The 65620-nt window shown below is 37.2% G+C and overlaps 1 protein-coding gene and 1 pseudogene across 2 annotated transcripts; one reads left to right on the top strand and one right to left on the bottom strand.

The window, feature by feature from the left end:
* WBP1LP4 (WBP1L pseudogene 4) lies at positions 26642-27148 on the top strand (annotated as a pseudogene).
* OR4F3 (olfactory receptor family 4 subfamily F member 3) lies at positions 35813-63701 on the bottom strand. Of its 2 annotated transcripts, NM_001005224.2 has the most exons (2): positions 63626-63701; positions 35813-42697 (listed from the first exon to the last, which is right to left on the bottom strand). In NM_001005224.2, exon 2 carries the CDS (start codon positions 38554-38556, stop codon positions 37618-37620), a length of 939 nt encoding a protein of 312 aa, NP_001005224.1. In that variant the 5' UTR covers positions 38557-42697; positions 63626-63701; the 3' UTR covers positions 35813-37617. The 2 variants fall into 2 exon arrangements, with proteins under 2 accessions (NP_001005224.1, NP_001395315.1); NM_001408386.1 differs by lacking the exon at positions 63626-63701 and having other exon boundaries at positions 37581-38575.
* Positions 63702-65620: the final 1919 nt, after the last annotated feature.

Below are 65620 nucleotides of genomic sequence, written 5' to 3'. Positions count from 1 at the left end.
TCAGGTTTTATAGATAAAGATCTATACCTTATAGATAAAGGTATCTATAAGGTATAGATAAAGGTAAGGTATCTATACCTTATAGATAAAGAAATTGAAGCTTATAGAGTTTAAGTAATGTTCCCAAAGCCTCGTGGCTAGTAATTCAAACCTAATTTCTGCCTACTCCAAAGTCTATTTTTCCTCATGATACTATACTGCCTCTCCATGGATAAAGACAGAGATCACATATTAATAAAATTTGCACAAAGTCGGCAAATTGTTGAAAGGGAAGGCTAAGATGATTAATAAAATCAAGAGCCAGATGATCTCAACAACCTGAAATAACTGGCTGACAACCAATTTGAATAACTCCCTGCGGGTGAAGTTCAAAGTACTATTTGGGTTTTTTTTTTTAAGTTTGGCTGGGTGCAGCGGCTCACGCCTGTAATCCAAGCACTTAGGGAAGCCAAGGTGGGTGGATCATGAAGTCAGGAGTTGAAGACCAGCCCGGTCAACATGGTGAAACCCCATCTCTACTAAAAATAAAAAATTAGCCGGGCCTGCTGGTGGATGCCTGTAGTCCCAGCTACTCGGGAGGCTAAGGCAGGAGAATCGCTTGAACCCAGGAGGTGGAGGTTGCAGGGAGCCGAGATCGCACCACTGCACTCCAGCCTGGGTGACAGGGCGAGATTCCGTCTCAAAAAATAAAATAAAATAAAATAAAAAATAAAAGTTTGATATATTCAGAATCAGGGAGGTCTGTTGGGTGCAGTTCATTTGAAAAATTCCTCAGCATTTTAGTGATCTGTATGGTCCCTCTATCCGTCAGGGTCCTAGCAGGAAATTGTTGCACTCTCAAAGGATTAAGCAGAAAGAGTTTAATGAAGGGTCTCTTTCCAGGGTTAAGGGAACTGCTAGGGTTTGGATATTTGACCACTCCAAACTCATGTTGAAATGTGATCCCCATTGTTGGAGGTGGGGCCTAATGGGAGGTGTTTTGGTCCTGAGTGTGGACCTCTCACGAATGTCTTGGTGCCATCCAAGTGAGTTCTTGCTCGCTCTTTTTTTCTTTTTGAGATGTAGTTTCACTCTTGCTGCCCAGGTTGGAATGTAGTGGTGCGATCTTGGCTCACTGCAACATCCACCTCACGGGTTCAACCCATTCTCCTGTGTCAGCCTCCAGAGTAGCTAGGATTACAGGTACCCACCACTATGCCCAGCTAATTTTTGGTATTTTTAGTAGAGACGGGGTTTCACCATGTTGGCCAGGCTGGTCTCAAACTCCTGACCTCAGGTGATCCACCTGCCTCGGCCTCCCAAAGTGCTGGGATTACAGGTGTAAGCCACCGTGCCTACCTAGTTCTAGCTCTCTTAATTCCCACAAGAGCTGGTTGTTAACAAGAGCCTGGTACAAACCCCTCTCTCTTGCCACGTGATCTCTGCACATGCCAGCTTCCCTTCCCCTTCTGCCATGAGTGGAAACAGACTAAAGCCCTCACCAGAAGCAAATGGTGGCACCATGCTTCTTGCACACCTTCAGAACTGTGAACCAAATAAACCTCTCTTCTTTAAAATTATTCAGCCTCTGGTATTCCTTTATAACAACACACACACACACACACACACACACACACACACACACACACACACACGCAAAAGCAGACTAAAACAGGAACTAATTAGAAATGGTGATGCACCGAGGGATTGGCACCGAGGCTCCCCAACAGGAACTGAGGCCATGGATAGAAGGACACATTCATGTTATTTTTTTCTAATGGTTAAGTAATTATTTGCTCTTACTCTCAAAATTTCTGCCAAGGCCTCCCATGGACCAAACTCAACTAGAATCTAGGAAGCAGAGAACCTGAGTGTTGCATTCAGCAGAGGTCAGCTTCCTAGGGAATATTGCAGGAAGGGTGAAGGTAGAGAATCTGGTGGGGAAGCAAGCAAATGCCCATCACATGCACTTTCCTCCAACAGAGCGACTCAGATGCTATAAAACTTGCTAACGCAGTCTCAGGGTCTGATCACAGTAACATACAATCCAGGTTTTAATCATCAGAAATCGCAGTCCTATTGTCTTCTGCACAGACCCAAACACACTTGGAGGTCATGTTCAATATGAATACCTCACAGAGAAGGAAATTTACGCACGAGAAGTACATCTGCAGAAAGCCAGCTGGCATGTCAACCATTCGAAAACTCAGGGTGTTCGGGATAAAGAAGACTCAGGAAGACAAGTATGAAGCATAATCTGTGACATTATTGATATCTTCCTGATATCAATATTATTGATATCTTCCTGAAGAACATAATTCCTGCCTACCATCAACAAGCATCAATACTTTCTACCAGCTATTCTCAACCCTCATCATCGGAAGAGACAGACACTGACTGTGTCAAAGTATTAGTCCCATCATTCAGCAATTAACTTTAGCTCAATGCTTCAAAAATTCTTCAGGCCCTGTGTAATTTCAGCTATGTACATTAATGATGAGTACCCATACAACCATTCTGTTTCTTATTTTCAGTACCATATTTAATAAATATCAGTTATTCAATACTTTATTTAGACATTTTGTTAGATTATTTTGACCAATGAAGTCTAATCAAAATGTTCTGAGCATGTTCAAAGTAAGCTAGGCTAACCTATAATTTTTGGTGTGCTAAATGCATTTTTAACTTATGATATTTTCAGTTTACGGGGGTTTGTTGGGACATAACTTCATCATACATCAAGGAGCATCTGTATATGGGATATAGTTAAAGCAGTGATCAGAGGAAAATCTATAGCCTTAACACATTTATTAATAAAAGTGTAGGAATTAAATTATCAGCTGAAAAATGTAAAAAGTATCTAAAAGAGTAAGCAGAAAGTACAAGAAAGAACCCATAGTAGAAAAAAGTGAAAATTAATAAAATAAGAAGCCAAAAAACAGATCAAATCAGTAAACCAAAAATCTTGTTCTTTAAACAAATCAACAAAGTTGACAAAAAATTAGATCTTTTAATCATGAATAAAAAAAGAGAAAGCACAAAAATGAATAAGGAATGGTGAGAGAAATAACTATTGATAATCAGCAAATAAAAAATCATTAAAAACAATGTTGTTCACATCTATGAAAAACATTGAAAGCTAGAGGGAATGGGTAATTTTCCAGAAAAATACAATTCACCACAATTGACTTCAAAAAAAAAAAAAAAAAAGAAGTACAGCACTTATGTGAGCAATTTCCATAGAGAAATACAGTTGTCATGGAATTATAACACACACACAAACACTAGGTTTAGATGTTTTCACAGAGAATTCCACCAAACCTTTAGAAATCAGATCATCCAAAGGCAAATTAACAACCCTCAGCCATTTGAGGCAAAATATTACAATTGAGGCAAGATATACTGTACTGAAAACTTGAGGAAAAAGCAGGAGAGAAAGTTCCTTTGGGAAATTCGAATACTCAAAAGTGCTTACATACAATGAAAAATTTGGAAATCCATAAGCATGGCCAAGGTGGGACACATGCTCAGAAAAGGCCTGAGAAGACACTAATAACTCACCTTTAGTAATTCCTAGGCTCACAGCAAGAAAAAATGAAGGCTAAGGCAGAATTATATATGGCTCCACTAAGTGTTGAGGGAGCCCCAATACAGAGTCAGTAAGCAAAGTCTGGGAGATGTTTTTCATATTTTTTTCTTTTTTGGCTCCTTGCAGTCAAGGAAATCATTTTTAAATCACTAAATGCTAAATGAACACAAGCTAAAGGAACCGAGCCGCCTTCAAACATCAAACATAAAAAAGAATGCAGATATTACAAAACCAGTTTACAAAAGTTACTAAACAAATAAAAACTACATCCCACAGTGGGTAACAAAAATAACCTTGAAGAAGGGAAAAATTTGGTTTCCAGAATAAACACATTATAATATCCAAAATGTCCAGTTTTCAACAAAAATTAAGAAGCATGCAAATAAACACAAAACTATGGCCCATTTACAGAAGAAATAAATGAGACTCTCCCTGAGTAAGCAGATATTGGAAATATTAGACAAAAACTTTATATAACTGTCTTAAATAAACTTAAAGAGCTAAAGAAACCCAAGAGAATGACATATAAATAAATAAGAAATATGAATTTTTTAAAAGGTACAAAAAAATTCTGAGGCTGAAAAGTACAATAACTAATTAAAAAGTTACTTTTTACTTAGGGTTCCAATAGAAGATTTGAGCAGCTGGAAAAAAGAATCAGTGAACTTGATAGATCAAGTGAAATGATTCAGTCTGAAGAGCAGGAAAATGAAAGAATGACAACAAAAAAGAATAGAGCCTAAAGACCTGTGTAACAACATCAAGAATGCCTACATACAGAATCCTGGTGGGGAGTGAGGGGCAGGAAGACTATTTGAAGAAATGTGTTTGAAAGCTTCCCAAATTTCACTAAAAACAAATATATACATTCAAAAAGCTCAGTGCACTTCATCAAGGAAATATACAAAGATATTCACACCAAGACACACTACGTTTCAAATTGTCAAAAGGCAAAGCGAATGTTTGAAAGCAGCAAGAGAAAGGCAACGCGTCATTTACAAAGGATCCTCAATAAGTTTGACAGCAGATAGTGCATTATAATCCATGGATGCCAGAAGAGCTTAGGAAAAAGGCAATGCATCATTTACAAAGGATCCTCAGTAAGTTTGACAGCAGAGAGCTCATTATAAACCATGGGTGCCAGAAGAGCTTAGAATGACATTTTAAAGTTCTGAAAGAAAAAAACACTGTCAACCAAAAATTCTGTAACTTGGAAGATGCCCCTTCAAGTATTAAGGATAAATTACACATTCCCAGATTAAAAAAAAAAGAGAGAGAGAAAGAGAAAGAAAGAAAGAAGAGAGAGAAAGAAAGGGAGAGAAAGAAAAAGAAAGAAAGAAAGAAAGAAAGAAAAGGAAAGAAAGAAAGAAAGAAAGAAAGAAAGAAAGAAAGAAAGAAAGAAAGAAAGAAAGAAAAAGAAAGAAAAGAAAGAAAGAAAAGCAAGCAAGCTTTAAAAGTTCATGTTTGGTAGGCTGTACTTCAAGATACACTTTTAAAAAAAAAGACTCCTTCAGATACAAACTAAAAAACACTAGAAAGTAACTCAAAACCACATAAAGAAATAACTCCAGTAAGGATAACTACATAGGTAAATATAAAAGCAATTATCATATTTTTTGTAAGTCTTTTTAAATATTCTATATGTTTTAAAACAAATGTGTAAAATAATGACTATAAATCTATGTTAATGAAGCATGATGTATAAAGATGTGGTTTGTGAAATTACCAACATAAAGAAATTCATAGGAAACTAAATAATAATAGAGATTTTGTATACTATTGAAGTTGTTTCAATTTATTCTAAATTGTTCCAAATTAAGAATGTTAATTGTAAATCCCCATGGTAACCACTAAGTTAATATCTTTTGAAAATACAGAAAAGGAAAGCAGAGGGTAAACACAGTGATATGCTACAAAATAGCAACTAAACACAAAAGAAGGCGATAATTGAGGAAATTAGGAACAAAGGAGGTATAAGACATACAGAAAACAAAAGCAAAATGGTAGGAGTAAGCCCCTCTTTATCAGTAATTACATTAAATACAAATGAATTAAACTCTCCAATCCAAAGAAAGAGATTGACAGAATGGATTTTTAAAAAATGATCCAACTATATTGTCCACAAGATACTCACTTTAGATCAAAATACACAATGAGTTGAAATGAAAGGATGGGAGAAAATATTCCATGTAAGTAATAACCAAAGGAGATCTGAGGCAAATATACTTATATCAGACAAAATAGACTTTAAGTCAAAAACTGTTACAAAATACAAAGAACAGTATATATTGATTTCAAAATTAAACAAGAAGATATAACAATTATAAATATATGTACACCAACTAACAGGGCTCCAAAATATATAATGTAACCATTGAGAGAATTAAAGGGAGAGACAGACAATTCCACGAAAATTGTTGGGCATTTTAAAACCCAACTTTAATAAAGGACAAAACATCCAGAGCAAATATCAAGGGAGGAATTAGAGGATTTGAATAAAACTATAAGCAATAACTATAGATAACACTTCTCTCAAAAACTGCAGAATACACATTCTTCTCAAGTGAACATGGAACATTCTCCAGCACAGATGATATGTTAGGCCATAAGATAAGCTCAATAAACTTAAAAAGATTGAAATCATGCAAAGTATCTTCACTGACCACAATGGAATGAAATAAGATATCAATAACAAAAGAAAAACTAGAAAATTTACAAATATTTGGAAATTAAACAACACAGTATTTACCAACCAATGAATCAAAGAACAAATCATGAGGGAAATTAGAAAATGTTTAGAGACGATTGAAAACAAAGATATAACAAGATGGGTGTGATATATCAAAAGCAGTGCTCAGAGTTGTAACACCTACATTTTAAAAAAGAAACATGTCAAATCAATAACCAAACTTTACTCAATAAACCATAAAAGGAAGAGCAAACAAAATCCAGAGCTAGCAGAAGGAAGGAAATAAACATTAGAGCAGAGATAAATGAAATTGAGAATTAAAAAATTATACAGAGATCAACAAAACTAAAAGTTGGTTCTTTTAAAATATCAATAAAATTAATATACTTTTACATAGACTAAGCAAAACATCTCTATTCAGCTGACTTTTTTTTACAAGGGAGCCAACATTATTCAGTGGGGAATAATAGCTTTTTCAACAAAAAGTGCTGGGAATACTGAATATTCATATGCAAAAAAAATGAAGCTGGACCCCTACCTCACATTATATACAAAATCTAGATTGGATCAATAATGTAAATATACGAGTGAAAACCATACATGCTTAGAAGAAAACATGGAAATAAAACATTGCTGTGGATTGGCAATGCATTCTTAGATAATACACCAAAAATACAAGCATGAAACAAACAAATGTAGCCAAAATGTACCAGAATCTGAAAACATGTATTATCTATAAAGAATTAGAGGGAAATTTGGTGAAAGAAATATGGGAGAATGGGATATTGCTCTGTGAATGCTTTTGTGCATAATTGTACATTTTTAATTAAGTTAATCTTTTACACTCTCAAAGTGTGATATTAAGCAAGCAAAGATAAGTTATTACAAGACTCTAAAACCGAATGCAATGAGAAACAAGTGAATCCAAATATATTTCAAATGAATGAATGACATAATCAAACTTAAGGGGAAAATAATAATTAATCTGATTAATTTTTGACTGTTCTCTTATTTCAAATTGACTTTTGAACATACTTTGACTACATACTATTGCTTGAAAAAATAAAATATCTGCAAAAAATTATTAAATCTTCATGATAGGATTTTTTCTTTTTATATTAGTATAAATATAACAATTCTGAAACAAATGTATGTGCATTGTAAGATTAAGCCAATGAGTAAATATTAATATATTTGTATTGCTAGAACCCCAGATTCTCACTGTGAAAGGACAGAGATACAGATATGGAATAAGACAAGGAAAGAAGCAGCCCACTGAGTTACATTAGAATCAGTATTATCAACATAAATAAGCAATGTGCTCTCTCACATGCTCTTTCCTTCTCTTAAAAAATATATAATATGTACTTATTATATATTATATGCATAGACACACGTGTGTCTATACATATCCTACATGTACATATTGAGGATTAACAGGTGCTAGTAGAAAATATTAACTTTCTTTGTATTAACAGGTGTTAGTAGAAAGTAGTAGTAGGTGCTAAGATAAAAGCCATAATTAAACCTCCTGGTGAATGAACACACCATCACCTACAATCTTACCAAAAATAGAATCAAGCACGTGTCCTAGTCAAACCTCTGGATTCAACTGTCATTTGGATAAAACGCAAAGGATAGTGAAAATGTCGATCTTCACTGAGAGTCTCACCAGCAAAATTCACAGTGTGGACACCAAGTGACAAAAATCCCAAATTTTTCAACAAATATATTGTATGGGAAAGAAAACTTTGAAAAGAAACCTGTATGTTAGAAGGGATTTTAAAAACACGACAAATGAAAACAAATGGGCAAGACTAAATCATAGTGTCTTGGAATGCATGCATGAAGGACACAGCCGTGAAAATGCAAGGACGCCTCTACTGGAACAGTCATGTTTATCGTCACTTTTCAGGAGAAAGGTGGCTGCAGTTGAGGAGAGTCACATGCTTCAGGGCTGGCAAAGTCCTATATCTTGACTTATGTGATGATTACAGGGATGTTTACAAAAATCAAACTATAAGTTTGTTTTGTGCCATGTTTTGTATTGTGTGTGTGTGTTTTGTTTTTCAACTTAAAAATAAATAAAATCAAAACCAAGGCTTCATTATCAAGTAGCACAAAGTCTCCAATCTATAACCTCCTTTGTCTGGATATCTGCATTTAACTACCATTGCCAGAGCTAATCCTGACAATGCATTCATATTTTTAACACTGAAACACAGTAAACAGGGAAAATTTTGCTCCTCTAAAACAGGGCATCTTCAGGCAATCAGAACAACTCAGAAAGTTTCTGTCTGTTGCATAAAACTCCCCTGTGCAAAGAGTTACACAAAATGCTGTCATAGTAAAGGTAGTTAACTAACGGCACTAATTGTTCTTGGGCAGTGGCCAAGTGGAACTTCAGAGACCTGGCATTGCCAGCCAGAAATCACTTGTCATGGGAATTGTCTCCTGGAATCACTTTGGTTGTCCCAGGGTAACGCAGGGAAAGTGGTTAATGGGTCACTTGGGGGTGGCATCTTCATCAGTAAATCACATTTACTTTCTCCTACTAAGAATTTTATTTTTGGCCATGAAGCCAAAAGTCAGCTCTTAAATAACAAGGGAAGCAAATAATCATTGAATAAAAATAGCAGAAAGAAAAAGCTGTGCAAAGAAATTTATGTTTTTAATTTGTTATATATGTATATTTTTATCATACTTTAAGTTCTAGGGTACATGTGCACAATGTGCAGGAATAAAATTTATGTTTTTAAAATTTATTCTACATTATGAATTCTACATTAGAAAAATAAACCATAGCCTCATCACAGGCACTTAAATACACTGAAGCTGCCAAAACAATCTATCGTTTTGCCTACGTACTTATCAACTTCCTCATAGCAAACTGGGAGAAAAAAGCAATGGAATGAATAAAATGATAGCCACAAAAATCAAGGTGGGAGAAATACTTATTATATGTCCATAAAAAATTTTAATTAATGCAAAGTATTAACACCAATGATTGCAGTAATACAGATCTTACAAATGATAGTTTTAGTCTGAACAGGACTATCCAAAAGTTAATTTTCTATAGTAACAGTTTTTAAATAAAATATCAATTCCTGAAACACATAAAATGGTCCATGAGTATACAACGAGTGAAAAAAAACAAATTCAGAGCAAAGATAAATTAAGAAGTATCTAATATTCAAACATAGTCAAAGAGAGGGAGATTTCTGGATAATCACTTAAACCCATGGTTAAACATAAATGCATATATGTTAATGTTTACTGAATAACTTATCTGTGCCAAGTGGTGTATTAATGATTCATTTTTATTTTTCACTAAATCTTTTCTCTAAAGTTGGTGTAGCCTGCAACTAAATGCAAGAAATCTGACCTAGGACCTGCACTTCTTACCATTTTGCTCATATTTATTCCCTGTGCATTTTTGTAACATGTATATGTTATATATATAGAAAGAGAGAGAGGCAGAGATGGAAAGTAATTTATGGAGTTTGATGTTATGTCAGGGTAATTACATGATTATATAATTAACAGGTTTCTTTTTAAATCAGCTATATCAATAGAAAAATAAATGTAGGAATCAAGAGACTCATTCTGTCCATCTGTGATAGTTCCATCATGATACTGCATTGTCAAGTCATTGCTCCAAAAATATGGTTTAGCTCAACACTGAGTGACTATAGGAAACCAGAAACCAGGCTGGGCGCTAAAGATGCAAAGATGAATGAGACATCATCTCTGCCGTCCAAAAGCTTACTGTCTAGTGGGAGAGTTACACACGTAAGGACAGTAATCTAATAAGAGCTAATAAGTGAAAACTAAGATAAATTAATAATACAAGATTACAGGGAAGGTTTCCAAAGTCAATGAGGCCTCAAATGAATCTTGAAAGTGTGCAAGGATTGACCAAATGAAGAAATGTGTAAGTTTTTCAAACAAAAAGGAACAGCATGAGCAAATGCAAGGAGGCCTAAAATAAAGAGATGTGTAAAGAGGTGTAAGCAGCTTTGTACTGCTGCCTGATAATTAGAAGAATATCGGGAGTAACAAGAGCTATAGAAGAGAGTCACAATTATGGAAAAATATTTATTAAATTATAAGAAATTTATAGCATAAGGAATAGTAGGACCGTTAAATGTTTTAATAAAGATGATGCTTCTTTTTTTAATATTTATTTTTATTATACTTTAAGTTCTAGGGTACATGTGCACAACGTGCAGGTTACATATGTATACATGTGCCGTGTTGGTGTGCTGCACCCATTAACTCATCATTTACATTAGGTATATCTCCTAATGCTATCCCTCCCCTCTCCCCCCACCCCACAACAGGCCGCGGTGTGTGATATTCCCCTTCCTGTGTCCAAGTGTTCTCATTGTTCAAGTCCCACCTATGAGTGAAAACATGCGGTGTTTGGTTTTTTGTTCTTGAGATAGATGATGCTTTAAATTGACCACTCTAGCTGCATTGTGGGAGGAAAAAAGATTTTAGAACAAGACTAGAAACAGAATAATTAGAAAAATGCAACTACAATGCAGATGAGTGATTATCAAGGTCTGAACTGAATAGTGGAAATAGAGATAAGGAGGCAAATTCAAGATATGTGCGTGACAGTAAAATTAACATGACCTGGTGTTTGATTGACTCTGTAAAGTGAAAGGAAAGGATGAATAATCAACAAATAATATTTATTCTACCAAATGCCTCCATGCCGCTTTGATGACAGGATAATATGTAAGCTTTTCTATATTTCAGAAACTATATGACATGACGAAAAGTAAAAAGGGGATGGGGGTAAGGAGGTATCCTGAATTGACTGAGAAATAAGGAGGTATTCCACAGAGAATATAAATAAACATATACTTAGTGTTCAAGGAATAATAAAAAAGAGAACATCTATGTGTCCACCATACAGGATATGAAATAGAACATTTGCCGGCCATGGTGGCTCACACCTGTAATCCCAGTACTTTGGGAGGCCGAGGTGGGAGGATCACTTAAGCCCAGGACACAGGTTGCAGTGAGCCAAGATCACACTATCGTACTCCAGCCTGGGCCACCATGTCTCAGAAAAATAAAAAAACTAGATGTCTTGGAGGATTGGAAACAAAATAGAACTTTACTAGTGCCTTAGACTCCCATTGGGTGCTCCTTGCCAATTGTGTTCTCCTTTATTTCCTGCTGGATATGACCACTGTCCTTCCATTGCATTGTATGTGTTTTTTAATAGACTTTAATGGTTCTCAAGTGATGCATTATTTAGTTTGGTTCTTTGAAACTTATATAAATGAAATTATTTTGTAGAAGTTCTTTCACCTTTATCAGAAGGTACTTTCACCTTGATTCAATAATAAGTTTGCATATTACAACCTTGTTGAATGTTGGTGTAATTCATCCATTCGTATTGCTATATGATATTCCACTACATGAATATGTCGGACTTCATTCCTCAGATCTATTGTTGATGAACACTTGAAATTTTTCCAGTTTTTAACCATTACAAACAATGCTGCTATGAACATTCTTTTGTAAATCACCTGGTTCATATGTGCAAGATATCCTCTGGGGTATATATTTAAAAGTAAAATTATTGAGTTATTCAACATTACCATGAAATGCTACACTATTTTTTTTAACAATCCTACCAATTTACACTTCTACCACGAACAGATAAGCATTACCATTGGTCTTCATTTGTAGGAACCATATTTGTCTTTTGCTCTGGGGGCTTTGTTTTGTTTTGCTTTGTTTTTTGCTTAGAAGTGCTTTGGCTATTAGGGATCTTTTTTTGGCTCCATGTGAACTTTAGGATTTTTTTTTAATTTTGTGAGAAATAACGTTGGTAATTTGATGGGAATTGCATTAACTCTATAGATTGTATGGGTGATATGGTCACTTTAGCTATTGATTTTTCTAATCCATGAGCATGGGATGTTTTTCCATTTGTTTATGTCATCTATAATTTCTTTCATTAGTATTTTGTAGTTCTCCTTGTAGAGATCTTTCATTTATATAGTTATGCATTCCTAGGTATTTTTCATGGCTATTGTAAATTCAGTTGAGTTCTTAATTTGGTTCTCAACAAATTAATCTCAACAAACATTCAAACAGCTTGAATGTATTTGGTGTATAGAAATACAACTGATTTTTGTGGCTTGTTTATCCCAAGACTTTACTGAAGTCGTGTATCAAGTCTAGGAGTCTTCTGAAGACTTTAGGGTTTTCTAGGCCTACAGTCATGTCATCAGTGAGCAGAGATCATTTGACTTCTTTTCTAATTTGTATACCTTTTATTTCTTTCTCCTTTCTGATAGTTCTGGCTAGCACTTCCAGTACTGTATTGAATAGGAATGATGAAGGTGAACATCCTTGCTTTTTTCCAGTTTCTAGAAGCAACACTTCTAACTTTTGCCCATCCAGGATGATGTTGGCTGTGGCTTTGTCATAGATGACTCATTTTTTGAGGTATACTCCATCTATACCTATATTGTTGAGGGTTTTTATCATAAACAGATGTTGGATTTTATCAAATGCTTATTCTGCATCTAATGAGATGATCATAGGGTTTTTGTTCTCAGTTCCATTTATGTGGTGAATCATGTTTATTGATTTGTCTATTTTGAACCATTCAAGCACCCCTGGAATAAAGCCCACTTGATCATGATGAATTATCTTTTTGATGTGTTGTTAGCTTCAGTTTGCTAGAATTTTGTTGAGTATTTTTACATCTGTGTTGATCAGGGATAAGGATTTGTAGTTTTCTTTTGTGTTCTTTTTAAAATTTTCCTTGTTAATTTTACTGCACAGTATTATTTTAATGATGAATAAAGTGTTGAGCTGGACATGTGTACCTTGTTCCTCATGTTAGAATGAAACTGTTTAATATGTCATGATTATTTATAATGTTGAGAGTAGTTTTTGTGTATATATTAAGATATTTACATCAGTTCTCTTCTATTCCTAGTTTGTTATTATTACAAATAGTTTCAAATGTGAACAAGTGCTTTTCCCACAGCTATTGAAATAACCATATTTTTTTCTTTTATTCAGTTAATGTGGTTAATTTCATTGTTTGGTTTTCTAATTTTAAACCATACATTCTTGAAATTACTGCACTTAGTCATGATGTATTTTTCTTTGGAGTATATTGTTGGATTATATTTGCAAACATTTTTGTTTAGAATTATTATGTAGTATATTAGTCTGTAATTTCATTTCTTTTAATATCCTTGTATGGTTTTACTATCATGGAGGTACCACCATATAAAACAAGTTGGAAAGTGTTATGTCTTCCCAATTCTCTAAAAATATTCATGTAACATTGGCATTATTTCTTTATTAAATATTTGGTAATATTTCTTTATTAAATATTGCATCCACCTAGCCCTGGAGTTCTTTCTACAGGAAAAAAAAATTTTCTAAATAAAATTTCTACAATGAAAAAAAAACTACTCAGTTTTTCTAGTTTTTTTCTGATCATTTCATAAAAGTAGGTATTTTTCATAGGAACTTGACCATTCCTTATGATTGTCAAATTTATTAATATAAAGTTTCATATTTTATATTTATTTTATCAGATAAATAAAATTATATGTTTTGAAATATATATTCATTGTAAAATAGCCATGTTAAGCTAACATATGCATTACCTTACATGCTTATCTTTTTTTATGAGAACACTTAAAAATCTACTCTTAGCAATTTTGAAGAATACAAGTACATCCCCTATGGAGAACAGTTTGAAGGCTCCTCAAAAAAGTAAAAATAGAGCTACCATGTGGTCCAGCAATCCCACTGCTGCATATATACCCCCCAAAAAAGAAATCAGTATATCGAAGAGATATCTGCACTCCCGTATTTGTTGCAGCACTATTTACAATAGCGAAGTTATGGAGTCAACCTAAGTGTCCATCAACAGATGAATGAATAAAGAAAATGTGGTACTTATATACAATGAAGTATTATTCAGCCATAAAAAGGAATGAGACCCTGTCATTTGCAACAACATAGATGAAACTGGAGGTCATTATGTTAAGTGAAATAAGCCAGGCACAAAAAGACAAATACTATGTGTTATCACTTATATGTGGAATCCAAAAAGCAAACAACTGAACTCATGGAGATAGAGAGTAGAAGGAAGTATACCAGAGGCTGTGAAGGGTAGTGGGGGTTGGGAGAGGTGGGGGATGGTTAATGGGTACAAAAAAAGAAAGATTTAATAAGACCTAGTATTTGATAGCACAACAGGGGGATTGCAGTCTAAAATTCAATTATACATTTAAAAATAACTGAAAGAGTATAATTGGATTGTTTATAACACAAATAATAAATGCTTGAGGGGATGAATATCCAATTTTCCATTATGTACTTATTGTACATTGCATGCCTGTACCAAAATATTTCATGTACCCCATAAATGTATACACCTGCTATGTACCCACAAAAATTAAATTTAAAAACAATACATTGTTATCCACTATAGTCACCATATTGCACAATAGATCTGTTGAATTCATTCCTCCTGTACAATGCAATTTTGTACCCTTTGACCAACATCTACCCAATCCTCCTGGTAACCATCATTCTACTCTGTACTTCTATGTGTTCAGCCTTCTTAGACCTCCACATACAAGTGAGATTATGCAGTATCTGGCTTTCTGTGCCTGGATTATTTTACTCAGTATAATGTCCTCCCGGTTCATTCATGTTGTCACAAATGATACTTTTTTTATTTTTTAAGGTTGTATACTATTCTATTGTGTATGTGTACCACATTTTCTTCATCCACTCATGTGTCGATGGATACTTAAGTTAATTCCACATCTTGGCTGTTGTGAATAATGCTACAATAAATATGGGAGTACAGATAACTCACTGACACACTGATTTGATATCTTTTTAATATATGCCCAGAAATAGCATTACTGAATCATATGGTAATTCTATTTTTACAGAATCATTTATACTGTCTTTTACAATGGCTGAAATAGTTTACATTCTCAACAATTACAAGGTTTTCCTTTTCTCCACATCCTCTCCAACACTTGGTATCTTCTGCCTTTTCTGTAACAGCCATTCTAACGGATGTGAAATGGCATTTTATTGTAGTTTTAATATGCATTTCTCTGATGATCAGTGATAATTAGCATTTTTATATATCTGTTGGCCATTTGTATGTCTTCTTTTGAGAAATGTCTATTTAGATCCTTTGTCAATTTTTCATTAGGGTTCCTTGTTTTCTTATTATTGTGTTGTTTGAGTTCCTAAGATATTTTGGACATTAGCCTCTTATCAAATGTATAGTTTGCAGATAATTTCTCCCATTTTGTAGGTTATCACTTCACTCTGTTGACTTTCTTTTGCTGTGCAGAAGCTTTTTAGGTTGATGCTATTCCATTTGTGTTTTGTTGCTTTTCTTGCCTGTGCTTTAGAGTCATATCATAAAATATTATTGCCCAGACCAATGTCTTGGAGTTATTCCCCTGTTTTCTTCCAGGAGTTCTATAGTGCTAGGTCTTACATTTAAGTCTAACTTATTTTGAATTTATATTTTTATATGGTATGAAATAAGGGCCTAAGATCAATCTTGTGGACATTCAGTTTTCTCAACACCATTTTTTGAAGAGACTGTTCTTTCCCCATGTGTGTTCCTGGCACCTTTGTTGAAAGTCAATTGACTATAATATGTAGATTTATTTATGGGCTCTTTATTCTGTGTAATTGGTCTATGTGTCTGCGTTTATGCCAGTACCATGGTGTTTCGATTGCTATAGCTATGTAGTATAATTTGAAGTCAGGTAATGTGATATCTCCTGCCTTGCTTTTTTCGATCAAGATTATTTTGGCTTTTCAGAGTTTTTTGTGATTCCATACAGATTTGAGAGTTGTTTTTCTATTTCTGTGGGAAAATGTCATAGGAATTTTGATAGAGATTGCATTCAATATGTACATCACTTTGGATAGTATGGACATTTCAAACATATTACTTTTTCCAATCCATGAACATGATATATCTTTCCATTTATTTGTGGCTTCTTCAATTGTTTTCATCAATGTTTTGTAGTTTTCAGTGTAAAGATCATTCACCTCTTTGTTTAAATTTACATCTAAGTATTTTTTGTTGCTATTATAAATAGGATTGTTTTCTTGATTTCTTTTTTTGTATAGTTTGTTGTTGATGTGTAGAAATGCTACTGAATTTTGTATGTTCACATTGTATCCTGCAACTTTACTAAATTCATTTATGAATTCTAAATTTTTTGGCAGAGTTATTGGTGTTTTCTATATATAAGATCATGTCAACTGCAAACAGAAACAATTTAACTTCTTCCTTTCCAATTTTCATGCCTTTTATTTCTTTCTTTTGCCTAATTGCTCTGGCTAGGACATCCAGTACTATGTTGAATAGAAGTTCTGAGAGTGGGCACCCTTGTATGAAGTTTTCCACAACATCTCTTATCTTTTTATTAGCTATATATTAATACGGATGTTTCTTCTTCATCAGGAGTTTGAAAAATATGTCTTTTCTCTATATTGTTCTTAATCAGTCTTCCTAGAAGTATTTCAATTTCAAAAAGTAGCAACAACTGTGGGAGTTCAGTCAGGCTGGTGGGAAAAATTTTAAAGATAGTTATAAGAAATCGACACAAACCTTCATGGAAGGCTGGGGGTGTTGTATAGCTTCAGTAATAGATCTGAATGAAGGCGGCCTAATCCTTCCTTGAGTAAATAGCTTAAAGTAGGTGCAAAGGAATGTAAGGGAGTTTATCTAAATAACTTGTTTACTCATGTGGTCCTGAAGCCAACCTTTGATCATTCACAGGCAGGATGGCTCTCTCTCGGGGGAGGGTGACCAGGTTAATTACCCTCTATTTGTGTTGACTAAAAGCCCCTGTCATTTAATGTTTTTTCAATAAATGCTGGCAGGGCTAGCTAGTCAGGGCTCGTGGCTGCCAGAACTCTTTCTGTGCACGGCCCAGCCCCCTAGCGGCTCTTTCACTGAATAATTGGTGTCTGAGTACATTATTCATCCCTCGTGCAGCTGGGGTCTGCAGGACAGACCCCCACAAACAACAATTTGCAAAAGCAAACTTCCCTGTTTTGTTTTTTTCCAAAGATGATAAATTAGAGGCTTTTAGTATGCCTCGGCCACTTAGAAATAGCAAGAGAGTGCACAAAGGTCAACTCTGTGAGCTCTAAGTCAAGAAGGAAAATGGGAATCCACCAGAATCATGAAGGACATCATAGATCCCAAGAAGGAGAATGTGAGCAAACAGTCAACATGACAGCAACCAGCTTATAAAAGTGAGCGAAGTCCTAGTATGTGAGAGAGGCAGAGAGCCTCCCTCTGTAACTGACATTTTCACTGTGAATCTGAGCAACCCCAGCCAAGTTGTTGCATTTTGTTTCTCCCAAGGCCTGGAGTCAACATGGGGAGAGGCTTGGAGATGCTGTGAAGCAAAGACACTGGGAACAGCTGCAGACATTTTCCCAGACCAGGAAGTAAGAGCAAGATGCCATTTTCAATCTGGATGCATGCAAAGTCAGCTTTTTTTTTTCTTTTTGTGACCCAGCAGAATGCCTGCACAGGCATTTTAGTCTCAGGCCAAAGATTGGAACAACTGCTTTGGGGCTTGGTAGGGACCTTCACAGCCATATTGTGGAAAACACCTCAGCAGTATGTGCTGGAATTGTGCTTTCCCCCATCGCAGCCTCGGGGCAACAGAAAAGCTGCTACAGCTGTAATTTCTCCCAGGTGATGAAACTTGCAGCCAGGGCCAGCTTGGAGACCTACAACCAGTCTGCAGGTGTCATTGCTGGGTGCCCCAGCCTGTTCCCCTGAGAATGTGATACAGCAGGGCTTTCTCTGCTTCACCCCCAGGCAGAAATTCAGGCATTGGAGCACCTGTCTACCTGGACCAGCATCCTGAGCTACCCCACCGTTTATAAACATAGGTTGTGGTGCAGTGGGGCCCTCTCCAGTCTATGGCCAGGCAGATTTCCAGGTATGTGGAGTACCCACTTGACTGGATCAGCAGCCTGAGCTTCCCCAACCTTCCTGTGCTGAGATTATAGTGCAGTGAGGCCCTCTCATCTCCACACATAGGCAGACCTCCAAGCAATTAGAGCACCTGCTCCTATGGAGAACTTAAATTTACAAGAAAAAAAAAAAACATCAAAAATTGGCCAAAGGACATGAACAGACAATTCTCAAAAGAAGACATGGATGTGGCCAACAAACATATGAAAAAAAGCTCAAATCACTGATCATTAGAGAAATGCAACTCAAAACCACAATGAGATACTATCTCAAACCAGTCTTAATGGTGATTATCAAAAACTCCAGAAACAACAGTTGCTGGTAAGGCTGTGGAGAAATAGGAATGTTTTTACACTGTTTGTGGGAATGTAAATTAGTTCATTCACTGTGGAAGGCAGTGTGAAAATTCCTCAAAGATCTAGAACCAGAAATGCCATTTGCCCCAGCAATCCCTTTACTGGATATATGCCCAAAGGAATATAAATCATTCTATTATAAAGATACATGCACAGGGCTGGGTGCAGTGGCTCACACCTGTAATCCCAGCACTTTGGGAGGCCAAGGCGGGTGGATCACCTGAGGACAGGAGTTTGAGACCAGCCTAGCCAACATGGGGAAACTCCATCTCTACTAAAAATAAAAAAATTAGCCAGGTATAGTGGTGCACACCTGTAATACCAGCTACTTTGGAGGCTGAGGCAGGAGAATCGCTGGAACCCAGGAGGCAGAGGTCAAAGTGAGCCAAGATCATACCATTGCACTCCAGCCTGGGCAACAAGAGCAAAACTCCATCTCAAAAAAATATATATATATACATATACATACATATATATACACATATATATACATATATACAGATATTATATATGTAAATGTATATATATGTGTATATATATACACACATATATATACACATATATATACATATTATAACTACATATATATACACACACACATACATATACATGCACACATATGATTATTGCAGCACTATTTACGATAGAAAATACATGGAATCAACCCAAATGCCCATCAATGATATATTGGATAAAGAAAATGTGATATATATTCACCATGGAATACTATGCAGCCGTTAAAATAAATGAGATCATGTTCTTTGCAGGGACATGGATGAAGCTGGAAGCCATCACCCTCAGCAAACTAACACAGGAACAGAAAACCAAACACCACATGTTCTCAGTCGTAAGAGGGAGTTGAACAATGAGAGCAAACACATGGATACATGGAGGGGAACAACACATACCAGGGCCTCTCAGCGGGACAGGGGTAGGAGACCATCAAGACAAACACGTGGATACATGGAGGGGAACAACACACACCAGGGCCTCTCAGGGGGACAGGGGGTAGGAGACCATCAAGACAAACACGTGGGTACATGGAGGGGAACAACACACACCAGGGCCTCTCAGGGGGACAGGGGGTAGGAGACCATCAGGACAAACACGTGGGTACATGGAGGGGAACAACACACACCAGGGCCTCTCAGGGGGACAGGGGGTAGGAGACCATCAGGACAAACACGTGGGTACATGGAGGGGAACAACACACACCAGGACCTCTCAGGGGGACAGGGGGTAGGAGACCATCAGGACAAACACATGGATACATGGAGGGGAACAACACACACCAGGACCTCTCAGCGGGACAGGGGGTAGGAGACCATCAGGACAAACACGTGGGTACATGGAGGGGAACAACACACACCAGGGCCTCTCAGCGGGACAGGGGGTAGGAGACCATCAAGACAAACACGTGGATACATGGAGGGGAACAACACACACCAGGGCCTCTCAGGGGGACGGGGGGTAGGAGACCATCAGGACAAACACGTGGGTACATGGAGGGGAACAACACACACCAGGGCCTCTCAGGGGGACAGGGGGTAGGAGACCATCAAGACAAACACGTGGATACATGGAGGGGAACAACACACACCAGGGCCTCTCAGGGGGACGGGGGGTAGGAGACCATCAGGACAGACACGTGGATACATGGAGGGGAACAACACACACCAGGGCCTCTCAGGGGGACAGGGGGTAGGAGACCATCAGGACAAACACGTGGGTACATGGAGGGGAACAACACACACCAGGGCCTCTCAGGGGGACAGGGGGTAGGAGACCATCAGGACAGACACGTGGATACATGGAGGGGAACAACACACACCAGGGCCTCTCAGGGGGACAGGGGGTAGGAGACCATCAGGACAAACACGTGCGTACATGGAGGGGAACAACACACACCAGGGCCTCTCAGGGGGACAGGGGGTAGGAGACCATCAAGACAAACACGTGGATACATGGAGGGGAACAACACACACCAGGGCCTCTCAGGGGGACAGGGGGTAGGAGACCATCAGGACAAACACGTGGATACATGGAGGGGAACAACACACACCAGGGCCTCTCAGCGGGACAGGGGGTAGGAGACCATCAAGACAAACACGTGGATACATGGAGGGGAACAACACACACCAGGGCCTCTCAGGGGGACAGGGGGTAGGAGACCATCAGGACAAACACGTGGATACATGGAGGGGAACAACACACACCAGGGCCTCTCAGGGGGACGGGGGGTAGGAGACCATCAGGACAAACACGTGGATACATGGAGGGGAACAACACACACCAGGGCCTCTCAGGGGGACAGGGGGTAGGAGACCATCAGGACAAACACATGGATACATGGAGGGGAACAACACACACCAGGGCCTCTCAGGGGGACAGGGGGTAGGAGACCATCAGGACAAACACATGGATACATGGAGGGGAACAACACACACCAGGGCCTCTCAGGGGGACAGGGGGTAGGAGACCATCAGGACAAACACGTGGATACATGGAGGGGAACAACACACACCAGGGCCTCTCAGGGGGACAGGGGGTAGGAGACCATCAGGACAAACACGTGGATACATGGAGGGGAACAACACACACCAGGACCTCTCAGGGGGACAGGGGGTAGGAGACCATCAGGACAAACACGTGGGTACATGGAGGGGAACAACACACACCAGGGCCTCTCAGCGGGACAGGGGGTAGGAGACCATCAGGACAAACATGTGGATACATGGAGGGGAACAACACACACCAGGGCCTCTCAGGGGGACAGGGGGTAGGAGAGCATCAGGACAAACACGTGGGTACATGGAGGGGAACAACACACACCAGGGCCTCTCAGGGGGACAGGGGGTAGGAGAGCATCAGGACAAACACGTGGGTACATGGAGGGGAACAACACACACCAGGGCCTCTCAGGGGGACGGGGGGTAGGAGACCATCAGGACAAACACGTGGATACATGGAGGGGAACAACACACACCAGGGCCTCTCAGGGGGACAGGGGGTAGGAGACCATCAGGACAAACACGTGGGTACATGGAGGGGAACAACACACACCCGGGCCTCTCAGGGGGACAGGGGGTAGGAGACCATCAGGACAAACACGTGGGTACATGGAGGGGAACAACACACACCAGGGCCTCTCAGGGGGACAGGGGGTAGGAGACCATCAGGACAAATAGCTAATGCATGCAGGGCCTCATACCTAGGTGATGGGTTGATGGGTGCAGCAAACCACCATGGCACACATTTACCTATGTATCAACCTATACTTTCTGCACGTGTATCCCAGAACATAAAATAAAATTTAAAAAATATATACACTGATTCATGATCTCCTTTCTCTCCTTCTGAAACACTCTTTAAAACTTTTTAGCATTTCCCCCTCTGTCTTCCATGTCTCCTAACTACATGTTTCTTATTTTCCATTTCCTTATTCCTGTGTTCATTTTGGATAGCCCCTTCTGACCTATATTACAGTTTACTAGTTCACTCTTCAACTGCTTCTAACATACTAATATTCTGTTAAAACCATTCATTTGGGTTTAAATTTCAATTATGTTATTCTCTATGGACATTCTATTTGTTTTCTTTTAATCTTCTTGGCCATTCTCTAGAGTTTCCTGTTCCATTATGATATTTTTAATTTTTTGTTTTACTTTAAACATACTAAATATAGTTATTTTATTTTCTGTATCTGATACTTTCAATAACTGCAGTCTTCGCTAGTCTTTTTTCTGTGCTCTTGCTCATAGTTTTTTTCGTTTGTTTTCATGATTAGAAAAACAGAGAGAGAAGAAGGAGAGTAAAGGGAGGAGGAGGAGGAGGAGAAAAGAAGAAAGCAGAGAAGAAGGGACAGAGAAAAAAAGGAAGTTGGTTCTAACGTTTCTCTAACAACTGTCTTCAGTGAAACGCTCCCACCTTGTGGATTTTTAGGTTATTGAAATTAACCAGTCTTCTGGGTGCAGCACACCAACATGGCACATGTATACATATGTAACAAACCTGCACTTTGTGCACATGTACCCTAAAACTTAAAGTATAATAAAAAATAAAATAAAAAGCTACACAAATTAAAAAAAAAAGAAATCAACCTAATTCCTAGATTACCACCTCTTGATTCAAATGCTTTAAATCTAGGCTTTTCATCTGAGTCTTTCTTTTTAGTTATTCTGTTTATCTTCAAAACACTCCTGCTTTGAATCATTCAAAATCTACCTCCCTCCCTCTGTTTGACTACCATCAATTTTTTTGCTCATTCCTAATGCATTAATCTATTAGCTGTGAATATCCAAAAACCCTCATTTCACTGAATCTTTGACAGACCCCTTTGCATCCTCTTGTTCTTCTAATTATTTCCTCAGACACTTTATGTTCTCTTTTCTTTACAAGCATGCCATAGTTTATATACAATGTGTGTATTGTTTTTATATATACCTATATATAGCCTCTTTTTAAAAGCACTGTACACCATGCTTTGAAATATATTCTAAAATCAGGTAGCATGAAAATGGAAACATAACATACTAAAACATATGGGATGCAACAAAAGCAGTTATAAGAGGGACACTTATAGCAATAAATGCCTACATCAAAAAAGAAAAAAAGATCTCAAATAAGCAACCTAATATTATGCCTAAAGGAGCGAGAAAATTAGAGAACAATACAAGCCCAAAGATAGCAGAAGGAAACAAATAACAAAGATCAGAGCAGAAATAATATAATAGAAACTGAAAATTTCAATAAAAATAAGAATTGTTTTTTGAAAAGATAAACAAAATTAACAAATTCTTACATAGACTAAGAAAAAAGAAAACAAACTCAGAAATGAAAGAAGAGACATTAAAACTGATACCACAGAAGTTAAAAAATCATAACATACTACTATAATTAATTATTCACCAGCAAATTAGATAACCTAGAAGAAATTGATAAACTCGTACCAAAACTGAATCATGAAGAATTCAAAATTTAGAACAAATCGTGAATAAGGAAATTAAATCACCAATGAAAGGTCTCTCATAAAAGAAAGACCCAGGATTGAATGGCTCAGTGGCTGGATTCTAACAAACACTTAGATAACTAACACCAATCCTTCTCAAACGCTTCCAGAAACATGAAGAAGAGGAATACTTCCAAATTCATTTTTCAAAACCAGCATTACCCTGATACCAAAACCAGAGAAGGACACTATAATAAAAATAAATTGCAGACCAATACTCCTGATGAACTTAGATGGAAAAACCCTCAGCCAAATATTAGCAAATATTATTTTTAAGAAAACACAGCAAAAAAATTCACCATGCTTAAGTGGGATTCATCCCTGGGAAGCTTATTAGTCTTATTTGATTCGTGTAATCAGAAAATTTCTATGTCTAGTGAAGAGAAATGAGAGCAATAGAGACTCATAGCACCTCAACAAATTTCCAGGCTTGAGCCAGTTAACAAATACAAGTCCTTCAAATACAAAAAGACTGTGAAAGAAAATAGAACAGATCAATGAAACTAAGAATTTGTTCTTTGAAAAGATAAACAAAACTGACAAACCATTAGCTAGACTAGAAAAACGAGAGAATACTCAAAGCAATAAAATCAGAAATGAAAGAGGAAATATTGCAACTAATACCACAGAAATATAGAGGATCATAAGAGGCCACTATAAACAATTACAAGCCAACAAATTGGATAACCTAGAAAAAGCAGATAAATTTCTAGAAAAATGCAACTTACCTAGAGAAAGTCAAGAAGAAAGATAAAATCTGAACAGAACAATACTGAGTATGGAGAGTATATCAATAATAAAACATCTCCCATCAAAGAACATCCCAGGACCAGAAAACTTCATTGCTGAATTCTAACATTTTAAAAAATAATAATACAATCCTTCTGAAATTCTTCCAAAAACTTGAAGGAGAAAGAGTATTTCCAAACTCATTTTAAAAGATCAGCATTATTGTTTTTTTCTTAAAGTGATGTTCCCCTTCCTGTGTCCATGTGTTCTCATTGTCCAATTCCCACCTATGAGTGAGAACATGCACTGTTTGGTTTTTTGTCCTTGTGATAGTTTGCTGAGAATGATGGTTTCCAGCTTCATCCATGTCCCTACAAAGGACATGAACTCATCATTTTTTATGGCTGCATAGTATTCCATGGTGTATATGTGCCACATTTTCTTAATCCAGTCTATCATTGTTGGACATTTGGATTGGTTCCAAGTCTTTGCTATTGTGAATAGTGCTGCAATAAACATACGTGTGCATGTGTCTTTATAGCAGCATGATTTATAATCCTTTGGGTATATACCCAGTAATGGGATGGCTGGGTCAAATGGTATTTCTAGTTCTAGATCCCTAAGAAATCGCCACACTGACTTCCACAATGGTTGAACTAGTTTACAGTCCCACCAACAGTGTAAAAATGTTCCTATTTCTCCACATCCTCTCCAGCACCTGTTGTTTCCTGACTTTTTAATGATGGCCATTCTAACTGGTGTGAGATGGTATCTCATTGTGGTTTTGATTTGCACTTCTCTGATGGCCAGTGATGATGAGCATTTTTTCATGTGTTTTTTGGCTGCATAGATGTCTTCTTTTGAGAAGTGTCTGTTCATATCCTTTGCCCACTTTTTGATGGGGTTGTTTGTTTTTTTCTTGTAAATTTGTTTGGGTTCATTGTAGATTCCGGATATTAGCACTGGGGCCTGTTGTGGGGTGGGGGGAGGGGGGAGGGATAGCATTAGGAGATACACCTAATGTTAAATGATGAGTTAATGGGTGTAGCACACCAGCATGGCACATGTATACATATGTAACTAACCTGCACGTTGTGCACATGTACCCTAAAACTTAAAGTATAATTTAAAAAATAAATAAATAAAAATAAAAATAAAAAGGCAAACAAGGACACTATAAGAAAAGTATGGGCCAACCAATATCCCTGATGAACATAGATACAAAAGTCCTCAAAATAAGTACTAGCAAACAGAATTTAACAACATATTAGGAGAACATTTACCATGATAAAGTGGATTTATCCTCCAGATGTTTCAGCAAACACAAATCAAATGTGATAAACCACATTAACAGAATGAAGGATAAAAAAATAGCTATCTCTATATATGCAGAAAAAGCATTTGACTAAATTCAAAATCCTCTCATGACAAAACCTCTCAACAAATTGGGCGTAGAAGGCATGTACCTTAACACAAAACAGGACATATATAACAAGCTCACAGCTCACATCATACCCAACAATGAAAAAGTGAAATCTTTTCTGCTAAGATCAAGAACAAGACAAGGATATTTATTCTCACTACTTCTATTCAACTTATTTCTGGAAGTCCTAGCCAGAGCAATTAAGCCAAATAAAGAAATAAAAGATATTCAAATTGAAAAGGAAGAAGTAAAATTGTCTCTGTTTGATGACATATTATATATAGGAAACCCTAAAAACTCCACCAAAAAGCTATTAGAAATGATAAATGAATTCAATAAAATTGCAGAATTCAAAATCAATATACAAAACTCAGTAGTTTCTTTACACTCACAACAAACTATATGACAAAAATAAAGAAATCAATCTCATTCACAGTAGCATCAAAAAAACTGTATTTTTTTTGTTTAGGAGCACATTTAGGATTGTACTTAGGAGTACATTTAACCAAGGAGGTGAAAGATCTGTATTCTGAACACTATAAAACATTGATGAAAAATTGTAGATGACACAAATACATGGAAAGATATTTTATGTTCATGGGTAGGAAGAATTAATATTCTTAAAATGTCCTTACTGCCCAAAGCGATTTATAGGTTTAATGCAACATTTATCAAAATTTCAATGTCATTCTTCACAGAAATAGAAAAAACAATTTGAAAATTTATATGGAACCACAAAGGACCCTGAATAACTAAAGCACTCTTGAGCAATAAGAACAAAGCTGAAGGCCTCACAATCTGACTTCAAAACGTATTACAGGAAAAGAACAAAAGAAGGAAGAAGAGGGTAGAGGAGAAGTGCAGCAAGGGTGGAGGGAGGTGCCCGCGCTGGGTCGGAGGAGCAGGAGGAGTAAGGAGGGAAGACTCCTGGGTGGCATGGAGCTCTTGCACCTCTAGGCACTGCCCAGCCCTGTGTCAGCCAGGGCTGAACCCCCACAGGATAAGGAAGCCTGTGTGTGTACCAACAATCAAAGCTACATCTGTGACACAACAGGACACTGCTATGGGCAGTCTCAGTGTTGTAACTACTACTATGAACATTGGTGGTTCTGGCTCGCGTGGACCATCACCATCATCCTGAGCTGCTGCTGTGTCTGCCACCACAGCCAAGCCAGCCCTCAAGTCCAGCAGTAGCAACATGAAATCAACCTGCCTGCCTATCCAGAAGCCCGCAATTACTCAGTGCTACCATTTTATTTCACCAAACTATTTATTACCTTCTTATGAGGAAGTGGTGAACTAACCTCCACCTGTTTCCCTCCCTGTCTGTCCATTGTGGATGAGCTCTGAGCCCTGTTTTCCTGTGAAGATTCTTTGAATTGCGGCCATTCTATTCACATGAACTCTCACATCTGGAGCACAGATGGCCCTCTCAAGGTAATTTATTGTATGCATTGACTGTTTACCAAACAAATGTCTTACTATGTACTCAGGTATATTCAGCAGCATTGTCGACTGCAGTCCCCTATGCTTGCCAGAAGATACTGTATTCAAAGTAGAAGTTTCACAGTGATGAGTAATCACTGCAATTTTCCCATTGCTCCATGGACTCTCGGAGGCCGGTGTTCTGTTCCCTGTAAATAGAGATGTACTCTGAACCTTTCTGCCTCCCTCAGCTGTTCCTAGTCCTTGGTATCAGCCCCTGGAGATGTCCACAACCACTTAGGACAAAAGGCAAAAGTGGAATTTCAGACAAAACTTTGATAGGATCTTCAGTGATAAACTTGGACTAACTGTGGCCCAGGTATCAGCACTCCCAAGAATTGCCAGGAGGAAGCTTTGGCAGACACCACAGGTATGGCAAGGCCTATCTCCCTCTGCTGAATCCAACAGGGGCAAGCAAGCTGGCATGTGGCTTGAGGTGACCCGAATATGTCAGCACCCCTCAGATGTCTTTCTTTGCACTTTTAAAAAAAATCTCAGAATTTGCTGGCAACATGGCCAAATAGGAACAGCTCCAGTCTGCAGCTCCCAGTGAGATCAATGCAGAATGCAGGTGATTTCTGCATTTCCAACTGAGGTACCTGGTTCATCTCACTGGGACTGGTTGGACAGTGGGTGCAGCGCACGGAGGGTGAGCCAAAGCAGAATGGGGTGTCGCCTCACCCGGGAAGTGCAAGGGGTTGGGGGAATTCCCTCCCCTAGCCAAGGGAAGCCCCGAGGGACTGTACCATGAGGAACGGTGCACTCCACCCAGAAACTATGCTTTTCTCACGGTCTTCACAATCCACAGACCAGGAGATTCCCTCCAGTGCCTCTGCCACCAAGGCCCTAGGTTTCAAGCACAAAACTAGGCAGCTGTTTGGGCAGACACCGAGCTAGCTGCAGGAGTTTTTTTTTTTTTTTCATGCCACAATGGCAACTGGAATGCCAACAAGACAGAACCATTCTCTCTCCTGGAAAGGGGGCTGAAGCCAGGGAGCCAAGTGGTCTGGCTCGGCGGGTCCCACCCATACAGAGCCCAGCAAGCTAAGATCCACTGGCTTGAAATTCTTGCACAGCAGTCTGAGGTTGACCTAGGACACTCGAGCTTGGTGGCGGGAGGGGCTTCCACATTGCCAAGGCTTGAGTAGGCAGTTTTACCCCCACAGTGTAAACAAAGCCACCAGAAAGTTTGAACTGGGTGGAGCCCACCACAACTCAGCAAGGCCACAGCAGCCAGACTGCCTCTCTAGATTTCTCCTCTCTGGGCAAGGCATCTCTGAAAAAAGGGCAGCAGCCCCAGTCAGAGACCTATAGATAAAACCCCCATCTCCCTGGAACAGAGCACCTAGGGGAAAGGGCGCCTGTGGGCACAGCTTCAGCAGACTTAAAGCATCTTTGAAAAGCCTGATGGCTCTGAAGAGAGCAGCAGATCTCCCAGCACAGTATTCGAGCTCTGATAAGGGTCAGACTGCCTCCTCAAGTGGGTCCCTAACCCCCGTGTATCCTGACTGGGAGACACCTCCCAGTAGGTGCCAACAGGCACCTCATACAGGAGAGCTCTGGCTGGCATCTGGTGGGTGCCCCTCTTGGACAAAACTTCCAGAGGAAGAAACAGGCAGCAATCTTTGCTGTTCTCCAGCCTCCGCTGGTGATGCCCAGGCAAACAGGGTCTAGAGTAGACCTAGGGCAAACACCAACAGACCTGCAGCAGAGGGGCCTGACTGTTAGAAGGAAAACTAACAAACAAAAAGGAATAGCATCAACATCAACAAAAAGGACAGCCACTCAGTGACCTCATCAGAAGGTTACCAACATCAGAAACCACAGGTAGATAAATCCATGAAGATGGAGAGAAACCAGAGCAAAAAGGCTGAAAATTCCAAAAACCAGAACGCCTCTTCTCCTCCAAAGGATCACAACTCCTCACCAGCAAGGGAACAAAAGAAAACTGGACGGAGAATGAGTTTGATGAATTGAGAGAAGTAGGTTTCAGAAGGTAGGTAATAACAAACTCCTCCAAGCTAAAGGAGCATGTCCTAACCCAATGTAAGGAAGCTAAGGACCTGGAAAAAAGGCTAGACCAATTGCTAACTAGAATAACCAGTTTAGAGAAGAACATAAATGACCTGATGGAGCTGAAAAACATGCCATGAGAACTTCATGCAGCATGCACAAGGATCAAGCACTGATTCGATCAAGCGGAAGAAAGATATCAGAGACTGAATATCAACTTAATGAAATAAATCAAGAAGACAAGATTAGAGAAAAAAGAATGAAAAGAAATGAACAAAGCCTCCAAGAAATATGGGACTATGTGAAACGACCAAATCTACGTTTGATTGCTGTACCTGAAAGTGATGGGGAGAATGGAACCAAGTTAGAAAACACTCTTCAGGATATTATCCAGGAGAACTTCCCTAACCTAGCAAGGCAGGCCAATATTCAAATTCAGAAATACGGAGAACATCACAAAGACACTCCTCAAGAAAAGCAACCCCAAGACACATAGTCATCAGATTGAGCAAGGTTGAAATGAAGGAAAAAATGTTAAGGGCAGCCAGAGAGAAAGGTCAGGTTACCCACAAAGGGAAGCCCATCAGACTAACAGCAGATCTATCAGCAGAAATTCTACAAGCCAGAAGAGAATGGGGGCCAATATTCAACATTCTTAAAGAAAAGAATTTTCCACCCAGGATTTCATATCCAGCCAAACTAAGCTTCATAAGTGAAGGAGAAATAAAATCTTTACAGACAAGCAAATGCTGAGAGATTTTGTCACCACCAGGCCTGCCTTAAAGGAGCTCCTGAAGGAAGCACTAAACATGGAAAGGAACAACTGGTATCAGCCACTGCAAAAACATACCAAATTGTAAAGACCATTGACACTATGAAGAAACTGCATTAACTAACAGCAAAATAACCAGCTAGCATCGTAATGACAGGATCAAATTCACACATAACAATATCAACCTTAAATGTAAATGGGCTAAATGCTCCAATTAAAAAACACAGACTGGCAAATTGGCTAAAGAGTCAAGACCCATCAGTGTTCTGTATTCAGGAGACCCATCTCACGTGCAAAGACACAAATAGGCTCAAAATAAAGGGATGGAGGAATACTTACCAAGCAAATGGAAGGCAAAAAAAAGCAGGGGTCGCAATCCTAGTCTCTGATAAAACAGACTTTAAACCAACAAAGATCAAAAGAGACAAATAAGGGCATTGCATAATGGTAAAAGGATCAATGCAACAAGAAGAGCTAATTATCCTAAATATATATGCACCCAATACAGGAGCACCCAGATGCATAAAGTAAGCTCTTAGAGACTTAAAAAGAGACTTAGACCCTCACACAATAATAGTGGGAGACTTTAACATCCCACTGTCAATACTAGACAGATCAACGAAACAGAAAGTTAACAAGGATATCCAGGACTTGAACTCAGCTCTGGACCAAGTGGATCCAATAGACAGCTACAGAACTCTCCACCCCAAATCAACAGAATATACATTCTTCTCAGCACCACATTGCACTTATTCTAAAATTGACCACATATTTGGAAGTAAAACACTCCTCAGCAAATGCAAAAAAAAATGGGAATCATAACAGTCTCTCAGATCGCAGTGCAATTAAATTAGAACTCAGGATTAAGAAACTGACTCAAACCCACACAACTACATGTAAACTGAACAACCTGCTCCTGAACAACTACTGGGTAAATAAAGATATTAAGGCAGAAATAAATAAGTTATTTGAAACCAATGAGAACAAAGACATAACATACCAGAATCTCTGGTACACAATTATAGCAGTGTGTAGAGGGAAATTTATAGCACTAAATGCCCACAAGAGAAAGCAGGAAAGATCTAAAATTGACACCCTAACATCTCAATTAGAAGAACTCAAGAGGCAGGAGCATACAAAAAGCTAGCAGAGGACAATAAATAACTAAGATCAGAGCAGAACTGAAGGAGATAGAGACACAAAAAAACCTTCAAAAAAAATCAATGAATCCAGGAGCTGGTTTTTTGAAAATATCAATAAAATAGATAGACCACTAGCCAGACTCATAAAGAAGAAAACAGAGAAGAATCAAACAGATGCAATAAAAAATGATAAAGGAGATACCACCACTGATCCCACAGAAATACAAACTACTATCAGAGAATACTATAAACACCTCTACACAAACTAGAAAATCTAGAAGAAATGGACAAATTCCTGGACACATACACCCTCCCAAGACTAAACCAGGAAGAAGTTGAATCCCTGAATAGACCAATAACAAGGTCTGAAATTGTGGCAGAATTAATAGCCTACCAACCAAAAAACAGTCCAGGACCAGATGGATTCACAGCCGAATTCTACCAGAGGTACAAAGAGGAGCTGGTACCATTCCTTCTGAAACTATTCCAAACAACAGAAAAAGAGGGAATCCTCCCTAACTCATTTTATGAGGCCAGAATAATTCTGGTACCAAAATTTGGCAGAGACACAACAAAAAAAAAGAAAATTTCAAGCCAATATCCCTGATGAACATCGATGCAAGAATCCTCAATAAAATACTGGCAAACCAAATCCAGCAGCACATCAAAAGCTTGTCCACCACAATCAAGTCGGCTTCATCCCTGGGATACAAGGCTAGTTCAACATACGCAAATCAATAAACATAATTCATCATATAAATAGAACCAATGGCAAAAACCACATGCTTCTCTCAATAGATGCAGAAAAGGCCTTCGAAAAAATTCAACAGCCCTTCATGCTAAAAACTCTCAATAAACTAGGTACTGATGGAACATATCTCAAAATAATAATACCTATTTATGAAAAACCCACAGCCAATACTGAATGGTGAAAAACTGGAAGCATTCCCTTTGAAAACCAGCACAAGACAAGGATGCCCTATCTCACCACTCCTATTCAACGTAGTATTGGAAGTTCTGGCCAGGGCAATCAGGCAAGAGAAAGAAATTGTCTCTGTTTGCAGATGACATGATTGTGTATTTAGAAAACCCCATGGTCTCAGCCCAAAATCTTCTTAAGCTAATAAGCAACTTCAGAAAAGTCTCAGGATACAAAATCAATGTGCAAAAATCAAGCATTCCTATATGCAAAAAACAGACAAACAGAGAGCCAAATCATGAGTGAACTCTCCCATTCACAATTGCTACTAAGAGAATAAAATACCTAGGAATCCAACTTACAAGGGATGTGAAGGACCTCTTCAAGGAGAACTACAAACCACTGCTCAAGGAAATAAGAGAGGACACAAACAAATGGAAAAACATTCCATGCTCATGGATAGGAAGAATCAATATCATGAAAATGGACATACTGCCCAAAGTTTTTATAGACTCAATGCTGTCCCCATCAAGCTACCACTGACTTTGTTCACAGAATTGGAAAAAACTACTTTAAATTTCATATGGAACCAAAAATGAGCCCGCAGAGCTAGGACAGTCCTAAGCAAGTAGAACAAATCTGGAGGCATCACGCTGTCTGACTTCGAACTATACTACAAGTCTTCAGTAACCAAAACAGCATGGTACTGGTACCAAAACAGATATGTAGACCAATGGAACAGAACAGAGGCCTCAGAAATAACACCACACATCTACAACTATCTGATCTTTGACAAACCTGACAAAAACAAGCAATGGGGAAACGATTCCCTTTTTAATAAATGGTGTTGGGAAAACCGGCTAGCCATATGCAGAAAACTGAAACTGGATCCCTTTCTTACACTTTACACAAAAATTAACTCACGATGTATTAAAGACTTAAACATAAGATCTAAAACCATAAAAAACCCTAGAAGAAAACCTAGGCAATACCATTCAGTACATAGGCATGGACAAAAACTTCATGACTAAAACACCAAAAGCAATGGCAACAAAAGCCAAAATTGACAAATGGGATCTAATTAAACTAAAGAGCTCCTGCACAGCAAAAGAAACTATCATCAGAGTGAACAGGCAACCTACAGAATGGGTGAAAATTTTTGCAATCTATCCATCTGACAAAGGGCTAATATCCAGAATCTACAAAGAACTTAAACAATTTACAAGAAAATAACAAACAAACCCATCAGTGGGTGAAGGATATGAACTGACATTTCTCTAAAGAAGACATTTATGCAGCCAACAAACATATGAAAAAAAGCTCATCATCACTGGTCATCAGAGAAATGCATATCAATACCACAATGAGATACCATCTCACGCCAGATAGAATGGCGATCATTAAAAAGTCAGGAAACAACAGATGCTGGAAAGGATGTGGAGAAATAAGAATGCTTTTACACTGTTGGTGGGAGTGTAAATTAGTTCAACCATTGTGGAAGACAGTGTGGTGATTCCTCAAGGTTCTAGAACTAGAAATATGATTTGACCCAGTAATTGCATTACTGGGTATATATCCAAAGGATTATAAATCATTCTACTATAAAGACACATGCACACATATGTTTATTGTGGCACTGTTCACAATAGCAAAGACTTGGAACCAACCAAAATGCCCATTCAGTGATAGACTGCATAAAGAAAATGTGGCATATATACACCATGGAATACTATGCAGCCATAAAGAAGGATGAGTTCATATCCTTTTCAGGGACATGGATTAAGCTGGAAACCATCATTCTCAGCAAACTAATCCAAGAACAGAAAACCAAACACCCGATGTTCTCACTCATAAATGAGAGTTGAACAATGAGAACACATGGACAGAGGGAGGGGAACACAACACACCGGGGCCTGTCTGGGGGTAGGGGCTGGGGGAAGGTTAGCATTGGGTTAAATACCTAATGTAGATGATGGGTTGATGGGTGCAGCAAACCACCATGGCACGTGTATACCTATGTAACAATCCTGCATGTTCTGCATATGTACCCCAGAACTTAAAATATAATTTAAAAAAAAATCTCAAACAACTCACTGAAGTGTCTCAAAGCTGAACAAGTTTTACCAAAATGAATCCTTCTCAGTTAACTGATCAAATGGATGAATCCTGACCCTCTGAAGTCTCTTTCCTGAGTTAGAGCAGGGAACTGCTCTGAGTGTTAACTGTTGGATTCACTGCAGTGTTCTACAATATTTTACAAGAAGATGAACAGGCAACCTGCAGACCTAAGCTTGATTCCCAAGTCACAGTCTGACCCCTGCTACAGGAGGTTACCCTCCTCAGGAAGAGATAGAAATAGGGAATTTGAAGGAATAGTGAGGGGACCAGGGAGATTTGATTGAGTCTGGTTTCCAGGTGAATTAAAAGGAAGGGTGTCATCCAGGGTTTGTTACTACAGTCAAAAGAATAAATAAATCAATGAAGAAATACCTTCATTGTCTGTGGTTTTCATGCAGATATACTCATGGAGGTTGTATCTCTCCAAAAACAGACAAATCCAAGGCTGTGAACAAGCATCCGCATTTGAATTCCATTAAACCAAAATCTATGTTGAACGAAGTGAAGTCTGTACACAGCATTGCAAATGTGAACACATTCCTGTGTGAGGCACATCACCATTTGTCAGTTATTGTGAATATGTGTATTTTTAAGCAATAAGATGCAGCTGGTCAGTTTTCTGGGCAATCTTGGTGAGGCATTTCCTGTGCTGTGGTTGTTCTCTAACCACTGTGAGAAACCCAAATAAAAATCGATCCCCCCCAAAACAAGTACATATCACAAAACCATAGTAATCAAAACAATATGACACTTGCACAAAAACAGACACATTGACCAGGGGAACAGAATAAGGAGCCCAGAAATAAACTCATGCATTTATGACCAATAAATTTTTGACAAAGGTGCCCAGAAAACGTAATGAAGAATAGACATTTGTTTCAATAAATGGTGTTAAGAAAACTAGATATCCACATGCAGAAGAACACGAATGTGTATGGTGTGTATCCTTATCTCACACCATACACAAAAATCAATTCAAAATGGATTAAAGGTTTAAACATAAAACTGTAAAACTACTAGATGAAAACATAGGGGAAAAGTTCCACAATGTTGGTTTGGTCAAAGATTTCTTGGATATCACCCCCAAAGCACAGGCAACAAAAGCAAAAATATATGGGATTGCATCAAACTAAAAAGCTTCTGCACAGCAAAGGAAACAATATGGTGAAGAGACAACCTACAAGTTGTGAGAAAATATTTGCAGAGCATACATCTGATGAAAGGCTAATCTCCAAATATATAAGGGACTCAACTCAATATCAAGAAAACAAATAACCAAGTCAAAAAATGGGCAAGGTCCTAAATAGACATTTCTCAAAAAAAATACAAATGACTAACATAAAAAAAGTTTGTCATCCTAATTATCAGGGAAATGCAAATTAAAATGACAGTGAGATGCCACTTCATACCTGTTAGAATGGCTACTATCAAAATGATAAAAGATAACAAGTGTTGAAGAGGATACAGAGAAAAGGGAACCCTCGTACACTGTTGGTGGAAATGTAAATTAATACTATTATGAAAAATAGATAAAAGTTACTCAAAAAACTAAAACTAGAATTACTATATGATCCAGCAATCCCACTTCCTTGTATATATCCAAAGGAATTTAAGTCAATATGCTGAAGAGATATCTCCAGGCTCATGTTCATTGCAGCATTATTCACAATACCCAAATATGAAATCAACACAGGTGTCTATCAACTGACAAATGGATGAAGAAAATGTAGTGTATATATACAATGGAATACTACTCAGCCTTAATAGGAAGGAAAACCTGATATATGTGACAACATGAATTAACCCAGAAGATATCACGCTAAGTGAAATAAGCCAGGCACGAAAAGACAAATATCACATGATCTCACTGATATGTGGAATCTAAAAAAGTTGAATTCATAGAAGTAGAGAATGGAATGGTGATTATCAGAGGCTAGTAGTTGGGGGTAGACATGGAAAAGGTAGATGTTGATAAAAGGGTTCAAAGTTTCAGTTAGACAAAGTTTCAGTGAACTATTGCACAGAATGGTGACTGTAATAAATAACAAGGTATTGTATGTTTCAAAATGACTAACAGAGTAGATTTTAAATGTTTTCACCACAAAAAAGATATGTATGTCAATAAGATAGACCTAATCTTTCCACAATTTAAACATGTATCAAAACATTACATTGTACCCCATAAATAGATACAATTATTATTTGTCAATTTAAAATTTTTCACTAATTTATATTGTTATTGTTGCACCAACTCCTTTCCACCAGGCAGATTCTCATAAAGACTATTTTCTCTTTTACATGAAGCATTTCCTACACACCTCTTAATCACGGTAGCATTGACGTCATTCCACCAGATTCTATCTCCAGTGTTAAAATAATCAAGAACCCAGAAATCTCCACCAGGGGGCAACCAATGCGTATCAAAGTTTCCCACTTTCCTTTAGATTTACTTATGGGTAACTTATGGGAAAAAATACTTAAGTACTTCCCTTTTTAAAGAAAAAAATTATATGAATTCTACAAAATTATGGCAGAAAATTTAAGAAGAGCAGATGCTTCCCAACTCATTCTAAAGGGCCAGCATTACCCTGATTCTGAAACGAAAAAGCTTTACAAAATCCAAGATCCATTCCTGACTAAAGATAAAAGAAATTTTCAGCAAACTGTGAATACAGAAAACTTTCTCAGCCTGTTAAAGAGTACCTATGAAAAAAATTATAGCTAACATTATACTTAATGATGAAATATTTAATATATTTCATAACAGGAACAAGTCAAAGATGTCTACTCTAACTAATTCTACTCAGCATTCAACAAAATGAATATAGTGAATTCATACTAGAATTTTAAAAGCAAATGTCTTTATTCACTGACAACATAATCATCTATAAAGAAAATCCTACATAACCTATAAAAAACTGATGGAACTTATAAGTTTTGCAAGTTTACAGGATATAATGTCAAACAAAGATCTATTATGTGCCCATAAGCTAAGAATAAACAATTGTAAATTGAAATAAAAATGTCACTTAAAAGGGCATCAGAAATATAAAACTTAGAGATAAATATAAAGTACATATGCATAAAGTACCTGTTCACCAAAAACTACAAAACATTGCTGAAAGAAATTAAATGGGCATAATATAGATGTAGAGATGTGTTGAATTTATGACTCATTTTGAACAAGGAATATATTCATCATATATTCATCAGATAAGAATTATGTTACAGGTCTAATAACATTCAAATCAATACATAATGTCTCATAGTTCCTGAATCTAAAATATCAAAGAAAGAAACATAAAGCCATATCATGTTTAATGAGAAGGGCTTATTATATCATTTATGAGATCCTCTTGTAAATCACTAGCTGTTTGCATACTCTCTTTATTGCTGCCTTCATCTCCTTATTCCTGAATGTATAGACAACTGGATTCAGAAAAGGAGTGAGAACTGCATCAAAAATAGCCAGAAACTTGTCCATCTGTGAATTAGGGTGTGGCCGTGTATACACAAACATGGGTGGACCAAAGAACAAAAGGACCACTGTGCTGTGAGCTGAAAGAGTGGAAAGGGCCTTGGATGAACCACCTGAGGAATGTTTCCAAACAGTAAACAGGATGAAGACGTAGGAGATTAGAAGTATGAAGAAAGTACCCACACAGATAAACCCACTGTTAACAGTGACCATGAACTGCAATCTGTAGGTGTCGGTACAGGCTAGTCTGAGAAGCCGAGGAAGGTCACAGTAGAAGCTGTCCAACACATTAGGGCCACAGAAGGCTAAATTAACAAGAAATGCCAGTTGGAACAGGGAGTGACTGACACCAAGGGTCCAGGCAACAGCCAGAAATGAAAGGCACATTCTTGGGCTCATAATGGTCAGATAGTGGAGGGGCTTACATAGGGCCACATATCTGTCAAAGGCCATGGCTATGAGCAGCACCATCTCCACACCACCAACGACGTGGATGAAGAAGATTTGAGCGATGCAGCCTCCAAAGGAGATGACTTTGCGCTTTCTGAACAGGTCATAAATCATCTTGGGAGAAGTGACAGAGCAGGCTCCTAAGTCAATGAAGGAGAGACTGGCCAGTAGAAAGTACATGGGGGAGTGTAAGTGAGGGTCAGTGGTCACAGAAAACACAATGAGGATGTTTCCAGTAATGCTTGCCACATAGAGCACAGAGGAAAACACTAGGAGGAGGAGCTGGATCTCCCATGAATGAGTGAGTCCCAGAAACAAAAACTCAGATACCACTGAGTGATTCTCTCCATCCATTGGTCCAGCCAACTGGGCTGTGGCTAAAATTATGAGAACTAAGAAAATGGGGAGGAAATTGTGATTATGAAGATAATAATATGTACTAAAATCAATATTGCAATGTCACTATGAATAAATAGTATACAGTTATTCTGTTCCTCACATATTAAAAACAAAAAATCAACATAATATTATCACAACATGTGAGCTGCAACCTGATTTAAACCCATCATCAATACTTTCAGTGTAATGTCTGATCTAAAATTAACAGATTAGGTAAGAACAAGATTCCTGACTATCCATGAAATTCATCAGGTGTTTAAATGACCTGTGATATTAACTATTCCTCATTTCCAACATATTCCATTTGTACTTATACATATTCTTATAATTTCCTTCCCTTCCCAGTTTGCACCCACAATTCTCTGACAGAAAGTAGACATAAGAGGAAAACATGATTAACAGATGGATTATCACTGCAGTAAGAGGTGCCTGGGACGGACTTAGTTGAGGTAGGCTGTGGATTGAGAGAATATAGAGACTGGGGTATGTGAAATCGGAAAGCCCACAACTGTAGCAGACTAGAGTAAGTGGACTTTCACAAGAAATAGAATCACCACCATTATCTACCACATTTTCTCATGCTTACTGCTATTTAAGTGCCTCAGTTTCTATACAATCTTTCACAATTATGAAGCCCTAAATGGCTTCCCATCCTGCAATGATTTCATAAGGAGCCTATGCCACCTGTCATGTAAGGCTTTTTCCATGCCTAATAAATATGTTTTGGAGGGATTTCACCAGTGTTTCTGCTAAGATACATGCATAAAATGGACACAGAGGTTGTGAGAAATCTCTGCAGTTTCTCTTTGTCTATACACATGAAAGTATTGAAGACCAGCACTTGGATTAGTTAAGATAATGTTTTAATTCATCACTGTCTCCTCCTCCCCTTGGTACCAGCTTTTATGTTCATTGCATTCCCCACCCTTTTAAGTACTCAGTACCTCCTGCATGGTAACCTATTCTGATATTTGATATTATCATGCTTAATTTGACTGAATCCATTCGGATATTTTATCTTTAAGAAATTTGTAGTTTTATACTTTTAATTTATGATAAAATTAGATTAATATCAAACATTAACAAGTGACTTTTAGGAAGGTATATGAGCTTTCTTATTGACTTCAAACTATAAAGTACAAACTGTGACACTAGAAATTTAGTCCTTTAACACATATTGTATTTATATGTGAAGTGGAGGGTGAGCAGAAAACAGTGTTATATTTCTCTGTGTCCAGATGGATACTCACCTCAATCATTTTCCTATAGTAGAAAGTAGTTCCTGAAAACACTTAATAGAGATTATTTTAGAAGTTGCTGAGGTACAAATAAAACTGCTATGCTGACATCATACTTTTTTGCACCAACAACTCCAGTTCTTCTGACACAAAGGACCATCTTCCTAGTGCCATAATTTATCTTAGACCCCAAAACTCACAGAGGCACACATCATATCTCTAATACTTGCTCACCACCACTGGCATGAGTCTCTCTCTATCCTCTTCTACGTGAAGTGATTATACTGTCACCTCTGGAGCTAACTGTCCACAGTCTCAAGATGCACACTTTTTACAACCAGAAGCCTATGGACTGGGTGAGGGAGCAGAAACAGCCACAGGTACTGCCCATCAGGGTAATGTAAGTCAGCATGCAAACAACTGATCAGATGAACATGAATAGCAAGGTGCTGAGGCACTGGGAAGAGGGACCGGAAAACTCTATAATTGTTGAAAAAGACTCAAGCCCTTGGGAAGGGAAATGCCTATGGAATTATATAAAGACCATTTTATCCAAGTTGGTCATCATTCAGATGAAAACCATGAGGCCCAGAAAAGTAAACTGAGTTTCCAGAATTCACACAATTGATAGAATAGGAACCAGAATTCAGGCCTCTTGCTTCCTATTCCAGAAAGACAAATTGCAATAATAATCAAATAATATGAGCAATCATCCAGTAAAAATAATCTGGTAAAAACAGCAAAACTCAAAAGAGTGATTTTTCCTGGTTAAGACCAAAACTAACCATAGATTGCTATACATAGTATCTATTATAAATACTGAATTATATAGCAGCCTGACAATAAATACATAAAATGTGTACACAAAGATTATTGAACCTGTACAATACAGTAGTAAATAGTAACTTTATATTTGCAAAGTGACTGATCATTACTATCAGAATTTGTTTACCCATTCTTCATATTTTGTTGGTCATATAACCAGTTACTACAACTGCAAAAACAACCTAAGGTCATGTTTCTGTGAAGTCCATCCTTTTGGTCTTTAAATTTTATTATCCTCAAAGGTCAATTATGATCTCAATCTTTTCTTGTAATTTTACTGACAATTCTCCTTCACACTGATTAGTTCTTTCTCTAATTCCTGTAAATGGAAAGAACCAAAAAAAGTTGAAAAAACATGTATTGTACATATAACAAACAATCATATGTGGTATACAATATATATCAAATGAGTATTAAGATAAACATTCAAAGAGTTTTAAAGAAAAAAGTGTTATAGATATTGGAGGGCAGAAGATACAATTGCCATTAAGAACAGGTGGAGGAGGTTATGCCAAGGACATTGACCTGACCCTTTAGGAATTAGTGAAAATTGAATAGGAGAAGAATGAGGTACACAATGTGTGAAAAATACCTAAATTGATATAACAGGAGGAGACCTTTTCATATCAATTATCATTACTTCTGTGTATATAACCATATTAGATACCCACAAACAAATAGAAAGTGGATAGTTCTTGATTGACAAGTAAGACTAATAATCCCAGATCATAGTAAGGTCTTAACTTCAAGTCAATAATCTTTATTACTTATGGTTCATTCCTCTCCCTCATGTTTTCCAATAATTTTAAAATGCATAATTAAAACAATTCTCATTTAAAAACATAGTAGCCATGACTAATGATCTTCCAGTGGGAAGGTACTAAGACTTTACAACATGTTTCTTGCTGGGGATAAGACAGCCTACAGCCAGCATTCAACTCATTTTTCTAAAGTCTATGGATCAATTTGAAATACAGAAAAAGCAGAACAGAGATAAAGTTAAAAAAAGATTAAAAATATGGAAAGAATGGGAGAAAGGGGAAATTAGAAGATATGAACAATGATTTAAAAATAAAAGAGCCTCAAAGGAGAAGAGAAACTGCTAAGCAAGACTAAGGTAGGATGAAATACAGTAGTCTCTGTTTCTGAGAACACAGGTTAAAAAGAACATAAATAAAATAAATTTATCACCTTTAATACACTCATTCAAGGATGCTACTGAGTTTGACTCTGGGAATTTCTCACCTTTAACACACTCATTTGGGGATGCTACGGACTTTGACATTGGGTTGCATTTAACGGGGGAGAGAAAGGGCAGTTGCTTCTATTATCGCCCTTTTGGACTCACAGAGTTTCTTTGAAAAGCACAGATGATAATAAATGGAAATATTGCCTTTTATACTATACAATAATATACACATGCAATTCACTGGAAAAAGTATACTTGTTACTATGATTTGAGGATACTACCATATACTAATCAAGAGAAACACATGTACAGAACAAAGAAGGCACATGAAATTTTTACTAGTGTGTGTTTTCCTTGTGTTCTACCACCCCAGGAGCAGCTTCTGCTACTGAAGGTCACAGTAGAGTTATTTCCAAAAGTTGTGGGTCTGCAGGGTGGACTTATCACATAGCTGTTTGCCAAAATTCAAAGTCCAGAAACCATTTCCAAATTTTCACCTCTTTTATCTTCAAATCCTAAAACTATGAAAATTCACAAACTTAGCTCCATACATTATGGTAGAAAGGTTAATAATTTGGACTTTGAGGTTGACCAGGCCTGATTTTTGAATAAATTCACAAACTTACCTCCATACATTATGGTAGAAAGGTCAATAATCTGGACTTTGAGGTCTACCAGGCCTGATTTTTGGATCCAGGCTGCAACACTCACTTGCTGTGTTAACGTAACAAAGTTCCTAGACCATGCTGAGCTTCAGTTTACTTGTTATTGAATTAGGGATATAGCGTTCGAAGGAAGAAGTTCTAGTATTTGATTGCACAGCAGAGAAATTATAGTTATTGAACTGGGGATATGTAGATAGACATAATAAATTTTAGTATTCAATTGTACAATGGAGAAATCATAGGGAACAATAATTTATTATATATTCTAAAATAGCTAGCAGAGAAAAATTATAATGTTCCCAACACAAAGAAAAGATAAATATTCGAGGTGATGAATATCCAAATTACTCTGATTTGATCATTACACATTGTATACATGTATCAAAAATATCACATGTACCCCAAAACATGTACAACTATGATACATCAATAAAAAACAACAAAAAAACCAAAAGAATAGAAATCAAAAATAAATACATAAATACATAAAATAGGGATAATAATACCTCCCTTGCTTGCTTGCTCCCTTGCTCCATTTGTAAGAAATAAGTGATATAATATAGGTAAAAATACTTAACCTCATACCTACCACATAGTATAGCACAATAAACGTTATTTATTATAATCTGAGGCCTACCTACATAAGTGACTTTCAAGTATAGAAAATTATTTCTCAAATTTTAAATACTCCCTGATTCTCAGGTATGGTAATTAGACCTGGCTTTAGGTAAACCTCTCATGTCTACACTTGGATTTAATCACTTAAGTATATTTCCCAGCACCCCCCCCAAAAAAAAATTGCTCCTAGGTGGACACACTAATCAAAGACTTCCTGAGAAATGCAGGAAGAAGTTTTGTCCTCTGACCACGCTACGCCCTTTCCTTGATGGTAAGCCCCATAATCTAAAGCCATAAGTTTCAATTCCTCACATAAAAAGAAAAAAAAATGTCTTTTATGACCACTTCAGATAACACTGGATATTTCCCTTGTCATTAGGAATGAGAAATGGGAGGAAGGTAAACTTGTAGACAGGAGAATTGGTAGATGCTTGAAAGGATTTCTGAAAACTGTGCCTATCCAGGTGTACAAATGTGTTGACCAGCCAAGGCAAAGCAGTCAAACCATACAATACGTTATCCTCAGGAAAATGGACTTTTCTCCCAAATTGCCTTTTTCATGAAAAATATAAAATTCTCCAGTTTCAACCTCATGTTAAATTTCACATGTGAAGAAAACAGTCATGCACATCAGAAAATTAAATGGCGAGTCAAGACCAAATTCCTAGTCACAGTTATGTTCTGTTTCCAGTATTACCTTCTCACTTATTCATTTTGTTAAAGTGGAGCCAAAATAGAAGTGGGTGTCACACATCAAGAAAGACTGAAGTCGTACAAAGCCGATCCTTATCCAACGTGCATTAAAATATGCATCAGGCATGTGTGATGCATATAGTAGAAGTGGAACAAATCAGGCCATGTGCAGTGGCTCACGCCTGTCAGCCCAGCACTTTGGGAGGTCAAAGCAAGCAAATCGCTTGAGATCAGCAGTTTAAGAAGTGTAACAAATCCTCTACAATATAAGTAGAGTGAAAAGAGATAGCTACAGTGATGAGGGAAGGCACTATAGTGATGTGGCATTTGAGTATAGCCATAAAAGAGGATAAATATTACAATACATGAATATAGGGTCTAAAGAAGTCTTTTCAAGTAGATTGCAAAATATTTCAAAAATGGTAAGTTTGGTGTATGTTGAAGCATACAGATTGTCTACATCCTAAAAATCATTTTGGTGAAGAAAGGAAAATAAGAAAGGTAGTCAATATTCATTTGTTGCCTATCATTAGAAACTTCTCAAAGGTATATGAGAATTATTAAATAAATTTAGGGAGCCAGTGAAGGTATGGGTCCCGGGAATTGAGGATGAAGCCAGTAATTAGGGAAGATGCCCCATCTATAAGTGCGATGTATCAAATGGAGGAAAAGAAAAACGGAGGGAAGGAGTTCCCTTAAGAGAAGATTGAAATAGAGCAGACTTGGGGGGCTACACAGAGGAACTGGGACTACACAGTTCCAGCTTTAAGGCTATAGAAACAGAAATAGATATACTGGTAAGTAAAAACCCAAAGGATTGGTGACTTATCACAGCTGGAGTGAATACGAAGGAGCATGAACTCAAAGAAAATATCAAGATTTAAGCAAGAATAAATAGGACAATGGTAGGTCCATTTTTAGAAATTAGAAAGTTGAACATAAAATATGTCAGGGTGGAGAAAATAATCACGTGTATTTTAAGCAAATAAGAGTATTAGATATTGAGATGCTCAGGTGAAAACATATGACAGGATATATGGGGGAAAAGTACAAATTCAACATGTAATTGTATAGTAATCCATATAAAAATAATAGACGGATGTGTAAGAGTGCATAAGGTCCCTGAAGGAAATAATACACAGGAAAAAAAGATTAAAAAGCCAAGACCCAACTATAGAAACTATCCACATTGATTATGTAAAGTAGGAAAAGGAATCAATAAACTAGACAGAACATCACAGAGGTAGGAGGACAAGTGCTGGCCTAGAGGAGACAACACAGAAGCAGGTATCAAGAATAAAGGAGGAGAAGAGAGAACAAAGAGAGAGAGAAGAGAACTTCTGTGGCAGAAGATCAAGTGGGATGGTAGAATAAAGGAGAAGAAATACAAGAAAATTGAAATAAAATTTACAGAAATGTTCTACATTGTAAGTGGGCAGTTTTGACCTGGCACATTGTTGGCACACATTATAAATGTCAAATGTATTAATGAATGAATGAATGGATAATATAATGAATGTGATGGAGTTGTCAAAAGCTGAATTAATTAAAAGTCCCCACGAGAGGTTAGATGACAAAATTTTCAGAAACTTTCCATGCCACTCTGTTGTGACATCAACAGTGCTGGACCCTTGAAATCAAACCAAAAGGATTCCACCATGAGAATGAAAAGGGCTGAGAAGGGGAATGCTGGGTGACACAGAAGGTGACAAAGGGCGAAAGGTTTCTAGGCATTTGATAGACTGATGGACGTCCGCGCTGACCATAAGGCACAGGCCACACAGGAAGGAAAATGAGACCCAACGCGAAGAAAAGTAGGGCTAAACAGTCGGGAAAATGTGGGAAGAAGGATGAATAGTCATACGATCAACTCAGATTCCTCCCTGACATTCTTCTACAGCTTTATTCTCGTCCTTTGGGAGCCGAGATGTTCATTTTCCTACATTCTTAGCTGCCTACACACGGCGACTTTTCTCCACGGTGCCTGATCCCTGCTGCATCCTCCTTCTCTAGTGGCAACAGCAAATGGCCACACAGAAGGCAGACATTGCACCCAACTGAGGAGAATGTAATTCACTCATTGCCAGTCACAGACCTTGGCTCACCGATTTACTAAGTATAGATTTTATTTCTATCCCTCACCTACCTGTTTTGCCAAGGGAACTAAGAAAAGAGCATCATCAAAAATTCAGATAGGTATAGTTCTCACAAGATGAACCAGATCCAGTACGGCATCACTGCAGACATACACACAGAGCTGCATAAAACAGGAAGAGAGCTGCTAATCACAGCCCCAGAGGGTAGTGGCCAAAGTGATGCCTTGGAGATCTGAGAATGCCAGACTGAGATCACACGGCCTGGGGAATTACCGCCTATGGTCATTTTGGTTTTCCCGGGATAGCCAAGCCCAGAAACTGTTAATTGGGTGAAATAAAGCATATTTGATTTTCTTATGACAAAAAAGGCCTTTTGCCATTGTCTACAGATGATACTTTACATCTTTATTTTATGACTAAAGGTGAATTCCAGAGCAACATTAAATGTTGTCCCTTTAAATTTTTAATCATTTACATAACGATTACCATAATATTCAATTTAAACATAAAATGTAATTGAAAGTATGAGATTAATATGTGGACATGAAATCATATAATATTCCATGGAAAAAACAGAATGTATAAGGCAAAGAGGTTTAAAGTAACATCAAAACTAATGCTCACTATACAAATTCTATGAAATCCTCATAATTACACTGTGAAGCAGGTGTTGTTAGAGCCACATAATCTCAAACAAATTATTTATTATCTAAAATTACATAGATATTAAAAGGTTAAGCCATATATGAATTTAGGATTCTCTCAAAAATTTTTTCTCTTCCTCCTACATCAAACTTCCCTAAATTATAGAAAAGTCACAATGTTACCAAACATATTCACAAAACACATATAATCTTGAATCCAAATTTCAGTTACAGCAGAAAAAATAAAACTCTAGATCAATCTCAATCGTGTAAATAAATTCAGATTTCCAATCTAAGAGTCTCAATTTGACATACTTCTTTCTCTCTCTTCTTTCAAACCAGGAGAAATATAAATATGAGCCACAACCTTACAAAAGCTAGAAAATATTTACAATTCCACACAACAACACATGAAGAAAACCTTCTGGACATCAAAAGTTTAAACCAGTCAAGACTGAACACCAAGATAAAGTGCATGCCTCTGAAGAGCTTGAGCTAGTCAAGAAGCCCAGAAATCCCTAAAAGAGGTGTGTATACTGAGGACTGAGGATCAAAACCTGTGATCTTTACTTGGAACAGAAATATTGCAGCATGTGAACCCTCCACAGAGTGACAGAGGGAAAGGAGTTTAAAGGGAAACATGCAAATGTATCACCTTTGGAATAATTAGGACACGTGTGTGGTGTAATGAAAGAAGGCAAAAAGATGGGGAAGAAGCCAGACAGATGGCAATTTTCATTCTATTATGAAAAGAAAAGGATAAGTCACAAGTCACATGATGAAATTAACAACTATGAATCCACTCTAAGCCATAGTCAATCCTATAGCCTAGGAGTCATTCTAACAGATGAGAGTGTTTTGGAGACAAGATTCCAAACTCGTCTGCCTTCCATCATACTTACTACCCCCAGCTCCTCCTCCACAATATCCTTACACAAGTATCTAGAATATTCAAAGACTAATAATATTATATAATTATTTATAATAATTGTATTACAAAAATAAAACATGATGACCTTTATAAAAATACTAGAAGAAAAAGGGAAAATTACATAAGGTACAGAACATACAAATTATACCATGAAGCAGTAAAAAATAGGATCAAATTTTCTATGTTTTTTAAAAATATGCCTTCTCTAAAATGTTTTCTCTCTGAAATGATATTTAGAAGACATAATTGAAAATAAATACAAAATAAAGTGATAAAAAATAATCTGGCAAAATTCAGGATGTAATGAGTAAAGACAACCATGAAAGAAATGAAGATCAATAAAAGCAGGAAAAAAAGTGGGAAGTGGAGAGAATAATGCTGCTAAAAACACAGATAAGAATATAAATGACAGGCTTAAATATATCCTGAGCAAAACAAAATAGAAAACACAAGAAGGTGAAATGTAACATTAAAGTCAGGTCCAACAAATGAGAAATTAGTGTGAAAGAGCTCACAATATCTGGTTAAAAAATTCAAAGATAAAAGAAAACTTTTCTGAAATGAAGAAAACATTGAATCTAATGGTTAAAGGGCTTATCTTTATCCAGAAAAAATATGTTATAGTATGACCACATCAAGGCAGATGCAACTGAATTTACCGGACTTCACAAACACAAAATAAACAACCCACAAAAAAAAAAAAAAAAAATAGAGTCCCCATGAGGCTTTAATGAAGACAACTATTAGAGGCCAGGCGCAGGGGCTAACACCTACAGTCCCAACACTTTGAAAGGCCAAGGCAGGAGAATCACTTGAGCCCAGGAGTTCAAGATAAGACCAGCCTGGGCAACATAGCAAGACCCCATCTCTATCAGAAAAACTTAAAAAAGAAAACTATCCACTAAAAATGAATAGAGATAACATGATACAAGTGAGCATTCTGAAGCCTAATATCAAAATGTTCTGGGGTTTGCGGTTAAAGAACAGAATGTAAATGTTACAAACCATAACTGTATAAGGACTAATTATATTCATAACAAAAATAAGAAGAGAAAGATAGTAGAAATATATTCTGGTCCATTCAACTTTCACAGTGGGAGAGAATCAACAAATTATGTTATGGGTGATTAAATATTATTTTAAAAGATAAAGGTCATTCTTAGAAAAATTAAAAATAACAAAATCAAATAAAGTTGGATGACGAAGGTGGGAGAGGAAAGTGGGTTTAAGGGGTAAAGTGGAACTATATTAAAAGAGTCAATGGAGAGCGCCCTTGGAAATAACACAAAAATTAAAGAACTAAATATAATTTATACAGCACATAACTAAACTATAAATCTTCAAATTAAAAGAAAATAGGTACATACAAAATATCACATAGAGAGAAATATTAATACCATGAAAATATTAAAATAAAAGCATAAAATTAATTCATTTATTTACCCTATTAGTATTTTTTGAACACCTATGTGCCAGGTATTGTGCTGAATGCCAGTAAGATATAGTTCCTGCATCTTGGAGTTTTCGTGGAGGAGACAGAGATTAATCAAACAATCACACAAATGTAAAATTGCAACCATAAAAATTACTCTGAAATACAATGAAAATTACTATAAGAGAGGGATTTGATGTGAGTCAGAGAAGTTTCCCCTAAGAAAGCAACACTGGAGCTGAGATCTAAAGGGTAAACAGCAGTTAACTGAGTGGAGAACAAAGGTTTTCCTGCAGGGGGAACAATCTGCTCCGCGAGGCCAGAGTGGGGCCTTGGGAGTTGTGCCTGAAACCACATTGTGAGGAAGTGAGGGGAAGCATTGTGCAGATAATGCTGAAATAAGTAGTGGAAGATGCTTCCTAAGAGAATGAGAAATCCAAGACTACTAAGCAGAAGAATGATTTGACCAGATTTCACATTTGCAAATATCACTATGGTTACAATGTATAGAATGGATTTTAAGGAATTCAAATTGGATACAGGTGAGTCAATTACAAAGCAACATGCTTGCCAAGGCAAGAAATTTGATTACTTAAACTAGATATGGGAGTTTTGGAAATAAGTAGATAAATTTGTCATATATTTGAGATAATAAATCACCATGACTTGATGGTAGACTTAGTTGGAGATGCCCTCACTAGTGCACCATCTAATGCTTCAAGTCTAATAATTATTCAATTCCTCCAGAGCCACCAATCCAATGGTTCTACCATATTTATGCTGTCATTCACTTTACTGATATCCTTCTTACCTTACCTCTTTTCCCACTTTATATTCCATGATCAATACCTTGCTCCCTCGTAATGATTGTACTCACTCTTCCAAACAACAATCCTGATAAATCCTACTCTCTGCCTTCTACATCTTGATACCACACAGCTATATGTGGCTAGATAAAACAATCACACTGACAATCATCCTATGCTTTCTGAATCCATCACTCTTCTACTTTTTCAGATCTTTTCTTTCTCCCTCATCCTTACCATGTAATGAACTCATTTTGCATGTCAAGGGCTAAAAGTTGAATATTTTAAAAGTTCTCATTTTCCCACTACTATATAAACCAACAAATACCTTTAGTCTGCATTCACAAATAACATAACAAATGAGCTCTTCATATTTCTATCTGTGGTGAATTAAGATGACTAGAAATTTTGTGGCACCATCCTGTTGAAAACGTGGGGACATATTCTTTCTCCTTGAACCTGGGTGGGCTCTTTGACTGCTTTGACCAATAAAATACAGTGAAAGTAAAACTTCCAGTTTTGATGTCCAGATGTTAAAAGCCTTGAAGCTTCCATTTCTACATCTTGGAACCAACGTGTGTGGGGTGCTGAGTCAGTATCGAAGAATTCTGCTTATTCTGCTTGCATTAGTCCATTTTCATGCTGCTGATAAAGACATATCCAAGACCGGGTAATTTATGAATAAAAAGAGTTTCATGGAATCACAGTTCCATGTGGATGGGGAGGCCTCACAATCATGGCAGAAGGTGAAAAGTATGCATTACATGGGAGCAGACAAGAGACAATGAGAGCTGAGTGAAAGGGGAAGCCCCTTGTAAAGTCATCAGCTCTCATGAGACTTATTCACGACCATAAGAACAGTATGGGGGAGCCACCCCATCATTCAATTATCTCTCACCAGGTCCCTCCACAACACATGGGAATTATGGGAGCTACAATTCAAGATGAGATTTGGGAAAGGACACAGCCAAACCACCTCATTCTGCCTCTGGCACCTCCCAAATCTCATGTCCTCACATTTCAAAACCAATCATGCCTTCCCAATAGTCCCCAAAAGTCTTAACTCACTTCAGCATTAACTCAAAAGTTGGCAGTCCAAAGTCTCACCTGAGACAGGGCAAGTCTCTTCCACATATAAACCTGTAAAATCAAAAGCAATTTAGTTATTTTCTAGATAAGATAGGAGTACAGGCATTGGGTAAATGCAGCCGTTCCAAATGGTAAAATTTACCCAAAACAAAGGGACTAAAAGCTCCAAGCAAGTCCGAAATCCAGTGGGACAGTCAAATCTTAAAGCTCCAAAATGATCTCCTTTGACTCTATGTCTCACATCCAGGTCATACTCATGCAAGTGGTGGGTTCCCATGGTCTCAGGCAGCTCCACCCCTGTGGTTTTGCAGGGGAGAGCCTTCCTCCCGGTTGCTTTCACAGGCTGGCATTGTATGCAGCTTTTCCAGGCACACAGTGCAAGCTGTCGGTGGATCTACCATTCCGGGGTCTGGAGGACAGCAGCCCTCTTCTCATAGCTCCACTAGGCAGTACCCTAGTGGGGACTCTGTGTTGGGGGCTTCAACCCCACATTTCCATTCCCCACTGCCTTAGCAGAGGTTCTCCATGAAGACCACCCCTGCAGCAAACTTCTGTCTGGAGATCCAGGCATTTCCATACATTCTCTGAAATCTAGGTGGAGGTTCCCATACCTCGATTCTGGACTTCCGTGAATCCACAGGCTCAACACCACATGGAAGCTGCCAAAGCTTGAGGCTTGCACCCTCTGAAGCCATGGCCTGAGCTGTGCCTTGACCCCTTTTAGCTGTGGCTGGAGCAGCTGGGACACAGAGCACCAAGTCCCTAGGCTGTACACAGGCAAACAGCAGAGGGGCCCTGGGCCCAGCCTATGAAACCATTTTTTCCTCCTAGGCCTCTGGGTGTGTGATGGAAGGGGCTGCCACAAAGATCTCTGACATGGCCTGAAGACTTAGCGATTAACATTTGGCTCCTTGTTACTTATGCAAATTTCTGCAGCCAGCTTGAATTTCTCCTCAGAAAATGGATTTTTCTTTTCTATCACAGTGTCATGCTACAAATTTTCTGAACGTTTATGCTCTGTTTTCCTGTTAAAACTGAGTGCTTTTAACACACCCAAGTCACTCTTGAATGCTTTGCTGCTTAGAAATTTCTTCTGCCAGATACCCTAACTCATCTCCCTCAAGTTCAAAGTTCCACAAATCTCTAGGGCAGGGACAAAATGCTGCCAGTCTCTCTCGATAGCAAGAGACACCTTTACTGCAGTTCCCAGTGAGTTCCTCATCTCCATCTGAGACCATCTCAGCCTGGATTTCATTGTCTATATCATTATTTGACATTTTAGTCAAAGCCATTCAACAAGTCTCTAGGAAGTTCCAAACTTTCCCACATTTTCCTGTCGTTTTCTGAGCCCTCCAAACTGTTTCAACCCCTGCCTGTTACCCAGTTCCAAAGTCGCTTCCACATTTTTGGGTTATCTTTACAACAGCACCCCACTCTACCAGTACCAATGTACTGTATTAGTCTGTTTTCATGCTGCTGATAAAGACATACCTGAGACTGAGTGATTTATAAAGAAAAAGACACTTAATGGACTCACATTTCCAGGTGGATGGGGAGGCCTCACAATCATGGTGGAAGGCAAAAGGCACATCTCTACATGATGGCAGACAAGACAGAATGAGAGCTGAGTGAAAGGGGAACCCCCTTATAAAATCATCAGCTCTTGTGAGACTTATTCAAGACCACGAGAACAGTGTGGGGGAAATACTCCTGTGATTCAGTTATCTCCCGTTGGATCCCTCCCACAAGACACGGAAATTATGGGAGCTACAATTCAAGATGAGATTTGGGTGGGGACACAGCCAAACCATATTGCTGCTGAATAGATCATGTAGACAGGCTCTCAAACTACACGGAGAGCAAGAGAGGCCCACCTTACCACAACATTTCATCCAATCCACTAATAAAACAGGCACATCACTGAAGCCACCTTCAACTCTCCAGACTACCCAGCTGCCAGCTGAATACCACAGATGGCTACAGTTAATACCACACGGAGCAGAATCATGTAGCTAAGCCCTGCTTGCACTAATACAAGTCCACAATTTTTTTTAAGTTTGTTGTTTTAAGCTGCTAAGTTTTGAGGTGGTTTGTGGTACGTGGAATAAGATGTCACTCTAATATAATATAAACTTAAACTATGTGGCATTGGCTTTGGAATCAGACAATGGATAGAAGCCAGAAGGATTTCACAAAGACTGTTAGTGAAAAGTGAACAGACTTCAAGGAAAATGATAGCAAAACCTGTAAAAGCATTCTGGGAACTGACAGTAAACACTGAATGGTCCTTAAGGAGACTGAAAACTTGAAAGAGCTTAAGAAGTCTACTGGAAAGGGCTTTAAGGATAATGAGAAAAAATCATCAGTGGAGGCTGAGGAAAAGGCACCAAAGTCATATTCTGATGGGAGAGTTAGAAAACGCTTGCCTGGAATGATATAAAAAATAGGAAAAATACCGAAAAAGTTTGTGGATCTGGCTGGGGAGATTTTTGGTGTCAACTAAAGAAAAAAATTAAGCTTTTAAGAAATTAAAGTTAGATTTATTTAGGGGTCTGAGAACAAGAGACTGAGGATTACAGCCTAGGAGAAGTCTTTCAGAGAGGTTCTGTCAGACTGCTCTGGTGAAGGTCTTTAGCCCACAGTTTATATGCAGGCTGTACATATACACCATGGAATACTATGCCGCCATTAAAAAATGATATCATGTCTTTTGCTGGAATGTGGATGGACCTTCTATTATCCTTAGCAAACTAATGCAGGAACAGAAAACCAAATACAGCATACTCTCAGTTATAAGTGGGAGCTAAATGATGAGAACTAATGAACACAAAGAATAAAACAGACACTGGGGTCTACTTGAGGGTGGAGGGTGAGAAAAGGAAGAGAAGCAGAAAAGATAACTATTGGGTACTAGGTTTAATACCTGGATGATGAAATAATCTGTACAATAAACCCCTGTGACACCAGTCTACCTATGTAACAAATGCCCCTAAACTTAAAATAAAAGTTAAAAAAAAAAGAAAATTAAAATCTTCTTATCATCTACCTGGTAATATGAAAAACACAAATCTTTCATTCATTCCTTTCAACTGATGAGGAAAATGAGGCATCGGGAGTTAGTAAAAGTCCACATTGAGATATGAGACCCACCACTGGCTGGACGCAGTGGCTCACACCTGTAATCCCAGCACTTTGGGAGGCCGATGCTGGTGGATCACCTAAGGTCAGGAGTTCGGGACCAGGCTGGCCAACATGGTGAAACCCCCATCTCTACTAAAAATACAAAAATTAGCTGGGTGTGGTGGCAGGCACCTGTAATACCAGCTACTAGGGAGGCTGAGGCAGGAGAATCGCTTGAACCCAGGAGGTGGAGTTTACAGTGAGCCAAAATCACGCCATTGCACTCCAGCCTGGGCAACAAGAGCAAGACTCTGTCGGGGAAAAAAAAAAAAAAAAAACCACCACCATCATTTTGCAAGTGTTACCACTATTGTGTGTTAATATTGTAGAAGTATTCCTAATTATGATTTCTTTGTATTCCTAATTGTAATAGCTTTGTATTTGAAAAATTATTGATTCATACTCTATATGTTATTATTTTGTATGTGATGACAACAGAATATATTATCATGCTCCTTTTGTGAATCTCATTCATAATATAAAGTATAAATTTGTGATTTTGCTTTAATTTGAAATATTAACTTCAAATATGTTATCACAATTTGATACAAACTATTGACAGTAAATCTGTGGATTAAGTAATGTCTTAGTAGGTATTGGGAAAATTTGAAACTAGTAACATGGAGGACTATTGTCATTGTTTATTTCAAAGCCAGTTAAAATTCTGCAAAGCAGTGTACATAAAAATAATTTCAAGAAATTTATAAAATACCGAGATTATGGTGTATAAACAACTTTAGATTCTTTGTTTAAGAAATTCTGCCAGTTTGTAATATATGCTTCATTCAAAGTAGCTAAGGGCTGTACCTGGCTAATAGTAGGCACCTAATATTTGTTGAAAAGGAATACTGAGTAGCTGGGACCTCCTGAGTAGCTGGGACCACACACATTTAACCTGTATTTATAAAATTACTGTTTAGAGAATAACATTTGATGGAATCATGCTTTTACTTTCTGCTTACGACTCAATTGTTTGTACTGACATTAACATCCCAAATCCTTAGCATGGCCTACAAGGCCCTGAGCAATGTGGCACCTGCTGAAGCCTGCTGCCTCATTTAATAACTCTTTGTCTCTTTCCCAGATCCAGCCACTCTAACATTTTTTAGCTCCTGGACCAAGACAAGCTCTTCCCAGAACCTGACCTTTGTACCTGTTCTTTATTCCTGGAGTATTTTTCCCCTGACAAATTACTTATCGTCTATCATAATTCAGGTTAAATGGCACTAACTCAGGGAAGGCTTCCCTAACTGCCTCCCTTCTCCAACCAAATTAGGAACAATTATATGGCCACATAGTATTGAATCAAGTTTATAATTTTAAAATAATTGGGAGATTTTGTTGTTTAACACTTGTTTTCACTATAAGACTGTAATTACATGCAAGTAAGAACCATGCCTGTTTGTTCACTCCTGCCACAGTCAGAATAGTGCCTGGAATATGCAGTAAGGGCTGAACAAGCACTAAATAAATGAACAAGTGAATAAATGGATATTGTCTCATTTTTAGAACAGAGTACTGAATGGATCATGAACACTATCTGGTATGTCACGTAGGTAATTTACAAGGGCTACAATTTCAGCTCAGATTTACCTTTTCCTGGATACAGGTCTTGATAGGTCTCTTGATGTCATTTCACTTCAGATTCTTCTTTAGAAAACTTGGACAATAGCATTTGCTGTCTTGTCCAAATTGTTACTAAGAATCAAGAGAGATATCTGACATGAAATGACATTGGAAAACATTAAACACGATTGAAATAATGCTAGCCAATATGGTTATTATTAGAAACCAATTACATTTTCAACTTAAAAATAGTAATACTTATTGCAGACTCAAATGTGCTTATTCTAAAACAAGTAAATGTTTGCCTATGGTCTGAGATTCTAATCCACGGAGTTCATTCTAATCCACATTCAACACTATCATGTACCAGTGGGCCTCATAACCCACCTAGCCCTGTGATTTTTCAGGTTCACTTTTCTAAACTTGTGAATTAAATATTTATTTTCTTAGTTCAGAAGAGGAAAAAAACTCTTGTAATTGTTGCCCATTTCAGGAGAAATCTTGCATATGAAAACAAGAGATAAATATACACAACTGAGGGCTGTGGTTTAAACAAAATCTTGAGAATGTTTTTTGACCTTATACATTTGTGCTTTAGTATAACAAAATGATATAGACAAAGGTAACTTTTAATAGAACCAGTCACTAAATTAAAAAAATGACAAATTCTTCTGCTTAGCTAAGCAACAGAGAAGGTAAAATACTAATTCAATTCATCAATTTAAGCAATACTCATTAAGAGCCAAGTATGTGCTTACTGAATAAGCTGCTAAGGTTTGGTGGTTACAGAGTGTGCGGTGAAATGATGTCTACATCACAGTCCAACATTCACAGAGTTTAAAAGCCTACCAAGAATCAAGACAGACACAAATACCTAACATAGACATTTGTATATGATAAGAGAGCCAGAGTACAATTTAGGAGAAGAAATTGTATGGAAGGAAGGTTCATTTCCATTAGACCAGAAAAGACAGCACATTTGAAGGCCTGAATAAGAAATATTCTGGATAAGATATTGTGGCTGCTACCAGAATGGCTCTTGATGATCTCTACCTCTTGGTATTTATACCCTTATATAATCTCTTTCCTATAGTGTAAGCTGGTCCCAGGTACTTGTTTCTATTGAATAGAATAGAACAAAAGAAATGAGATGCCACTTCTGAGATTAGATTATAAGATACTGTGAATTTCTTCTTGTGCCCTCTCCCTCTCTCTCTTTCTCTTGCCCTCTCATTTGAATGAAGCCAACTGGCATGCTGTCAGTGGCCCAGTGTAAGTCCTGTTACAAGAAATTGATGATTACCTGTAGCCAACCCTAAGTGAAGAACTGAGGTCCTCAGTCCTACAAATGGAGAGAAACTGAATCTAGCTAAGAACCATGTGAGTGAGCTGGGAAGAAGATCCACCCTCAGTTGAAATTTAAGATGACATATTGAGCAGACATACTGAGACACACTGAAAGTAAGAGAGCAGGAGGAAACAAAACCAGGGTCATACAAAGAACACAACTGATTTTGAGATTCTCACATAAGTATTACACCTTCAGTGAGCACGTGTACTAGAAATTTAAAAAATAAATAAAATAAACCTTCAAAGAGAGCTAGCAAATAAATTTCCCTATGGTCTCAGCTCTGAGTGGAGAGAGAAAATGTTCCCTGTGGAGTTTATAGCCAGAATCCAGCCTCAAACAGGTTTCAGCCTGAACTCACACAATCTGTGTGGCTTCCAAATTTGCAAGCTGAGAATTTAATTCAAAGTGGTCTCAGGTTGATAGCAGTCCAAAATGCTAGGTAGGAAAAAAAATCCTCTCTGGACAAATAAATCATCAAAGCAAGCTCATAAGAGCAGGTTTCAAAGGTCATGAGCTTCTAACACACACACAAAAATCACACACACAAAATGGGGGTAGCAGCAACATGGGTAGCGTATTCAAACTTGAAAAGACTTTAAATATTTGTATTATTAGATGTAGATTATGAAACACATATTTTAATGTGGTTAATTTTTTTAAGGAATCAAAACTATGAGTAAAGACCAAGAAAATTGTGCTGGATGGCCACTTCCACCATGGCTCCCCTCCTATTTAAGTCTGGGTACTGTGTCACCCGAAGTCTTCAGGCACATTGTTCCAGGTCTGGGTTTGCCTATGAAAGAAACTCATGAGAGCTGGAAATGAGGAGTGAAGAGGAGGTCTTCAAATAAAGCAGGCTTAAGGATTAGACATAGCAGGTTTGACAGATGTGATGGCTTGCAGAATCCTTTATGAGCTCCCACTGTCCATCTGGATAAGATTTACAGACCTTTCAGAAATTCCTATAAGCTTGGGTTCTGTGCCCACACTCTAGACTGTCAGGCTAAGATCTCTGATATAAAACAGACCTCTTCTGATTTTGTCTAGCTGCTTTTCTAATATCTATTCACCAAGCTCTTCCAATAATAGCATAAGGCCCTAATTAATATTAAACTTTTATCATTATAATACATAGGATGTCTTCTGTTTTCCTGATCAAATTCTGACTACTATTAAAATATAAAGAATTGTCCAGAAATATATAAAAAAAGAATCACACATTGATCTTCTTTAAATGAAAATATAACAATTGTATGGACTAGGATGATTACAGTTGTTCAGTTCTGACTGTTATTTGAAGAAAAAAGCAATAAGAAGCCTCAGCAACTTAACAGAAGGAGCTGCCATTTACTAGGAGAAAAGATTGTGGATGAGAGTGTAGCAAAGGTCAGAATTCTGTGAAGCTTGAGATGTTTATTATAATGAATTATCTTTTATACTCACTACAATTTCCTAACAATTTTGGGGTTTATATTTTTGAAAGAGATATACCTTTAATTTTCTTTCTTTGTACTATTGTTAGGTAACTTTGATGTGCAGATTATACTACAGTGAAAGTTGCCAATGACAAGGCAAAGTCACTTACATCAGACCCAAAGCAAAGTGGAGCCGGGTCATGAAAAAGGGGATCTTGTGTGTCTGTCCACGATAAGCACTATCACAAGGACTTTCTATAAACTCACAAGAAATTTCTGCCCACCCAGCACACTCTGTTTGTCCAGCTCATCCTGTAGGTGTTTTATAATAGGACCTATCATAAAAAATTCCTCAAGACTGCAGCATTTCAGATAAGCCACCCTCACAAGAACACTTGCCTAGCAATGGCTGTTTCTGCCAGTAAGTTAACACCAGCTCCTGCATCAGACCCTGTGACCAATGATGTTTGTTTCAAAACAGCTTGCATGGACTTCTTTTTGTCTTTACATATTTTCCTTACCTCAACCTCTTGGGATGCACCTATGATTGATCATAGCACAAATATCTCAGATTATAATCCTTGTTTATTTCCAAATAAATTTATTTCTTTGGAGATCCACTTTTTCTGTTATTATACATTGACATTGTTATTATGAAATTGGTTGGGTGATGTGTCTTATTTTCTTGTCTCCAGAAGAATTTCTGTAACAGTGCAATTAAACGTTCTTTGCATGTTTGCTAGAACTCACCTGTAAAATTGTCTGAGCAACCAAAGCCTGGTTTTTGTGTTTAGTTTTTCTTTTGTGATTGGGGAGGGGGGTTTATCGTACTGATTCAAGGTGTGAAGGTAACATCATTTTGATTTTATACATCTTCTTCAGTCCATTTAAGCATGTTACATAGCGTTGTTTGTTCTTTTCATGATATTCTTTACAGTAGTCTCCTAAATGTTCCCTCTGCTTCTGCCATGAGCCCCTACAATCTATTTCAACTCAGAAGCTATAGAGTTTGTTTAAAACATGTAACATATTATGCCACCTTTCTTACTGTAAAACATCCCATGGTTTCTCGTAGTATTTATAGTAAAAGTGAAATTTTTATGATGGCTTGAGAAACTTTTCCCATTAGATGCCCAAGTGCTGGTCTGGTCTGATCTTCTCATCTTCCCTTGGGTGATTCTGTGGCAGTCACACTAGCCTCCTTGCTGCTCCACAAAAACTCCAGCATGATCCTACTTCAGGATATTTGCCATTGTTACTGCATCTGCCTGGAACCTTTTCTCCCATATAAACATAGAGATTGCTCTTGCCTGTCCTTCAAGTCTATTCTTAAATGTCCCATTCTCTGTGAAGCTTTCCTGCCCACCCTATTTAAATTACAGACTTCACTCCCAATTCCCCATCTACTTTAAGAGTCTTCATTTATCATTCCTTGACAAACTGTAAATATACATGTTCACTTTTTTATCATCTGTCTCCAAATACTGGAATGTTAAGTTCTGTAATGTCAGATATTTCTGTTTGGTTCACTGGTGTATTCTTAAAGCATGTTACATACTAGGTATACTCAATGAATATTTGTTGAATAAATATCACATTGGGCTTATTCCAGAAATTCAAGCTTGTTTCAATAGTTAGAGCAATCTACAAATGTAATTCATTACATTAACTAATTAAAGGAGCTAAATCACATCACCACCACAATAATGCAGAAAACCACATTTGATACAACTCAATATTCATGTCTGCCTAACAAACATCTCATGATACTAGGAAAAGAGGAAGGGATATATTATTTTCATGTATAAAGCACTAACCATTGTAGCATGCCAATATACTCAAAATTCATTGAAATTCCTATCAAAATCTTAGCATTCCTCTTAGTCCTCAACAAAGCATTTCTAAAATGTGTATAGAAGACCAAAGGGCCAAAAGAGTCAACTTCTGAAGAAGCGCAAAAAGAAAGTTGAGGAAATCTTAAAACATGTTATTGAGCTTAAAGTTGCAAAAATAAACTCATGTACCATAATTCATGAGTAGAAAAATGGACTAGTGGAATAACATAAAAATAAAAACAATGCTTACATAAAATGTTGTAACTGATTTGGATGTCATTAGAAATCAGTAAGTAAATAGATGGACAATGTAATGAAAGATGCTAGGCAAATAATGTGGTAGGGAGAATAATGGCCCTCAAAGATGCCCATGCCTAACCCTGGAACCTGTGAATATGTTACACTGAATGCAATAAAGGCTTATCAGATGTGATTAAGGATGCAAACCGAGATGGAGAGATCTTCCTGGGTTACCCAGATGGGCCCAGTCTAATCACATGAGTTCTTAAAAATGGAGAACCTTTCTTAGCTGAGTCCAGAGAGAGATGTGACAATGAAAGAATGGTCAGAGAAATGTGACATTGCCAGCTTTAAAAAGAGAGAGGAGAGGCAATGAGAAAAGGAATGCTGATGTTCTCTAGAAGATAGAAAAGGCCAGGATATGGATTCTACCCTAGCCACCATAAAGAAACATGCCTGTCGACAACTTGATTTTAGTTCACTAAAATTCATGCCTGATTTCTGACTTGTGTACACTGTAAGATGACAAGTTTGTGTTATTTTAGGTCACTTAGTTTGTAGAAATTTGTTACAGCAGTAATAGAACAAGTGGTTATCCATATGAGGCAAATTAGATTGGATACCTATCTCCAATAGAAATCAATTCAAGGTGAATTCCAGGAAAATACTTAAAACATTTAGATTAAAAATAAATGAGAATTTTTGTTACTTTTGGTAGGTCATAGAACCAAGAAAAACAAACATTAAGGAGGAAAAATGAACATATGACTACATCAAAATATAAAGCTTCTCTATTTGGAAGATATCATAAGGTGACAAATCATAAACTGTAATATTTACAACATATATATAAGTGAATAAATATACATTTAGAATATATATGAACTCCCAAAAATCAACAGGAAAAATAAGACATAGAACAAGCAAAATGCATAAACAAAAGAAGGCAAAACAAAAATAATGACTCATAATTATATGAAAAGAAGCTCATCTTCATAGATGAGCAGATAAATGCAAATTAAAACCACCCTGAGATGCTTTTTACATCCATGAGCCTGATAAAAGTTAGAGTCTAAAAGTAATAATTAACAAAGATGGGAAGTAACAGAAAATCTTGTCCATTACTGGTTAAAGTATAAACTGATACAGCTACTTTATAGAATATTACATTATAGAATAAAGTTGTGAGTATGTATATGCAGTGACTCAGCATATTCATTGCTAGTATGTACTCAAGAGAAACTTACAGGAGTGGACTAGGAAGTAAATACAAAATGATTACAACATTGTTTGTTATATCAAAAAATAAAAAAGACACCCAATTTTCCAGCAAAAAAAATAAGTAAAAATAAATCCTGGTGTATTCTAACAATGGAATAATATATAGCCATTAAAATAAATCAACTATTACTGTACATATGAATGTAAGTATCAGCAAAACATATTGTTTAGTGAAAAACTAAGAAGCTGAAGAAGAATATATACAATATGGTTACATTTATATGAAGTCCAAAAACTTGCAAAATAAAGAAATGTATTTAGAAATAGATTCACATGTGAGAAAACTAGAAGAAAATTAATGAAAGGATAAGAGGGATAGCAGTAATTCTGAGTAGTTGAGGGAATTTCAATTGGAAAAAAATAATATCATATTCTTTAAGTCAGGTAGTGGGTATTAGCATTTGTTTTACCATCGTTCTTTATTCTTATAGCTACACTATATATTTTCAATGTATTTAATGTATTTTTTGCATAATTAAATATTATGCAATAAAAATGAGAAAACAAAAAAGTAGAAAATGATAAATTACAATAAAGAAATGGAGAAAAAATTATAATCTAGTTGAGTAATGGTATATTACATAGCTATTTTCTTAAGTAGATGTATGTACATGATGTATGCACGATTGTACATACATGTTCTTAATTATATATAAATATATATGTACATATTTTTAATATAAAATACTAAACAAAGTACACCAAAATATTAGCTCCTATGTTAGTGAGATAATGTTTTGTTTTTTTGTATTTTAAGTTTTACATAGTAGGTGTATTTTTCTATTTTCATACTGCTATAAAGAACTGCCCAAGACTGGGTAATTTATAAAGGAAAGAAGTTTAATTGGCTCACAGTTCAGCACAGCTTGGGAGGCCTCAGGAAATCTACAATCATGGCGGAAGACAAAGAGGAAGCAAGCCAGCTTCTTCGCAAGGCAGCATGAAGAAGTGCCGAGCAAAGGGGAAAGAATCCCTTATAAAACCATCAAATCTCGTGAGAACTCACTATCACAAGAACAGCACAGGGGAAACTGCCCCCATGATTCAATTACCTCCACCTGGTCTCTCCCTTGACCTGTGGGGATTATGGGGGCTATGGGGATTACAATTCAAGACGAGATTCAGGTGGGGATACAAAGCCTAACCATATCAGTAGGCATGTATTGAATTTTAAACTCAGAGAAAAATACTAGTGTTTTTATAGGATTCTTACTAAAGAAAAACCAGAAAGTAATAAACCATCTACGCTAAGACATAAAATTCAGTTGTTTAGTTACAAGATAGAATGTGGCCTTGTAAGAAAGCAAATTAACTTCTAACATACAAAGCCTTAGAGAAGATTCAAGTGACTGACGGATCTTAAACAGAGCTATTATTACAACTTGAACTGCAGTAAAATATCCTCAGCAACATAGATGTGTATGTTTCACTAGTCAGAGCAATACAAATTTAATGAAACTCCATTGGTGGTGTTTTTAATCAGACAATTTCTGAAGATGTCCTGGCTTATTCACAGATGCAAGCCAAATCTCTAGAAGAGTACCATAATAAGAAAAAAAAGAATACAGGCAATTGAGAGCTGTTCCAAAGTTTAGGGAGTTTTTGTAAGGAATTAATAAATAAAAATGTTCTTGAAAGAGAGAAATTAATATGCAGTTCATACTGCCAGAATTGCAGGCAATTTATCAAAGTCCCCTAATCCTCCAAAATCGCTATTTTTTTTTTTTGACACACACTTTACAGTACAGAAGAAAATGTCTCCGGCAATAAATCACAAAGTTAAAATTACCTAGTCTACAATTAACTACACAGTGATGGTAAATCATTTTCTACCAAAAGAAAGAAATGTCTTGTCTATTCAGGTTCTGCTCTACTTAAAAGTTTTCCTTGTTGGCGAGCAAGTGGTTAGAAAATCATATTTTATACGTACATTCAGCTTAACTATCATTCAGCTCAGGAAGATGACTCAGGGCCTTATCCATACCTTCAAGTTTGCTCTTAGCAAGTAATTGTTTCAGTATCTATATCAAAAATGGCTTAAGCCTGCAACATGTTTCTGAATGATTAACAAGGTGATAGTCAGTTCTTCATTGAATCCTGGATGCTTTATTTTTCTTAATAAGAGGAATTCATATGGATCAGCTAGAAAAAAATTAAGAGGAAAATCACATGGAAAGTTATATATTATATATCTATTATATATAATATTATATATCTATTATATATAATATTATATATCTATTATATATTATATATTGTATATCTATTACATATATAATATTATATATGTATTATATATATTATATATTATATATCTATTATATATATAATATTATATATTATATATCATTTCCAAATTCCCCAGCGTTCATATTTGTCAGTGCAAGTAAAGAGCCTTACTGCTGATGAGGTTTGAGGTATGACCATTTGGCCAGAATTTATGAACTCTACATGTCGCTTGATGTGTGCCTCAGGGTATACTTTTTTTTTTTTTGAGACGGAGTCTTGCTCTGTCGCCCAGGCTGGAGTGCAGCGGTGCGATCTCAGCTCACCGCAAGCTCCGTCTCCCGGGTTCATGCCATTCTCCTGCCTGAGCCTCCTGAGTAGCTGGGACTACAGGCGCCCACCACTATGCCCTGCTAATTTTTTGTATTTTTAGTACAGACGGGGTTTCACCGTGTTAGCCAGGATGGTCTCGATCTCCTGACCTCGTGATCCACCCGCCTCGGCCTCCCAAAGTGCTGGAATTACAGGTGTGAGCCACCACGCCCGGCCAGGGTACACTTTTAAGCAGAGACACTACTTTGAAGGTCATAAAAAATATAATAAGAGATAAGGCTAATTTCCTTTAATAATAATAAAATCCTTTAATAAAAATATAAAGGAATAATATAATAATTTTCTTTAATAAAATATAATAAGAGATAAGGCTAATTTCCTTTAATAAAATATAGTAACTACATACCAACAGAATTCCAAAAAAAGAAATGGAGAGGAAGGGAGCATGGGTCATTAATCTTGTCAAAAATATAAAATTATATACGAGGAATTCCTAGAAACTGTTTTCCTTGTCTGCGGCCATTGTGCTGCTGCTACACAACTACCGCAAGCAGCCCTTCACGCCCTCCTCCCAGTACAAAGCTAATTGACTTGTGAGAAATGTTAAGCTTGGAAGAGTCAGCATCGCTGCACTTATTTTTTATTCTACTCTGACATTAGAATAATCCTTGAGTGGGGGAAAGGTTAAAAACCCCCCTGGATAAGTGTTACTAATTAATGATGATTGTTTTAAACAATGTTTGGATAATTTTTCCTTGTCCCTTGACATAAACTTGATAAATAACTGAGAAGTGAGAAGGAGATTAGTGGGTTGATTAAATTCCATTCAGGTACTTAAAGTTAGCTCCAAAAATTTAGCTATTTGTAAATTGTCATGCATTGTTAATGTATAAGAGATGTAGATTTCATTTATCTTTGGTGGAGCGAGATGAAGCAGTGAATCATTGAAGACTGAAAGAAAGAAAAAGGTCTTTTCCCTTTTCTTTAAGAAGCATCATTAGTTAAAAACATGTTAGTTGATACCAGAGAACTATATTTAAAGGGACAGCAATAAGCAAATTGATTACTCTGGTGATTATTGGAGTGACATTGCCTTTTAGTTGTACTTTCACAAAAATTCACAATATTTGCCAAAGTCAAGTTATCCATTACACTATTAATTTGTCATTCTTTTGTTTATATAGTCAATATCTCTATCTCAATTGGATCTATCTCAACTGCTTCTAAACAAGCCACCATAGTCTCTCCCATTTCAACAATCTCTTCCAAGTACCACTTCATTTCTTCTTTTCATATTTTTGAAAACTTTTGAAAAACTACCTATTTTCCTCCTCCATTTCTTGTTCATTCCATTCTAGTGGACATG

The sequence above is a fragment of the Homo sapiens genome, chromosome 5 (assembly GCF_000001405.40).
Source record: "Homo sapiens chromosome 5, GRCh38.p14 Primary Assembly".
NCBI classification, from domain to species: Eukaryota; Metazoa; Chordata; class Mammalia; order Primates; family Hominidae; genus Homo; species Homo sapiens.
This window is presented reverse-complemented; position numbering and strand designations above follow the sequence as displayed.

Coding starts and splice junctions, on each gene's coding strand:
- OR4F3 (NM_001005224.2), bottom strand. CDS start 38,556: ATGGATGGAGAGAATCACTCAGTGGTATCTGAGTTTTTGTTTCTGGGA.